Source organism: Pinus tabuliformis, chromosome 6 (genome assembly GCF_031772625.1).
Source record: "Pinus tabuliformis cultivar Carrire ecotype Pingquan chromosome 6, CPIR1, whole genome shotgun sequence".
NCBI lineage: Eukaryota > Viridiplantae > Streptophyta > Pinopsida > Pinales > Pinaceae > Pinus > Pinus tabuliformis.
This window is the reverse complement of record NC_142292.1, coordinates 1689276368-1689348456: the sequence shown is the minus strand read 5'-3', so window position 1 is coordinate 1689348456 and position 72089 is coordinate 1689276368.

Below are 72089 nucleotides of genomic sequence, written 5' to 3'. Positions count from 1 at the left end.
TGTATTTGGATGACATTCTGATTTTTAGTAAAATGTGGGAATAACATTTAAAGCATGTTAAGCAGACATTAGATGTTTTGAAAAGAGAAAAACTTTATGTTAAACTCTCAAAATGTGAATTTGGTAAAACATATCTAAACTGCTTAGGTCATATAGTAGGGGGAGGTGAATTGAAAATAGATCTCTCTAAAGTGGCAGTCATTTTGAACTTGCCTAAAACCAGGTCTGCTACAAAAGTGAGAAGCTTCTTAGGAGCAACACAATATTGTAGGAAGTTCATTTCTAACTTCTCCTCGATTGTAGCTCCCTTACATGCTTTAACAGGATTGAATAAGGTGTTTTAGTGGGGAGGCAAAGATCAGAAAGCCTTCGACACCTTGAAAGAGAAAATTAGTACAACACCTGTACTAGCACTGCCAGATTTGCAAAGACCATTTGAGATCCAAACTAATGCCAGTGACTATGCCATGGGAGCAGTGTTGACACAGCATAGTAAACCCATATGTTAACATTCTAAGACTTTTAATCCTGTAGTTGTTAACTATCCTACATATGATAAAGAATTGTATGCATTAGTTCAGAGTGTGAAAAAGTGGAAACATTACTTAATGGGCAAAGAGACAGTAATACATATTGATCATCAACCACTTCAATATCTACACTCCAAAACTAAGTTGCAGCAGTCAAGACATTACAGATGGATGGGTTTTCTACAACAGTTTCATTTAGTCATTAGATATAAAAAGGGCACACATAACAAGGTTGCAGACATGTTATCTAGACCCATTATAAATGCATCTACCATACTTAAGCATAATTGTGTGCTACATGAAAGCCACATAGAACAATATGCTCAAGATATGGACTTTAAAGATATATATGCAACTTTGAGTCAAGGAAAAAGAGTAGAAGAATTGGACTATCATGTGAAGGACTGACTCTTATACCATTGTGGGAAACTCTACATTCCACAAATTGAGAGGATAAAGATAATTAGGGAAGCACACACTTCTCTGATATCAGGTCACTTTGGGTTAAGTAAAAAAGTTGCACAACTGCAAAGATTCTGCTATTGGCCAAAAATGAATGATACAATTTCTAGATATGGAAGAGGGTGTGCCATGTGTGCTAAAAGCAAGCCTTGCAATAGAAAACTAGGCTTGTACACTCCATTTCCAGTTCCTTCTCACCCTTGGGAAAGTGTTTCCATGGATTTTTTTGGAGGACTGCCTAAATCTAGGAAAGGTCATGATTATGTATATGTTGTTGTGGATAGGTTCATCAAAATGTGTATTTTGATACCTTGTAGTAAACAAATCACAGCTGAACAAACTGCAAAATTGTTCTTTGAGCATGTATGGGTTCATTTTGGATTACCCACTTCCATTGTATCTGATCGAGACACCTGATTTGTGGGAAAGTTTTGGTCTAGTCTATGGGAACTGATGGACACCAAGTTGAAGAAAAGCACAGATTTTCATCCATAAACAGATGGCCAGACAGAAGTAGTAAACAGGACAATGATCCAGTTACTGAGAGGATATTGCAGCAAACATCCTAAGCTTTGGGATGAACAATTTTGTTATGTGTAGCATGCTTACAACAGAGCCAAACACTCTTCTACACATAGATCTCCTTTTGAGACCTGCTTTGGATTCACACCAAGGTCTCCTTTGTATTTTGTCTTTGGTAAAGATACCATGGTTGATGGACATAGTGATGTGGACAAGGCAACTCGGTTCATTGAACAGATCCACTAGGCAGTACAGGAACAGTTGGAAAAGAGCCAAGCCAAGTACAAGGCTAGGCATGATAAGCATCGAATGGAGCATAGTTTCCAAGTTAGAGACCAGGTCTGGCTATATATCAGCAAGGATAGGATGCAAGGTGAAGGTAAAAAGCTAAATCCTATTAGGTATGGACCTTTTAGGATACTTGAGAAGATTGGTGAAAAATCTTTTTGCCTTGATTTACCAGCTTACATGCACATCTACTCAGTCGTAAATGCAAATTGTTTGAGATTGTTTTAACCTTCAATGATCGAGGACCCTGAAGAGCAAAGTTAATTGCCTTCTATTGATGACCTACTACCTGAATATCTCAATGAGTTGCAGGAAGACACAGTGTTGGACAGGAAGGTGAGGAAGACATGCAGGGGAGATGTTGAGTACCTGAGGATTGGGCTCAAAGGTTCAAATCCAAGCAGTGCAAAGTGGATTGAGATTGGACAAGTGAGAAAACAGTACCCTCACTTAATCGATGCTTGAAAACCCACTTTTGGTGGTCCAAAAGCTTTTTCAGTGGGAAGGCCGTGATCTGAATTGGATCCATAGAAGACTGTCAAAGAACCATGATTATATCAAGTTAAACAAATCTCTAAAGAAATCCAAAATAGTGATCAAAGACACCCTGAACCAGTGGCAATGGCAGCCAACGTGGAACGATGAGGACCTCAGTTAAAGTGTGCTAACTGAGGCCCATGGAGACCACGCAGGAGGCCAAAGTAGCCCTGGGAGCCTTGGATCGAGAAACAGAGGTGGTTTTTGATGCGCGGTTAGTGCTAATCGTGCATCTCTGGGTGAACAGGGTCATGAAGGAAAAGCCCGAGCACTCGATCGCGTGGGGAAACTGGAGAACCATGGGCGGAAAAGGAAAAAGCATTGAAAGTACAAGGCGAGACCCACACTCTGGAAAACCAGTGGTTTTGATCGGGGCACCCTTAAACGATAAGAGGTTTTGGACAAGAGTGGAGCGATTCCATACTATTAGAGTCGGTCTGGTCATCCCTCCGTCATAGATCAAAACTCTTTTTGCATTTCATGTTTAGGTGTCCCATCACTTTCGATCAATTGCATTTCATTAGGAGCATGCCATAAATCTGTTGGAAGGGCTTTTGTCACTCATCCACCTCATGCTTTGCACTGCTAGCTCAGGTCTGTCCATCAAAATCAAATCTTAAAGTCATTTGTAGTCCTGTTGCAGTTTCTAGGTCATAACAGTCATTTTAGTCATCAGGTCTATGGTTAGTCAATTTGGTCTTTGACAAAGTCTAGTAAAGCCAGCAGGCCAGAGGGAGGTCCTTGATAAGTTTTTATCTCAAAAGATTCTTATCATCATATGGATGGATTATGACTTTTCTTCAAAACTCTGTTTTGAAGATAAGTCGACATTTCGTTTTTTGTAATAATTTTTCAAAATTTTCAGTTCTTGAATTCTCCAGGCGCAACCCTGGTCTCCTTTGCCAAATTCCATGTCATCTATCCCTGCAAAAAATTGCCAAGAAATTCATTATTTCAACCAAAAATTGAGGAGGAAACAAAAAGGTCAGAGTTCTATTAATTGTGAAAAAGTGTCAATTGCAAAACATTACAAAGTTGGTTTTTGGAGAGACAAAAATCAAATTGATTTCTATATAAAGTTTTTCCATGAAGATGAAAGTCATTTTGCATTCCAAGGTTGGAGAAAAATGTTTCAAGGTGAATTTGTGAGAGCAGTGCGTGTTTTGAAGAGAACTAGCTTGCAACTGACCGGCGCGATGCATATAACAGGTGGCACGGCGCACATAGAGTGCGTGGCGCACTGGCGATTTCCTCCCAGTGTAAAGTTGAACGGGTGCGACGCACATAGAGTGCACAGCGCACTGGGTTTTGAGCGCGGCGCATATAGCCTCAAGCCCAAAAATTGTTGGAAACTTCACCAAATTGCTCATACTTGGCCTAGATTTTCCAGGTAGGCCTGCTATCTTGGTTTTGCATAAAGTTTTATGATAGGAGACAATGGTTTATGGGTAATATTGGTTGCAACAAAAAATTTCAAAACCAATTGCAGCCAGGTTTAAAATTCACTATTTCGCCACCAAGATTTTGTCTCCCTCCCATTGTTCCCTTATTTTCACTCATTCATAATTCCATATCACCTGAATTCATTACTCCCTTCTCCTACATACTTTATCCCAAATCCTCCAACCCCACACATCAAAACCTATACAACTAATCCCAAACCCTAAACCCTATTTCCATACATCAATCCCTCAAACCCTCTCCCATATTTCCCTATTAAATTTCTCCCAATAATTCCCATTCCTCAATATTGTTTCCCCCTCCTAACAATCCCTAACAGTCCCTGTTGCATTTTTTTTTCCCTTGGTGGCAGAGTTGAAATACAATATGAAAAGAGCAATTCAAGCACAGTTTATACATAGCAATCATTTTGTCTTTGAGGTAGTTTTTCCAGCAGTCATGACATCTGAGCATTCATCGGACTATGAGGTGGAAACCCAAAGTGATTCTCCCTTGGAAGAACAGGCACCCCGGAGGCCTCATAAAAGTGGTAGACATGTTAGGGAAGAACCAATCACCCTCACAAAATTGCAGGCCTGCTCTCTTGCTATGTAGTGCTTTCAGCATCAGTCATGCTATGAGTTTTGTCAAAAGGTGGCTAGTGTCCAATTTCATCAGGAGTTGGCTCATCTTTTTGTGCTACACTTGCATGGAGATCAAGCTATCTTGGCTGGTGTTGCCTTCACATTTACACCAGAATCTGTCTCATTAGCAACCGGTATACCAAACATTGGGGAATGATGGCACAAGAAACAAAAGATTGATCGGCAGCATTATGAGCCATACATTAAAACCAGTTTCTTGAGGCAGCTCAAGAGAGTGTTCCCGTTCTGGTATCTAAAAGATGAATATGCTCCACTGATGATATTGATCATGAAATATTTCAACTGCGAGGGACGGTTCTCTTGTATTTATGCTTATCACATTAGGTTTCTCATGCATTTCGCCAAGGTACGGATGATGAACATTCCGTATTTCATTTGCCGGAACATTGAGAGGATGACCACCTTCATACAGCATAAAACCCCTCAGCAACAACTTAACAATGTATATCATTTTGCTCTTATTAAGATTTTGGTGGTTCATCAGCCTGGATTGCAGGGCATCACTTGGGATGATTTCATCTCTTGTGACTTCTTCAGGGCTTCACGGGGAGTATCAGAGGTTAAGCATGAGTGTGAACCTTCTCATCAGTATGAGCACCATGAGAGTGCCAGTGTGCCGGTTTTTATCACATATTAGAGAGGCACCAGACATTTGTTTGCAGCGGAAAAGCGAGTGTTATCTCCACCCGAGGTGGAAGGGGCCTCGCTTCCTCCATCAGCATCACAGGTACAGGACAAAGGCAAGGAGCCAATGCAGGATGAGGGGCCTTCAGGTGAGCCATTAGGTGAACGAGAGGCCGAGTTCATTCTCCTTCATGATGATGATACAGATACGGTCCACAAAGTGCCAAACTTAGAGAGATCATCCAGGAGCAGCAATCAGATATCGAAGCCTTATCCCTTGACTTGGAGAGGGCTAAGTGGACCATGAAATCCTTGGAGCAGAGGAACAAACATCTTGAGGATCAGCAAGCGATCATGGAGCTACAAAACATTCATGAGCATCGCCAAGCTGCACAAAGGAGAAGAGTTGAGCTCACATCATTGGAACAAGAAATTAATGAGGATCGGAGGCCAATCTTGAGAGAGTGAACATGAATTTAGAGAGGCTGTTGGAAAAGGTTGACAAAGACCATGCACTACTGAGACACATGGCTTTTCATTACATGGCACGCAACAAAGTGTGCAAGGCCCGAATCAGGAATTTGAAGGCGAAATTGAGGAAGGCAATCAAGAAGAAAAAGAGGAAAAGGGAGCTCGATCGTCTCTAGATATTGGCCGAGGCCTCTTTAGCCCAGCATAACACTTGATAAGGAAGCTCCAGCCCAAATTTCAAGAAATTTGGGACATTTTTGGTATTTTTGGAAATTTTTGTGCAAAAAACACGGTTTTTCTCCCTATGCCCCGTGCCACGTGGCGCGCGCTTACAATAGGAGGCTCCAAATGCAAAAAGGCTTATAGTTTTGGATTTTTCATGGAAAATCATGAATGTTTGTGCTTGGCCAAGAAATTTGGGCAAGTTTTGAGTCCTCAGGAAGTCAAAAACACCCTAAAAATGACCTCTCTGCCCCTAATTTCACACACAGAAAGCAGTCTTGGGAGATTGAGTTTTTGGAGGGGAAAATTGGCACCAATTTTAGAAATTCCACTTGGGTTGGAAAGTAGACAGGAAAGGATTTCCAACAAGCACACTTGGGCTCAATTTGGACTTCATAAAGTGCCTCAAAATCAGCAGCAAAGTAGCGCGACACATACAGAAATTGACACGACGCACAAAGGTTTTTGGCCCAATTTTTCACCTTCCAGCTCAGAAATTCGGCCAGTTTAACTAGTTTTGCTTTGTGATGTAATTTTTTAACTTATATTGATGCAACTGAGTGAACATGATGTAATTTTGACACTTAGTTACTTGTTCTAGAGGATTCATTCACCAAAGAGTGAAAATTTAATGAATGAATGAGTTTCCTACCTTATAGAGGCAAGTTGTTTTGATTGCCTAGATTTTAGTGGTTTCTTTAGAATTGGTTGAAACAGCTCCTAGAAGGATGAGCTCGACCCCTAGAGGCAAGGGAAGAGGTTGGCTTGTCTATATTATGTAATTTCTAAGTCATTTTCAGGGTTGGACTCTTGGGAAAAGTTTGGCACTCTATTGTACATTCACTTCTGCATTTTTGGCTAAGGAAAGACCAGGGTTTTGCAGCACTATTTGGGATCCATGTGGCTTTATGTTTTGATGGTTTGCTTCTCTGAGTAATTTTAAGTTTATCTAGTGTTATGTGTATCATTTTCATGCTTCTTCTTTTGAATTTGAAACAAATGAGTGATTAAGGTGGAATTCATAACTGTTATGCTCTGCCTTTGAATTTGTTTAATTTTTCATGTTTTCTTCAGTTTAAGGAGAATCCTTGGGTCTCTCTTGCTCTCCTTAGCTCCTCACCTGTCTGATCTATCCATCTCACTTGCTTTAAAGCATCAAAATGATTGCCTTCCTTGCCCCAATCAGACCTCTGCAAAAACTATGCCTCATCCCCGAGCCCAAATTTGCCTTTCCCATTTTTTCAACACAACCCTTAAAAAAGCAAATCAAATCCCTGCACTTAATACCTAGCCTAAGATCAGTTGCAAACTTAGTCATCTCGAGCCTCATTGATTACCTTTTGCCTAGATTGACCTGGAGAGAGCCCTCTCCTGTCCTCGTAGGGCTAGCTACGAGGCTAAGCGTGGTTTGATGTGGACCTAGGACCTTGTCTTTTCAGCCTGAGACAAATCTAGGCTCTAACACATACATTGATCGATGTGTGGCAAGCAGAGGTGAGAGAAAACTGCCATTGATCATGCGCTATCGATCAGGCAAGTCAACTAAGCGAAAAGTGCACATGGTGTTGGATCTGGGGGACTCAAATTAGACGGCTGAGATAGCGCCCGATGGAGGAAGCAGAATCGATAAAGGAATATGCCACATTTAGAGGGATTTGGAATCCGTTTTACCACCAAGGTGGAGGAAGAACACATCCATGATGTAACTGAAGAAACAAACCGATGAAGCATGTTGGCATCATTTAGAGGAGGACAAGTGGCCACTCCCTCAGCGTTCATGACGACGCCGAATAGGGAACTCCAAGCGCAGTTGCAGAAGGAGAATCGACAAAGGCAAAAGAGGAACTAAACAGGAATTGCAATGAATGGCTAAAAGCCATGAATAGAGACAGTTGAATCAGTCAAGAAGATACAGAAGTCGAGAGATGGAAGAAGTGGAATAGTGAACCCAGAGAGGAGGACTGAACACAAAGAACAATAAAGCAATGCAGAAGAGACAGAGGGCTGAGCTGACCAGTGGCAGCATCAAGCACCAGAGAGCTTGAAGATTCAAGCCATCCCATAGAGGAATCTGTCCGGACTGAGCATCACATTTGGCTCTTTCCACTGTAGACTAGAAGGTCACAGAGCTAGTAGGAAGAAGAAGTCTGTGTACTCAAGTGGCTTGGGGAATCCAACAACCACCTTGCCAAGCAAAAACCTACTTGAGGAGAACTTGCATTGAGTCCCTGTATTGTAATTCTCTGCTCAAAGGCACAATAAAACAAGGCCACCACTGAAAGCTGGACCGGAGATGTAGCCTTGGAGAATAGGGTGAACTCCTTATTAAAATTTCTTGTGTCTTTGTGTTTGCTTACTGTATTTCTCTTCTGTCTTTCCATTTTATTGTATGTGTATTGGCAATCTGATCGATCCATTGTTTTAATAACACATAACACACACCAGCACATGATTCTATAATACCTTGGTTTAATAAATATTTAACTGATGTCACTCATAGGGTGAATACCAGATCATCGGATGCTTTGTCAATAGTAGTAGAAGCATAACCTCCTGCGATTTGGGACAATTTAGTCAGGTTCTCTGTCGGATCAGTGGTAGGGTCTCACCAAATGACATCCAGTTGCTCTGCTTCAAGTGAGAGTATGCTGTCTAGTTTTCATTTCTTTCTCTGTCTCCTGACCACTACTTTGTGTTGCGGACTGTAAAACACATCTAGAGGAGGAATTTCCTCTATCTTTAGCATGATTTTAGATGACGGGGCCATGGGAATGTGCTCAGTTTCTGGAGCATTGAAAACTATTTCAATCACAATTTCTATGATTGTTTGTGCTGGATTCCTTGGTGTCTCCACGTTTTGCTCCTCAGTGTTGATCAATTCATTAAAAGTTTCCCACTCTTTCTCCAACTCTATTCTTAATGGTCTTGTTGGCTAGATGAGAGGAGCGGGAACTTCCACCTGTGTTGGCGACAACACTTGTTGCTCAGGATTCTCCTTGGATTGGGCAGTATCCTTAACTGATCTTTCACTCTTATTGTGGTCACTCTCAGACTGTCTAGACCCTTTGGGCGATTCTCTTCCAGACTTCGATTTGGATTTGTTTGGCGCCAAGCTTCCACTAATACTAATGTTGGGAGTGGGTTCCCTCCTTGGTTCTAAGTGCAATTTATCCAAGGGGAGATTCGCTAGTCTTCGTTCTCTATAGAGTTTAAAATCTTGGAATTCTGCTGGGCAAAAATAGATTTGGGCCATGTGTAAGATGTCTCTGAGTGTGCTCTTCTACTGCAAAATTTCGTCGAAGAGATCATCTTCCTTAGTGAACAACTTTATTTTAACAGCCATAGTAAAATTTTTATTACATCAAAGGGATCAAACTGTCTCCCTGGGAACTTAAATAATCATAGACTCAACATGTTGTATACTTACCTGAAAGCATGACCCAGATCAAACAATGCAAAAACCCCACAGGCCACAGGGAATTGTGGCTAGATTGCCTTTTTCTTGTCTTTCAGTTCTTTGCTCATTCCTCCAACCCTGTAGATTTGGTAGGCTATTTCACGGGCCATCAACTTGTCAAGAACATATAAGGGAAGTACGTGAGGGGAAGTAATGCTTCCAAATACTTTGATATAAGTGAAAATTTCTTCTCCGAACTATTTTTTGACAGGGAGAATATCAATTTAGACTTCAGGAGAAAATCTAGGGGCATCTTTATTATACAACATCTTGTGAATGGGTAGCATAACTCCATGGCAGATTTTATAAAAATATGGGGTGAACTTAAAATCCCACAGTTCCTTATGGTAGACTTGAATGGGCAAGGGATTCTGTACCGTCCATTTCCAACCCATGAGAGGAAATCTAGAAACAAAATAGGTAGCATCCATGACATAGGCAGCTAGAAAGAAAGGAGGATAAATTCTCTGAGAAGGAGTCCTTTTAGACGGATAATCCAAATAGAAGAGGCTAAGTTATCAGACAATGTCTGGGCCAGTCCATTATAGTGGCGTTGGTAGTTGCATCCAATAGGGGTAGCCAATTAGATGAAAACTTATTGATATCAGGTTTTCCACATAGCCTACATAACATTGCAGAAGCGAAACAATATGGAGAAGAGAGGGAACCAGTATTGTACATACAATATTTGTCCTCTTTTAATGGCTCTTCCTTTGCTGACCAGATTTTGGTGCATTACACCAAATCTCCATTCTCCTTGGCGAATTTCTCCACGAACTGCTTGTTATAGCTAGCCTGTGGCTCTGGTAAATGATACATGCGTCTTAAATTCTGTGGGGTGAATGACCCAATAACCTCCTGGTTCCGCGTCCTGAATTGCCTGTCCATTATATCAACATCGTCTATCACCCATTTGACCATATCTATATAGGGAAGTATTTTTGGCCTTGCTGCTATACGGTGCAGGAATGAGCATGCAAGCTCTATAAGTGATGCTTCGGATGATCCGCGTGCATTTTCCCTAGTTGTAACCTCCATAACTCTCCGGTTTTCTTCCTCCAACAGACTATAGATGCCTTCCCAAGTAGATATGTCTACTTCTCTGGTATAGGTGGTATCCGTAAATAATGGAGTCATCTCTGTTTTTCAGTAACCGAAGATTTTCCTTTCTTCCCCATCACGTTCTGCGCACTACTCTGTGTATTTTTGTGCATACCGCTCATGTAAGTTCATAAGTAGAGAGCTAAGACACAATGAGAAAGATAACAAATGATGGTAAGTAATAAGGTGACATGAAAGCTTTTAATTTCAAAATCACATCAAATATATCACCCTACATGAAATAACCTTTCGCTTAGATTTAAATCATTTCTCATAAATAACCATCAATAAACCACTAAGTTGACATTAATGCCCATAACTCAGTATCAGATGACGAGAAATATTTTATCGAACGATGAGCCCTTTTGATGTGCGATAAAGTAATTTTTCAATTTTCTCCGCAATATCACAGATCGCAATATTGCTAATCCTTCTTCATTAACAATCTTTGCTTCATTATGAAACTACGAGATGCAATTTGCGAGATGCATTATCGCATTTCACAATATCGAGACATTTTATCTTAGGTGGCACTGAGATGTATGAAATCTGTGATATGTGATGAGTCTGTATGGTGTGCAATCTTGCATCATCGCATTTTCGAAATTCCAAAAGTTTCTTTATATATGATGTCCTCTATTACCCTTTGCGAAGTGATGTTCATTATTAAGAGAACAATTTTATTTGAGACATTTTTGCGGATGTTTTTCCTAAGCTTATGATAGTGTGTTTTATTCAAAGGGAATTATAAGTGCTAGTTTTTTATTTTTTAGAAGGGTCCCCATTTATTTAGTGTTATTAATAATACTAAATAAAAAGGGGCGTTGTTGCTGGCCACAACAATTGGTGATTCACTAGAAATAACCAATTATCTCTGATTATCTTTTGAATTTTCTAAAACTTCCAAAACAGAAAAGTTTTCTGGAAAATCAAACTTTATTAAAGAAATATAAAGTGCATAATGCTCTTTGCCATTAAATATAGTTTTTTCCTTCCATACTAATTCTAATTGTTTTCTTCCCAAAGCTAGTCATTGCATTTACATCAGCCACTACTTGGTTTATAAGGATAGAAACAAAGATATCTTCATAGATCAGTTTAAAGTATGCTCATTTGTCGTAGGTAGAGCCTCTATTGCCAACAGGCGTTTATAGCCTCGACAGGGTTACCTATTACCCAGCAATGATCCAGTATCCTACTTCAAGAAGTATACAATTTTCAAAGATAAATCCACTTTCGCACTTGTTGCTTTCATTTTCTTTTAATTCTTAAAGAACAATATGTTGGTTTGGTAGCCAAATTTTGATAGTGCCATTCACTTGATTTATAACTATACTGAACAAGATCACTCGTGATGAAACCCCTTGTCTTTTTATTGCAACAATCTTGAGTCATTGCCTTGTTTTGGTATGCAGATAGGCAATGTTAGCTAGTTATTATCTTTATGATCATGATAAGCCAGCTCTTGATGATACCTCTTATTCTTTAAATTTATAGTGCATATGTGGATTACTCTCTGAAACTTGTAATTCCCTAAGTGGGGAGGAAGTCATTGGTCCCTTAAGAATAGCTCTGGACGAAAATTATAGAGTTTTTGAAGACAACTTTTCTACAATGAACCTTCGTTTTGTTATTGATGCTTTTCATGACCAATATAAAACAAATTCCCACTAGAGGTTGTTTTTAATCAAAATTCATAAGGCTGAAACTAGTGAAATTTTCAAGGTTCTAGTACTTGACTATATCTTTCAATAATAATGATTAAATTTTCCAAATCAGTTCTATTTATACAAGCAAAAAACAAAAACAAAAGTTACAAGAGACACTAATATTTTTCAAGAAATCCAAAAGTAACCATTTACAACCTATTTTATTATCAAAATAAAGCTATAAATAGTAATTTACAAAATAGAAGAGGTCATCTTCTATGGAAAGTATTTTTTAAGGATCTGCCCATTAACAGGTAAAGATTCTTTTTTCCCTATTAAATCTTACAACATGAAAGTCGATGGACCTATGATTTCAACAATTTGGAGTGGTCCAAGCCACATCTATTGGAATTTAGAATGTTTGCCTTTTTCTTCGTGAGCCTTATACCATTTCAATACTAAATCTCCAATTTGAAAATATTTCTTAGATACCATGTTTGAATAGAAAGAGGCATTTACTAATGCTTGATGATGCGCATGGGTAATTTTAGCCTGTTCTCATTGCTCTTCTAGCTTAAGGATTTGCAATTATCTTGGTTGTAAAGATGAAGAAGGTGTTTCTTCAATAAATTGAACTAAGGCTAAAGAAGGAATTGTTAGATGAGTTTGGAGAGCTACTTCTTTCCCATAAATCAAATTAAAGGGAGAAGTGCCAATGGAAGCCTTTTGAGTTATTCAATCTGCCCAAAGAGCATACATCAAAGATTTGTGCCAATTTTTATGATTCTGATAAATAGTTTTCTTAATGATTCTGATTAGGTTTTTATTTGTTGATTCAGCCAACCCATTCCCTTGTGGGTAATAATTGACAGAATACTTAAGTTTAAAACCTCTTTTAAGTGCAAATTCAGTCATAACATTGTCAAAAAAATATGATACATTATCAAACATTAAAGGAGAAGGTAAGCCAAAACTGGTAATTATGTACTGATCTATGAAATTAATGATATGTTCAGCATTAGCTGTCTTGAGAGGAACTACTTCTACCCATTTAGTAAAATAATCCATAGCTGTAAGGATGTACTTATGCTGTTTAGAAGAGTGAGGAATGATCTCACCTATTATATCCAATCCCCATTGCTCAAATGGTTGGTCGATATTAATTGGTTGTAATGGAAATTATGGTTTCTTCTGTCTTCCAGCAGCAATTTGACAAACTTGAAATTTCCTTAAATAGCTATGTGCATATTTAGATAAAGTAGGCCAATAGTATCCTGCGCGCACAATTTTGTGTGTCGTTGCATCTCATGCATAATGTCCACTTGCTGGTCCATCATGGAGTTCCTGCAATACTTTTTCAACTTCAGATTTCTGAAGACATCAAAGAAGAATAGAATCATAATTCATCCTAAAAAGTACATCATTTATAAGTTGATATTGCTTAGCTTTCAATCTCAGGGCTCTTTTCTTTGTGTGATTCAGATTTGAAGGAGCATATCCATTTTTTAAATAAAACATGATATCAACATATCTTGATTCAATACCGTTTAGGCTTACCTCATACATTTGTACCTCTTGATTGGGAGATGGTATTTCTGATATAAACGATGCTCCAGCCAACATCCTACAAAAGCCTTAACCTTTTACAATATTTTTTGGCTTGATATGAGCATCGTATTCTTGTAGGGCAATGACCCAATTTGCTCTTTTATCACCCACATCTTTCTATACCAAGAGATTTCTTACCACTAGAAACAACACTATTATCTTTGTATGTGTCTTAAAAAGAAAGGGTCTAAAGTGTTTGATTGCTTTGAAAATAGCATAAGCTTGTTTCTCAATGTCAGAATAATTTAATTCAGCCCCTTGCAAATTTGAACTGAAGAAGGAAATTGGGTCTTCTGCTTTGTCTTGATTGGCTTGCGTGAGTATTGCAACATATGACTTCTCAGAGGCAAATGTATACAAAATGAAAGGATCAAAAAAATTTGGAGTCGCTAGGGATGGGGCATTAACAATCGCTTGCTTAATCAGATTGAATGCTTCATATTCTACCTGACCCCATTTAAAGAGTGAATTTTTCTTGATCATTGCTTGTAATGGTGACACAATTCTTGAGAATTATGGGACAAATCTTTTCACAAAATTAATTTGACCAAGGAAGGATTGCATTGCTTTATTATTATGTGGTAAGGATATTTTAGAAATTTCCTTAATCCTATCTGGATCAATATGGATTCCAGATTTAGACACTACAAATCCAAGAAGTTTTCCTTCACTTAATGCAAGAAACGACTTTTTTGGATTAAGTGAAATCCCATACCTTTGACAAGGTAGAAAGATCTGCTTTAAGTCTCTGAGGTGATTACTACATTTTTTAGAATATATCGTTATGTCATCCAAGTAAATCACCACTGATTTGTTTACTAATCCTTTAAATGCAGTATCCACGGCCCTTTGAAATGTGGCACCAGCATTAATCAACCCAAAAGGTATCTTTTGATATGCATATGTACCCCATTTGGTTATGAATGTGGCTTTTAGCTGATCATCCAGATGGACTAAGACTTGGTTGTAGCGGGAGAAACCATCTAAAAAGGACATCAATTCTGATCCCACAATTGCTTGTAATATTTGTTCCATAGGAGGTAGGGGAAAATTATCCTTTTGGCAGGCTTTGTCAAGTTTTCGAAAGTCAAAACAAATTCTAATGTCTCCGTTTTTCTTTCTGACTGGAACCAGATTGGAAACCCATCTAGAATGTCGAACGAGAAAATTAATTTTGGCTTTCAACAATTTATTGAGCTCAGACTTAATCTAATTTTCTAGATTAGGATGGACCTTCCTCAGCTTTTGCTAGACTGGTTTTTCATCATCTATCATCGGGATAGTATGCTGAATGATTGAAGTGTCGTAAGTCTTAAGGTCATCGTAATTCCAAGAAAAGACACGTTTATACTGTTTTAGGAGTCGAACAAAGGCTAATTTTTCTTCTGGGGCTAGACAAAGACCTAAGTTTATATTCTGTAGCTTAGTATCCATTCCTAGATTTACTAATTCGTAGTTCAGAGTTGACTCTGAAGTTTTGAATTGGTATACCTTTTGAATCTGTCATTTAAATCATAAGTCTTCCAACTTGACTACAGATTTTGGTATGGCATTATTGGTTCTCTCTTGTTGTAACTGCTTGTCAGGTTGGTCCTCGTCAATTATCTAGTTACTGTAAGATCCTTCTGAAGTTAGGAAACTTACAATATCAGGGTCGTTGTTAAAAATTCTCCAGTTGGTAACATTATCAGGGATGGAGGGCCTAAAGATCAATTTGATTGAGAATCTGTTTGGGCTATAGTCTTATGAGGGAATGAGCTTGGAAGCTACATTAGCCAGGGGGTCAGTACTAACATTTTGGAGTCTGGGAATGGATGAAATATTGAATGCTATAAATGTTTAGTCAGATCTTGTACTAAAGATTGATAATTCTTTAAATGACCTGATAGATAATGTATAGTATTTTGTACCTATTTAATAACAATCTCAGTCTCCAAAGACTTGTAGATACTTGATGTCTAGTTTGATTGCCTTGTACAACCCTTGTACTAAAGCTTTTTATTCTACAGTGTTGTTTGTGCAATCGAACTCGAGTCTATAGGTTAGCATAGTTTTATTCCCTTTTTGACTAATTAATACACATCCTGCTCCTGCTCCATCATTAGACTTAGAATCATCAAAAATAATTTCCAAAACAAAGAGTTATTTATAGGACTATCTACAAAATTAACACATTTAGAACTGTTTTTTTGAGAAAAGTTTTCTACTTGAGACAAAACAGAATGTTCTAAATAGGACAAAGCCTGAGCATTAAAATTTCCTAAGAAAGAGTCAACAGAATAGTTCCCAATTATATTGTTGTTGTATGCTATAGGTTCATTTTCTCCTTCCAGTTCCATCACTATGTATTTTTGATGTCTTTCTCATTCAACCTTTATCTGATTTTGTTTACCATTGTAAGGGAGCAATATATTTGACCAGTCGGTTGCAAAGTATCCATGAAGATTTTCAGACCAATCCCTACTAAGAATTAAACCATAAAATTCAAGAATATCTGCAACTAAAATATTAATGACTTGACGTACATTTGGATTCAATGAGAGCCTTATGGTTAATTTATTTAGTTCACCAATTACTTCAACTTGCGATTGGTCCAGCTGAACTATGCGTACTGCAGATTTTTGAGGTTGGATGTTTAACTTTGCACAAATTGTTTTAGGCAAAATATTAGATGAAGCACCTGAATCTACCAAACAATTATGCAAATTTTTATTGAAAATTTCGTAAGTAATGAGGAATGGAGGAGTATGGGATTTTGACGTACCTCCAATTAAAGCAATATCATTTGGATTAACTTTATTTTCCATACTATTTGGAGGTCTTCCCATTTCATGAGAAGTTTGCGAGATTACAGAGGCAGGAAGAGGTGCAATGGGTATTGCATGCAGTTCTTTCAAAATTAATTTCTGTTGATGCTTTAATTTACTTAGTTCATGAAAGGTAATGTTGGCCCTAGTCTTCTTCATGTCTTCAACAATATTATACTCCATCTCATCATAAATAATCAGTGTTTTAGATGGAGTTGATGAATTGGACTAGACTGGGCTTGTTTGAGTCGCTCTTGGTGATGATTTCTTACCTGCGACTTTATCCTTAGAAACTAAGCTTGCCTTCTTCTATTTAGAACTAGGTTGTGGAGGATTGAGTTGATTTCTACTTCTGGTACTGACTGGTGATGCCTCTTGATCCTCTTCGTTTGGAAGAATGAAGTCCCACATTCCCTGTAGCTCTACAACTTCATCTTCATCAATAGGTTCTTCATTGGACACTTCTTCTTCTTCTCCTTCAAAGTCCGCATTTGTTATAGCATTGGGAGGCTTTGGATCAGTTGAAGGATTTTTTCTATAAGGCTTGTAGGGTTTCTTAGAAGAAGTCTCTGCTACTTGTCTTTTAATGTCGACCATTTCGTTAGACATGGTTTTTAAAATTTTCTGTAATCCTTCTAAATCAAATGGGTCCTTTAATTGCTTTTTCTTAGGATCATCTCTAAAAGAAACCTTCTTATATTTTCTTTCATCAATAGCGTTTTTCTTTTCTAAAGCTAAGATACGCTTTTCTACCGCTATCGCTTCCTTCATGTTATCGGCCAATGTTAGCTTGGCACCCCTTTCAACAAAGATTGTTATATTTGATGGCAAAGTAGATATGTACCATTCACTTCGAACTTCTTCGCTAGGCCTGGAAGCAGTAGGGATTTTATTCAAGAGTTTGTTGAAACGCAAGTTAAAATCTTTGATAGGTTCTCTCCATTCGGTCTTAAGATTTGATAGATCATTGATCAATGTTGTCGTAGATCTATCACCGCCGAACTTTGTCAAGAATTTATCTTGGAAAATGTCCCAACTAGTAATGGATCCTGATGGTAATGAGAAATACCAGGACCCAGCTGCTGCTTGTAAAGTATATGGAAAAAGTCTAACAATAACGTCTTCATTTGTAACTCTATTTAAATTTATTGATAACACAAAGTTATTTATGTGTTCTTCTGCTAACATGCCTACTTTAGGATTAAACTTGGGCAGCCATTTCTCAGGATGGGCTGGTAATTGACTCAATGGCATAGGCATTGAAACTACTCCTAGATTGTTCCATGGGTTTTGAGCCATCATTGAACTACTAACAGAGGAAAGTGTGGATGAAGTTCCTTGTGGTGGGGATGAAGATGTCAAAGTTCTAGTACTCTGTTGGACAATGATATGAAGTGGAGGAGTGGATGGTTGACTTTGCAATGGAGAAGATGGAATGGATGATGCCGATGAAAGAGTCTCACTATTAGACCCTTGAGGTGTCTTCCTTGCTCTTTTCCTTTTAGGTAGAGGTAATTCAGTTGGTTCAATACCAAACTTTTCACTCTGTAATCTAGTAAGAGGATGAGAAGGCTTATATTGCAAAGTCATACTACCTTGAGAGAATTCAGATTTCTACGGTGATATGGAAAATCCTTGAGTTTTATGGATCAAAGACTCAACTTCAGGGGGTTCGATAGTAGATTTATCTGAAATATTCGGGTTTTCGGGATTGGTTTTTGTTTTATCAACTTCTCGCTTAAGATTTAAAGACTCAGAATGCGATGGAGAAGACGGGGAAGATGTTGAGGGAAATTTACTCTCAGAATGGTTTTTGTATTTAGATTTACTAGCCATTCACAATTCGGGCCCTCCTTCTAGCGCCAAATATGTTGAAGCCCCAAAAATCGGGCCGACAACAAGCGGGATACCCACCCGATCCAGACCTTGAAAGTAGCTCCTTTTCTGTTTGGGATAGTGGGTCTAACTAGGGATAATGGGACCAGTTTCCCAATTTGTTTGTGATGATGCTATGGGTTGATGTTTTCCTTTATAAAAGTTTCTAAATAAAATTCTTTTAATCTAAATCTAATCTAACACATGCAATTTTATTCTAATGAATGAAAACATATAATTCTAAAACTATCTGGGGATTAAGTCTTCACTTATGTGATCTAAAATAGTTTCTAACAACAATCGGTAATAAAGATCATTCAATTGCTAAGAGAAAAAAATCCATTAAAAGTGAATTGTTTCATATAAGAAATTAGCCGAAACAATTATGATAAGCATATCGAATAATAAGTTATTCATACACTCAGCTTAAAAAGAATAGTTACCACCATACAAAAGTGCCAAATGATAACTGGACATTCAGGCATTCATATATAAACAGCTGAAAATAACATATCACTTGACGCATAAGCAGAAATCATTAAGACATAAAAGTACCATTGATAATAAGTCCTACTCATGAGCTTCAACAATATAGATTTATCTTCTCATAATTCAATATCTACTAAGAGTACAGAAGTGCATTTCAGTAGCAGACATTAAACACATATAAATAAATCTCATTCCATTCATTCATCAAAACCTCCTCAGAGGGTGCAGAAGTGCATGTACTGAAGAACTGTTTTTGACAAATTTCTGGAACCGTCTCTAAATGCATGACAGGGGTTTAAATACTACTAATTAAAGAATAAAAATAGTTATTACAAAAATATAGGAGGAGGTTTAAATGACCTTCCTCATCTAAGGAAAAAATAAATCAAAATGAAATTGAGATTGTATCTAAAAATCAACTATGCATCTGTTCTCTTAGATCACAAGCATCCAACATCAACTTCAGGAGTGTTGGTTGGCCAACCTTTGATTTTAATTGTCCTGCGAAAATGGAATCATTGAGATTTGGCGCTATCTTCTCAGTAGAATTTGTAAGGCACTTTAGATTCATACACTGACTGTGTGGTTTCACCAATTATTGCCAATAAATGTCCCAATTTAACTTAGTTAACTTTTTGATTGACTCTGCCCTTTCTTTAGCTTTCTGTCTCCAACTCGTTTGTAGTTGCTGCGTTTTTGGGAGAAATCCTAGAGTGGTTTATGATATCAAGTTTGCTCTATGCAGATTTTCATTGACACAATCAATGACGTTGCTTACTGATGTCGCTACTTCTTCTGCTACCTATTTCTCCTTCTTGATCTGTGTATCCCATTTATTAAACAACATTTCTTTGTGGGATTCATTAATCTTGGGCAACCCTTCTTTCTTTCCTTCCTATGATTCCTGCCAATTCAAATAGTCAGAAACTTTCTTATCAATTAAATCATAATCAAGTCGCAAATCTACAACTTGAATTGTGATTTTTTCCCTCATCTCAGAATGAAATTTCCATTGCAATATTAAATTGTTTCCTACTGTTGCAAGAGTTGATCATTTAAGGAAAGGGCTTCTGTGACAAATTTTGTGACTTTAGGGTCATCTTTGTGCATTTCTAATGTGGCCTGTAATTGCTATTATTTTTTTGGCCAAACTACTATGATAACCCAGCTACATTTGCTGGAAATCCTGTTGTAACTTTTCCAATTTTTATTTTGCTTCCTGGCTAGCACTGGCCTACTGTAACTGTTGCTGCAAAAATAGGATTTTATCCTCTTTATCTTTAAGAAATAGCTACACTTTGGATGCTTTGTCAATAGTAACAGAAGCATAAGTTCATGCGATTTGGGACAATTTAGTCAGGTTCTTTGTCGAATCAGTGGTAGGGTCTCGTCAAAGGACATCCAGCTGCTCTGCTTCAGGTGAGAGTACGCTGTCTAGTTTTCATTTCTTTCTCTATCTCCTGACCACTGATTTGTGATGTGGACTGTAAAACACATCTAGAGGAGGAATTTCCTCTATCTTTAGCATGATTTCAGATGACAGGGCCATGGGAATGTGCTCAGTTTCTAGAGCATTGACAACTGTTTCAATCACCATTTATGTGATTGTTTGTGCTAGATTCATTCACGTTTTGCTTCTCGGTGTTGATCAATTCATTAAATGTTTCCCACTCTTTCTCCAGCTCTATTCTTAATGGCCTTCTTGGCTGGATGATAGGAGAAGGAACTTCCACGTGTGTTGGTGACAACACTTGCTGCTTAGGATTCTCCTTGGATTGGGCAATATCCCTGACTGATCCTTCACTCTTATTGTGGTCACTCTCATACTGTCTAGACCTTTCGGGCAATTCTCTTCCAGACTTCAATTTGGACTTGTCTGGCCCCAAGCTTCCACTAATACTGATGTTGGGAGTGGGTTCCCTCATTAGTTCTAAGCGCAATTTATCCAAGGGGAGATTTCCAGTCTTCGTTTTTTGTAGAGTTGAAACTCTTGGAATTCTGCTGGGCCAAACTAGATTTGGGCCATGTGTAAGATGTCTCTGAGTGTTATCTTCTACTGGAAGATGTCATCGAAGAGATCATCTTCCTTAGTGAACACCTTTATTTTAACAGCTATAGTAAAATTCTTTATTACATCAAAGGGATCAAATTGTCTCCTTGGGAACTTAAACAATCGTAGACTCAACATGTTGTCTACTTCCCTGAAAGCATGACCTAGATCAAACAATGCAAAAACCCCACAGACCACAGGGAATTGCGGCCAAATTGCCTTTTTCTTGTCTTTTAGTTCTTTGCTCATTCCTCCAACCCTGCAGGTTTGGTAGGCTATTTCATGGGCCATCAACTTGTCAGGAACATACAAGGGAAGTACATGAGGGGAAGCAATGCTTCCAAATACTCTGATATAAGTGAAAATTTCCTCTCCAAACTATCTTCTGACAGGGAGAATATCAATTTCTGCTTCAGGAGAAAATCTAGGGTCATCTTTATTATACAACATCTTGTGAATGGGTAGCATAACTCCATGGCAGATTTTATAAAAATATGGGGTGAACTTAAAATCCCACGGTTCCTTATGGTAGACTTGAATGGGCAAGGGATTCTGTACCGTCCATTTCCAACCCATGAGAGGAAATCTAGAAACAAAACAGATAGAATCCATGACATAGGCAGCTAGAAAGAAAGGAGGATAAATGCTCTGAGAAGGAGTCCTTTTAGACCGATAATTCCAAATAGCAGAGGCTAAGTTATCAGACAATATCTGGGCCATTCCATTATAGTGGCATTGGTAGCCACATCCAATATGGGTAGCCACTCGGATGAAAACTTATTGATATCAGGTTTTCCAAATAGCCTACATAACATTGCAGAAGTGAAGCAATATGGAGAAGAGAGGGAACCAGTGTTGTACATACCATATTTGTCCTTTTTTAACGGCTCTTCCTTTGCTGACTAGATTTCAGTGCATTCCACCAAATCTTCGTTCTCCTTGGCGAATTTCTCCATAAACTGCTTGTTATAGCTAGCCTGTGGCTCTAGTAAATGATACGTGCATCTTAAATTATGTGGGGTAAATGACCCAATAACCTCCTAGTTCTGCGTCCTGAATTGCTTGTCCGTTATATTAGCATCGTCTATCACCCATTTGACCATAACTGTATAGGGAAGTATTTTTGGCCTTGCTGCTATACGGTGTAGGAATGAGCATGCAAGCTCTGTAAGTGATGCTTCGGATGACCCGCGTGCATTTGCCCTAGTTATAACCTCCATAACTCTCAAGTTTTCTTCCTCCAGCAGAATATACATGCCTTCCCAAGTAGATATTCCTGCTTCTCTGGTATAGGTGGTATCCGTAAATAATGGAGTCATCTCTGTTTTTCAGTAACCGAAGATTTTCCTTTCTTCCCCATCACGTTCTGCGCACTACTCTATGTATTGTTTTGCATACTGCTCATGTAAGTTCATATGTAGAGAACTAAGACACAATGAGAAAGATAATGAATGATGGTAAGTAATAAGGTGACGGGAAAGCTTTTAATTTCAAAATCACATCAAATATATCACCCTACATGAAATAACATTTTACTCAGATCTAAATCATTTCTCATAAATAATCATCAATAAACCACTAAGTTGACATTAATTCCCATAAATCAATATCGAATGACGAGAAATATTTTATCGAACGATGAGCCCTTTTGATGTGCAATAAAGCAATTTTGCGATTTGCTCCACAATATCACAGATCGCAATATCGTAGATCGAAATATTGCTAATCCTTCTTTGTTAACAATCTTTTCTTCATTATGCAACTGAAAGATGTGATTTGCAAGATTCTTTATCACATTTCACAATATCGGGACGTTTTATCTTAGGTGGCACTATGATGTATGAAATCTACGATATGTGATGAGTCTATATGGCATGCAATCTTGCATCATCACATTTTCGATTCCGAAAGTTTCTTATATATGATGTCCTCTGTTACTCTTTGCGATGCGATGTTCATTATTAAGAGAACAATTTTATTTGAGACCTTTCATAATACTTAGGATTTTGCATTTGCGGATGTTTTTCCTAAGCTTATGATAGTGTGTTTTATTCAAAGGGAATTATAAGTGCTAGTTTTTTTAATTTTTAGAAGGGTCCCCATTTATTTAGTGTTATTACTAATACTAAATAAAAAGGGGGGTTGTTGCTGGCCACAACAGAATCATACCCACAAGTCAAGCTTGTTGGGAATACAACTCCCTGTTTGGCTAACCTGTTGAAAGTGTACTTGGGTTGTAAAACTCAATTTGATTCTAATGCAGGTGTTCTACCATATGACTACTTAGAGTCATCGTTGGGAAGATCAGCAGGAAATAGGATTGGGTTGAGATTTCTCCCCTATGCGGTTCCGGGTTGAGAATAAGCTCCCCGATGTGATACTAGAGTTGAGAAGTTATCCCCTATGTGTGTGTTTGATATCCTATTTCTCGATATGAGGTTGAGATATATGAATCCCCCATGAATAGAGGGTGAATGCTAATTCTCCTCAATTCTTCTTATTTTATATTCGAGAATGTTTCAGTAGATAGAGTTGAGCAGAGATGGTCATGGAAGGCCAACAACATGTCAGGATGATGTGATCATCATTGAACAAATATTGACAGGTGGATTTCTTCCTAGTTGAGATAGAGTGTTAATTTTATAAACTACGATCAAATTCCACCTTGGATATATTATATGGTAGAGATGATGATTGCATTTCATTTGAGAGGACCAAAATCGACCTAAATATCACCTCATTTGGACAAGAAGAAATCGGTTTTTGAATTTATGAACCCACTCATGTACATTGGATTAGGTCGGCCCTATACACATGTACAATTGGACAGGTCAGCCTTAACATCAAGTGGACCCTCATGGAAGCTTATAAATACAAGAGTCCTCAAGCTCATTTTATCATCATTATCAAGCATCTTCTTCTATATTTTTCCATTATGTTGGCTCGCATAGGTTTGTTAGAGGAAGCTCACTTAGGGTCTGAAGTTTCTGGTCTAAGGCTCACATGAATTAGGGCTTCTATTTTCCAGTTGTACATTCACTGCAGGTCATATCCGACTATAGTCGCACACACATAGTGTCTTTGAGTGCGACTGGGAAATCATAGTTGCTCACATATCAGATACCAGCGTGTGACCAAGGCTCTGAGGTAGATCTAGGTTGATATGACTATATCCACACATACATAGTGCCTCTCGGAGCGACTAGGGAACCATAGTCACTCACATAATAGCCTGAAGGGAGTGACTAGGGTTTTGAGGCAGTTCTGGGAGGTCTAGTCCCTAGTCACTCACACGTAGTCTTTCAGAGTGTGACTGGGAAGGCACAGTCACTCACATATCTTCCTGAAGGGTGTGAATGGGGTCTGAGACAAGTCTGGGAAAATTCATACTTAGTCGCTCGCTTTTCATTTTTTAGGGAGTTACTAGAAAATTCATAACCAATCACATATAGTATCTCAAGGAGAAACAAGGAAGTTATAGTTTCTCATGGAATATATTGATGAGTGTGACATGGGTTCTGAGCTAGGGTTTAATAGTTGCCATAGTTCACCACATATGTCTGAAGGCTGAAAGGTTTCTCTAAGTTGTACAGTAATTCTGTAAGTTTTCTTCTGATTTGTGTTGGGTAAATCTCTACTGGATTACTATGTATTGGGCTCATTGTACTCATTGTTTAAACATTTTATGACAATCTAATAAGAAGAAGATTTGAAAGGGTTTTCCCCCTAGTGGGGTTTTTCCCTATTCTTTGACCAATGTGGTGTGTCTTGTGGTTGTGCTATTATCTCCTTTTTCATTGCATATATTGTTCTATCTTTAGTTACTATTTATGATTGGAAACATTCTTAATAATTGGATGATTTTCTTAATGAAGAATTGATTTGGGCTGAATTAATTGAAACGTCATAGAAAAATATGAAAAAAATTAACACTAGAAAGTCACCTAGGGCATCGACTAATCTCTTTATATCCTTTATAACACCTTTGAAATTAGTCCATTTCTGTGTTATAGTTTTCTCAAGGGTTCCTCCAAATTTCAACCAATTTTGATGGTGGAATCCTGAGATATAGCAAGCCCTAGCCATGAGACCATCTCTTGCCCTAGGCTAATTTGGGTTAGTCTCCACACTTGGGTCATTGTATTTTTATTTCAAAAGAAAAATTTTCCTTTGATCCTATTCTCCTCCCAAATTAGTTCAATCCCCTCTTTGAGTGATCAACTCCATACCCTTGACCTAGTTTGGGTCCACTTGGCTTCTTTGTGGTCACACAATTTTGTAACTCATATTCTACAAAGATTACATCTAAGCCATTTCTCCCTAAGGATCCTTAGACCTAGGAAGTATCTTTTCAAGGGATATTCTCAAACCATAGGCTTTATCCTAGCCCTTCCCAAAGATCCCATCACTTTGCTTCTTAATCAAGCCACATAATTGAGTCTCTATTGTGAATAGGCTCTAGGAATCACCCTCTATCCATTCAATAATATGCTCATCCTTTTGATTCCTCTTATATCAGGTCTCCTCCCATTGGTGAAATTCTGTAAAGAGCAGGGATCCTTTGCTGTGTTGATAGTGGGATATCACTCCATTATCTCCCCTTGACCTAGTAGTTTCTCTATATGATACCCTCCTAGGACACCATAGTTCCACCCAACTTGGGGAAATTGGAACCTCAAAAAATAAAACATAAAACAAGGAAGCCATCCAAAAAAACTCTAGGAATATTCATGAGAATAATTCCTCCACCCTAGCCCTTAGGGGTTTTCCAAGAATCACCATCTCCACCTTCCAGCCAATGGGGATTCGAGAGGAAATTTCTTCCCCATCTTGAAGCAATTTTCTCCCTGACTTCTCTTACCAACTGAATGTTTCTCTTGCTCTGTGTTCTTATTTTTCTAAGCTACTCTCACTTTCTCTTATGTTTCCTCCTTCTTTGTCTATATATTGCCTTCTTTTCCCCATTTGCAACTACCTATCCTCTGTCGTTTTCTCTCATATCATCCATGGTGGTTCTCCCTCTTCTTTACCTATTCGGGCCATCTTCTCCTTTGCATAACCTATGACAAATGACACTTCCAGCAGATATTTTCATATAATGACAAGAGAGCCATGTATTCCTTTGTCATCAGTTGGTTAATGCAGTTCAATGACCCATTCCCTCTTTTTGTTATCTGGGTGCAGTTTCTTAGCAACACAAGTCAATTTATTTCTTACTGTGTCCTCTCTTGCTTGCATTATTATCCAAGAGAGTATGGTTTTGGCGTACCTTCTTGTATACTCTTTAAGTTCAAGGCCCAATCTATTAAGTTAGTTAGCAACTGAACTTCAATGTTTGTCCCAACAATTTAGATTTCCCTGCCTGAACGAAATTACACCATCCCATGAAAGTATCCTCCCTAGTCCCCGAAATATGTGTCCCATAATTCTTTTATAAAATTAGTTACAATGCAAAAATGAGGCTCAGCAATTGGGGCTATCACAAACAAACATTTGGGTAGGTTTTTATGTTCAGCTTTTGTGGTTTGTACTAAAAGAGGTTTTGTGGTGCATGGTGTTTTTTCACATCATTTTTTAGTTTTGGTTAAGGAAATATGATATTATTCTAATCTAGGGTAAATGGATTGATGGTTCATGGATGTTTTGAGATATATATTGTATTGTAATACTCTACAGAAGAATATATATTGAAAAAATCTTGTTATTTTTCTTGGTTTTGGGTTTCCAAATAAAATCGTTGTGTTAATGTGTGAGTTTTACATTGGATATTGTTATTTTAGTTAAGAATATGTTTGCAAAAATAATTGTACAGGATTAAAACCTACAAAACTAAGAACATGTAGCATCTTGTAAATCTAAATTTTTTTATATTATTTTATTCAAATAGATGATTGGTAAAACTTTTTGGTATGACTCTACTCTCGGAAAATGATATTCAATATTGTTCCAAGGAATGTTAATGGATCTAAGGTGACTAAAAGTGAAAAAACTAATTCAAATTCTTAGATAAAAATGAAAAGGAAAGAACAAAAAAAGTACTAGTATATTTTATAAATTTATTACAAACTCCCTACAATAATACGATCCAAAAGTTTAAGTTGGATAAGTAGACATGCATTTCGGAGGTTGATCATTCTAGATCAAATATTGGTTTTTAAAAAACACTAGCAAATAGACATGTTGGGAATATTTTCATTTAGGGATAATGTCCAACCGAAATTTTGAAAATACCATAATATTAACTACCCAAAAAGTAGCTTTGTACATCAATATTATAGGTAGTGTGGCCAAATTATTTATAAAGTTAGGGTTGTAAGGTGATGCGGTAAATAAACTTGAAGGAAAAACAATACCTCTGAAAAAATACCTCGAATTAACCAATGCCCTAGAAGCATATATGGCCCTAATGAACAATATATTCAAGATAACCTTAATACATATCCATTTGTGTTCATTAATGATATCCAAGTGCACTATAAATTAGAAAAGAAGCATGGGGAACACTTGAGATTTTATTATAGCTACTTTGAAAACACAAGTTATATGATAAACTATGTTCAAATTTTATATGAAGGAAATAAAGCATTCGTGGTATGTTATTTCCCGACAAAGTCTTCTTGTAGACCATTAAAGGATTAAGGAACACGTGGATTTACAACTCCACAAAATCTATAAAATTTAGAGGATTCATGTAATTTATTTGGTACTATGTAACAACCTCGGGTTAAAAGTTAATGTAATAAAATTTAATAAAGGTAAAATAAGACTGAGGGTAATGGAAACTTATTCTAAGATTAATTCTGGGAAAAATATCCTGGCGGGAATCACTTGTTGTGTTTTATGGGCAAGGGAAAATTGTCAAAGGAAATGGCTGAGGCTTTGGAAAGAAAAACAAAAAAACTATTTTTTGCACATTATTTATGAAAATAATGGAAATGATGAGAAAAGGAAGGTGAAAGGTCACAGGTTGCATGTGAGGATTAAAATTAAGGAAAATAATAGAAAAATGAATAAATTAGAGGCCTCATCAATAAAAATACCTCAGAGCATCAGTTGGTAGCCTTTTGTCAGTTTAGTGTTAGATTTTTTCTCAAAGAGGAGAAAGCACCAAGAGGATAAAGAAAGTAAGCAAGAAAGGAAAGGAAAGGAAAAGTAAGGAAAGGAAAGGAAAATTAAAGGGAAGGAAAAGTAAAGGAGGGCAAGGAAAACAAAGGAATGAAAGGATCAAGTAGTTTCAGTAGGGATACTTGCAGGTAACAGATTGCATGTGTGATTTCCTAGTTTGGTTTGACATGCATGGTATGCTCATGTTGGAATGTGGTTCTTTTTCTATCATTGGCATGGATTTTTCTCAGATTCAATAGTGGATTCTAGCCTAGCCTTCTCATTTCCAGATAGTCATGGTGTGACACGATTGTCCTCGATTTGAGCTTTGGATTGCCGTATGGTTTCAGAATCTGGGGTGAGGTGGTCTCAGGAAAATTCACAAAGGTCTGGGAATCCCTTTGTTAGTAATGGTAGGATACATGGGAAAACATAAGGGTGGATACATGAAAATTCCTTAAGGTTGGTGAATAAATTTTGAGGCATTCAAGCTTGGTTTGGTTTTTTGATCTCGGCATTGGTTTAGGTGTGATCATGGTATGGAGAGGGTGGAGGTGGTTTAACTTCTGGAGTCCCTTGGATGTCTTTGGATTGGTTTATCCCATTAGATACTACATTCATGCTTGGAATATGACACGAGGGTGATTGGCTAAAAGAAATATTTGGTTCAGCCAATCTTTAGTTGGGTGGTTCCTGGAAGTCCTGAACCTGCTTGACTTTTTCCTATGTTTAATAGAAGATAATTTTATATTCCTTTGATGATTAAATGTACTTGTTATTATGTAGCTTTAATGGTTATTCTCTTATGGTTATTTATCTGGTTATATGTTGGTTATAAGCATGGATTTATGACAGATCTTAGTCATGAATCTTTTCATGTTTTCACTTGTAACCGAATAAATAATGAATGAAATACCTAATTGGTGTTAAGACATCTAATGAAAGAAGGTAGTGACCCTTCTTTCTAAACCTTAGATAATTTTTCAGTCCCTTATGTTCAGACTTGCATTCATGACCTATAGGTTTCATATCTACCAAGTGTTTGACAGAATGTTAGTCCTGATTAGGGATGGTCAGGTGAAGTCCTAGTTCCAATTTTTGGTTTACAAGGATTGTTTTCATGTCTTTTATGAGTTCTGAAAGTTTCATATATTTCTGGGAAGAGGTTAAGATCTAGCCCTGGAAAATAGCCTTAATTCTCGGAGTTGCTAGCACAACACTCGTAGAAAAAGGGCACAGTCGCATTGATGCCAGCATATGGGAGTGACTGGGAACCCATAGTCACATGTAGGCCTTATCAAGGGAGTGACTAGGGCTCTAGGTCAGGGAAAAAGTGATTTGACTCAGGGGTTGGACACTTGGATGGGTTGGGTTACTCCTAGAGGTCTTGTGGCACCTAAGGGAAGTCATAAGGTTTAGTTGTGTCGACTCCATTTCATTAAGGTCATCTAGGGGGTTGAGTCATATCATAGTAGCCCCTCATCTCATGTTTACCCCAGGTAAACCGGTGAAAGTGGGTAGATGTGAAAGGAGGCATGTTATAGGGTGGTATCAAGGCTAGTTGCACTCTCTTTAGGTCATATTTGATACCATAAGGTGGTATCAGAGCATGGTTTCACTCTCTTTGGGTAAGTTTGATGTTGTCAAGGTTATGGTTGTCATGCATGGGATCAACGTATATAGTTGGTATGATCGTGCCTGATGTTTTTGTGATGTTATGTTATTACATGGATATGATTATGATTATACAGGTACATCCTAATGTGGACTGATCTTGTAGATGAGATAATCCTCTCCTGAACATAACTGAGGTATGGATTTTCTTTTGGTATCTATTTGGTTTATCTAACATGGTATACTTGCAAGAAGAAGAGAATTCGAGATGACAAGTAAAATTGTAGACTAAAATTCCGATGACGCTTCCTATAGATCAGTTGAGTAGCAAGGAGAAGAGTATTCTCCTGATATATTATATGCATTAAGGAGCTTGAGGGAAGAGATCATAAGTTGCAAAGCAGACAATGATAGGTTGGTTGAGGCTTACAAAAGAATTACAATGGCTCGAGAAAATAAGATATAGGTTAATGCAACAATTCTTCAAAGCTTCTCAAAGTTGCAGAAATAGGGACAAATGAGAATCAGTTAAGAGAAGGGAGAGAAAAATAATGGAGCCTATGGTAGTAGATATCGGTCCAGATATAGGTTGGATAAAGGGGATATAGTTAGAGGTGGTAGATCACTAGATACACTTGACAAGAGGATGATATGTATGGGCATCATTCTAGTTCCTCATCTAGGAGACATCATTACAGTCATGACCATAATCATCCTTCTAGGAGGAGGGATTATTTACCTAAGAATTTCAAGAAGTTGAAGCCTCCTACATTTGATGGAGAGATGAATAAGCTAGAAGATGCAAAGGCATGGTTGTTTATAATGAATAAATTCTTCAGATTGCATAGCTACTCAAAGAACGTGAAAGCCAATATAGCCATCTTTAGTCTTAAAGGGAAGGTAGATATCTGGTGGAAATACATGAAGAATGTCAAAGGCATTCGGGAATAAGACTTGACTTGGGATGATTTTGAGAGGATCTTTAAGAAGAAGTACTTATCAGAGAGGTACTATGATGATAAAGCTAAGGAGTTTTATGAGCTTCATATGGGTTCTATGACAGATGATGAGTATACTATAATATTCTTGGATTTGTTGAGGTATGTGCCATATCTCAAGGAAGAGAAGGCTAATATCCCTAGATTCATCAATGGATTTCCAGCAGCATATAGAGACCAAATTGAGTTTGATGAGGTTGTATCATTAGAGGAAGCCATTGTTAAAATATGCAACTGCAGTCAAATTTCACCTTGGACAACTCATATAATGGAGATAATGATGGCATTGAATTCCTCTTTTTGAGAGGACCAAAATCAACCTAAATATCACATTGTTTGGACAAGCAGAAATTGGATTTTGAATTTATGTACCCTCATATGCACATTCAGATAGGTTGGCCTCAACATTAAATGGAAATTGTGGACACCCATGGAAGCCTATAAATAAAATTGGCCTAGAGCTCATTTGGAAATTACCAACCAAGCATCTTATTCTCTTCTCATTGATTGGTTTGCACAGGTCTGAGGCAAGGTCGACAAAAGAAGTTTGCAAAGGTTTGATATTTCAGTGTCCAAGGCTTGCAACTGGTCTATGGTTTTTGGGATATAGTCGCAGGCTTGTCACAGATAATTTTTGGCCATAGTTGCTGGCACACAAGCATCAAGGGAGTAGTTTGGATCTTATAGTCACTCTCACAACCCCTCATGCATGTGACTAGGAGTTTGACTAAATTTGACCATTGACCGAAGTTACCTAAAGATAATCGAAGACTGGAGAAGTTGTCTCTAATATAATCTAACACTAGAAACTTGTTTCTGAATGTTATTGGGTTGTATTGTTGATGAGAATGTATTGAAATCATTGTATTATCTGCTGAACATTTTATGAAAATATAATAGAAGAAGAATTTCAAAGGGTTTTCCCCTAGTGGGGTTTTTCCATAGACTTTGACCAAATATGGTGTCTCTTGTTAATGTGTTGATTGTCTCCTTTGTTATTGCATTTATTTTTCTATATTCAATTCTTATTTATGAATGAAAAGACTAATTGTAATTTGAAACATTGTTAATTGAAGTGCAAAATTGGGCTAAAGTAATTGGTCTAGCATAGAACAATCTAAAAAATTAACATGGTATCAGAGCTAAGGTGAAGTACAAGCCCAAAAGGAGACAAGTTTTGAAGCAATCATCTTTGGAAAGTTGAAAGAGTTAATCTAGTCAAAGTCAACATGACTTCCTTCTTCAAAAGTGATGAGAAGTTGGGTGACTTATGCAATTTTTCTGCATGGAAACTTAGGTTGGAGATCATAGCTGATAACAATGATCTTTTGAACTACATTCAAGGAAAATTCCCTGAACCTCCGGAGAATGATTTTGTTTTTGTCAAAAACAAGCACAATAAAGGTGAGTTAAAAGAGAAGCAAATTATAGTTGATGGTTCACAAGATAATTTACTTGCATATGTTGGAAAATTGAGAAGTTCTAAAGACATGTATGATAAGATATTTGGCATGTATGAAGTCAACAAATTGAACGAAATCATATCCTTGAAATATAACCTCAAATACACCAAGATGAACAAAGTAGAGTCTGTGCAATCTTACATAATGAGGATATCTCATCTTAAAGATCAATTGAAAAGAGTTGGAAAATTTGTATCTGGCAGGGAATTGGTGATTATGAATCTAAGAGGTCTCCCTCCTATTTGGGAAACCTTCATTACTACCATAAGCAACAATAATTTCCTCCCATAATTTGATGAAATTGTTTGAAATATCACAAAAAAGAGTCATGGATGATATCAAGAGGAAGGATTCAAAATCATGAAGAAGGAGAGCCCACTTCATTCATCGCTCATGATAAAAAGAAGAATAAAGGGAAATGAGGTCCATCAAATTCAAGAAATCCTCTTCCTCGAAATCCAAATAGAAGAAAGTAATATGAGAACATTGAATGGTACAATTGCCATAAGAAAGGCCACTATGTTGGAGAGTGCCACGACAAGAATAATGGACCACGCTACAATACTAGAATCAACAACAACAGTTTCAATGATCAAAGAAGAAGAGATGACTGAAGAAATGACCATTATGGAAGAGATGAAAGAAGAAGAAGAGATATGCTACAAGTGACCATAAAGAAGATCATCATCCTCAAAAGAAGTCAAAATTCTCTAGGTATGAAAGCAATGTTGCAAATCAATATGAATATATTCTTATTTATGCCCTTACTAGCTCATCTCATTTGGATTCGTGGGATAGTTGGTTGGTTGATAGTGGGGCCACTCATCACTTCTCTGTTTATAAGGAAATTCTTTCTAATTTGGTAGAGAGGGAGTCAAATTTGAAAATCATTCTTGGAGACAACTTCACTCATCCTGTTAAAGGTTTTGGGTCCATCAAATTTCATTTGAATTCTAGGGAATCTATTTTTCTACATAATGTGATGTATTTTCTCAGGTTGAAGAAGAATTTGGTATCAATATCCACTTTGGAAGACAAAGGGATGAGAGTTTCCTTCTGTTATCACCAAAAAAAGATCACCTACCCATTTCTAACTAGGTGGATCAAAATACACCATGTAGATTTAATTTTACCATAGTAAAATCACTTTCACTGTGGAAAATAATTTAGTAAACCACTTTTATTAAATTATTTTATGATTTTAATCAAAAGCCCCATGAAAATAATTAGATAAATCATTATTTATTTAGTTTTCTTTAGGAATGATTATGAAATCATTATTTAATAATTATTCCTTGTCACATTTGACTAAATCCCTTAGTAATATTTAAATAAATCATTATTTATTTAAATTTCCTTATTTATGTTATTAGAATAATTATTAAATCACTATTTAATAATTATTTTGATTTCACGCCTTACTTCTTTTGAGCAAAATAATTAATAAATCATTTTATTTGTTAATTATTTCTAAATAAAGGTATTTAACCATTTTAAATTCCTTTTCCCTCTCCAATAAATATAATAAAGTATTCGAAGTATTTAGATCTGAATTTGGTTAATAATATTTTATTATTCTCCATTTTTTAGATTAGCTCCATACTTTGCTATATAAAGGAGGGTTTTCCATTCATTGTTCAACATGATAAATATCATTCTCAACACTATCATCATTTTTCTTGAGCTCCCATTTTGAGTTCTTCGCTTTTGTTTGGGTTTTTCACATTGAGAGAGAAGATCAAGTTTCTAAAGTGTCAAGGATATAAAAGGACCCATCCCACGGAGGGGGGCTTATAGACAAATATGTAGATCTCCTTCATTAGGTGTTATCAATAAAAGATCAATTCATTTAAAATTGTCTTTCCGGTTGGGTTATTATACTGGATACTTTATATTGTTGCTTTATGTTTTGGGTTATATCTTCTTTTGTTGCATGTTTTCTATTTTTGTTTCAGATCTAAGATGACAGCAACCATCAACTTGTTGTTAGGTTCAGTTGTCACCTAGTGACTTAAGTTTTTTGGTATACCTTCCAATAATTTTCACACTGACAAATGGTGACTCCACTGCGGTAATAACATCGTTATTGGGTGACTAAAGTTTTAGAAAATTTCAAGGTTTTCTTCAGTTATTTTTTCTCTCAATTTCTATTTATAGTATTAAACCCTAGTTTGTCAAATTTTCAGAATCTGTTGGGTTTCTAGTCTTTTCTGCGAGTCATGGGTACTAACCATGTAGGAGATGACAAAATTTGTGTGAGATATTCCAACCGAGTCTACCAGGAACATAGTGCACTTTTCAGACCCATAAGTGTGTTGTAGAGTGCACTTTCTGAATCCAAAACCCAATTTTCCTCAATTCTAGGTCAGTACTTATGTTCTAGAAAATTTTGAATTTTTTTACAGATTTTCTGAGAGTGCCATCAACAAACTGGTTTGGGTACTTCATCTCTATTTTTCACTCTACCTTAGGCTTGGATTCACTTGATTCATCTCTTTGAGGAAGGAAATATCCCCCTATGGTTTAGAGTACACCTCCACATTGATAGGAAGAGATTTGTTGAGTAAGGAGTCTAGGGTTTTCAACATTTTTAGCCAATTTTTTTCTTATCTTATCCATTACTTTTCAGATCCTTTGGATAGGTTTATTTTACCTTTTCTCCCCTTATAGTTTGGGTTTTCCTTTCCCCTTAGGATTCCATTGAGCATCCTAGGTATTTAAGCTTCACACCTTTCCTTTGCAACAACTTCCACTTCTAATTTTTGTTGTTTGTCTGCATCATTTACAATGGATTAGAGCCTTTAGATCCCAGTCCCTTGACATTATATGTTTTTTGCCTCTTATTTGTGTCTTTGAGTTGCTTGTATTTCCTTCTCTTTCATAGCTGGTTAGTAGCCCTTGTGGGTGGGGCTTGGTGTGCGTGATTGGATGTTTATTTTTCTATTATTTTTAGATTTATTTACATTATTTTTAGCATTTTACTTTCAGAAACACATGGCATCATGAAACATGCTTAATTAACTCATCCACTTGACACATCATTTTCACACACTTGCGCCTTAAGTGAACGTGATCTTGGTTAACATCGCCAAGACAAGACTTGAAACACTACACCTTAATAAATCAACACACATAGATTAATCCCACTTAGGCATTAGGGCCAAACAATCTTTATAATATAGGTGTAGGGTCAGTGGGATAGGTTTCCAATAACACCCATCGGTCACTTTTCATTGAGACATAGAAGTTGACATATTAGGGAGCTTAAAGTCCTTCACCATCCCACAGCCGAAGCTAGAGTGCGTCAGAAACCTGCTTTAGAGGGGGTTAAGCTAGGTCATTGTGCAAGTAGTTCTCCTTGGGGCTACCCAATCCATGGCAGGGAATTTCATGTGGTGGCTGAATACCAAGAAGCTCAAGGCTCGACCACCCTTGTGGGACGAAGGTAACCGTAGTGACCAATCTTAGGAAAACACCTTATAGGACCAGTTGTGGGAAGCAACTGATCCTCTACCCCACCTTTCTCTGGACAGCTCTACTTGCGGGGATGAGATTTTGTCAAGTAAGAAGTTATTTGGAAGGCCATCTGAAACAGTAGATATAATATTTTTTTTAGGATTTTGATCACCTATAGGATAGAGGTATTTTTATTTCATAGGACATGTTTTCTTGTATTAAAGTAACATCATTAAAATACTTAGTCTACACTTGGCACCAATGCACTAGATGTTTTCTTTCGCTTTGTTGCTCTTTTATTTCTATCATTATCATTTATTATAGACACCATAGAGCCTCCAAGGTGTTTTTCAAATCGTATTTGAGGGCTTCAACCTGAGTTCCCGTTAGGCCATATTAGTCCTCCTCATCAAGTTTGAGTTCATCATCCCAGTCCTACATTGAGTCATCATTCTGATTCTGATTCTGATTCTGTTGATTCATCTCATTCATCCTATGGTTCCTCATCTTCTCACCCCCTTATTTCCATCATGTCAGGCACCAATGCAAGCACAGGAACCCAAGGTGGTAACCCAAGTGCTAACCAAGGTGCCCCCACTAGCGGAACCCCAACTGGTGTGGTCACCCCTGTTGGAAATAATACTGAGGGGGGGGTGAATCAGTATTATCAAATTCTTTTTAATATATCTTCCAGATTTATAATTTAATTTATTCTTCAGATATTGATCATTAGTTTGTATGTCAGTACCATATAATAATGAGCAAGAACAAGAAAAATAGATAATCACACCAAGGAACACCAGATATAAGGTGGAAACCCAATGTGGGTGAAAACCACCTGCTGTAATATGTCTCTATCTTCTTAGAAACTTCTTTTACAATGATTTTGTACCGGTGTAGTCCTTTACCAGTATGCAGGCTACAACCTGTAGAGAGCTACAACCCTCTCTCGTTTTCCAGTCTCTCCTGGAAGGGAGCTACAACCCCCCTTAGCTCTTCTACTTCTTTAAGGACCACGTTTCATTAATTTTCAGACTGGATCCAAGAACATCAAATAATCATCAAGTATATGTGAATCAACCAATCTCCTTATACAATCAACCAATGAATCACCCAACTTCTTAGAATGTTGTAAACAGAAAAGCCATACCAGTAATTTAAACCTAGAACTCTGCAGCAATAGATAAAAGGCAGCCAATAATTATTTAAAAAGGGGTCTGTAACTTCACCAATAGAAGCCTGCGAATATCTACAGTTCTTCTGTGTCTAGACTGTGCAGATCCGCACCTGATCCTTCTTGTGCTCTGCATACCTTCACACTAGCCCTTCTGCTCAACTGCATACATCTGCCCAGATCCGCACCTGAACTATCTGCCCAACGGTGAACCTCCGCACCTGATCCTTCTGTTTCTCTACGTACCCTGCACCTGCGCCTTCTGCCTCTCTGCGTACCTCCACACCTGCGCCTTCTTCTACACTACGTACCTCGCACCTGCGCCTTCTGCCTCTCTGCATACCTCCGCACCTGAGTTGTGGGTCGCTTGCGGACCTCCAAATAAATCCAAATTAACAGTCCTCCAGTGTACCATAGACTATTAGATCCACAGATCTGATCACATGCCCAAGAGATCACGACCTATCAATAGATCCGCCTTACCCTTTATAGGTTTCACCTTGATTTAGATCTAGCTTTTTAAACTGATTACCCAAAATTTCAGATCTTAAGATATTCAAATTTCACAAGTGACTAGCCAAGTGATCTCCTTTCCTTTTTATAGTCAAGCCCTTATTCACACCATGGGACAAAACCATCGAAAACCAATACAAGGGATCCAAACCGGTGTTCAATAATTTAGATCCTATACCACGGGCCAAAACCATAGGATCATGAAGGTCGGGCTAAATACCATGGGCCAGACATAAGAATTCCTATATGTGCACGCTTTCTCTGCATTGGAGTGAGTGAACTGGGGTCCGCACCTTCTGTTCGGATAACCTGCGGACATGACCGCGCTTTGTGAACGGCGTGCCTGCGGGCCCGCACCTTTTGAACAGTGTACCTGCGAACCTCTTATTTTCGATCATTTTGAGAGCCTGAACAGAGATTTTCCACTTGAGTGAGTTGCCATCAAGTACAACACCTGTGCCATAGCACCAAACCTGAATCATAATGCCAACAATCTCCACCTTTGGACTTGATGGCAACCCCAAGATCCTCAAAGTCATTCTCCCCCTTTGACATCAAGGACAAAGGGCGGACCAAGATATTCTCTTCCTTTACTGTCCATACTCCCCCTGAGTGCCTACTGAAATTTCTGAAAGAGCTCCCCCTGACTATAGACCAGATCTGCAAAAGAAAAATTCTTCAAGAAGAACCATAATCTACTATACACCATACATGACCTTGATAAGAGAGATAGAGACATATTAGTAGCAATATTCAGATTAGCATCCATGTGTTCCTCCTGAACGTTCTCCTCCAAGATCTTCTACCATAATGCCAACAATGCATTATTAGAAGAATATATGCTCCCCCTAAACCTGTGCCATTCGATCTTCAACCAATCCATAACCCAGCAAATGTACGCATATACCCCATATGAAACTCGCGTGCAACCAAAAGTCTCTGAAACAGATGAGATTCAACAACAAGATGATGCATCAACTACCCCTAGCTTTTGCCTGAGGTATTCAAAGGTCTCCCTAGGCAATGGTTTAGTGAGTATATCAGCAACTTGTTCCTTATAAGGAACATACTCCAACTTGACCTTTTGTTCAAGCACTTGTTCCCGAAGAAAATGATATTTGATAGGTATATGCTTGGTCTTTGAATGCATGACTGGGTTCTTTGGAATGCTGATAGCACTTGTATTATCACATAAGATGGAGATAGGTGGAGTACAAGTGATTTGAAAATCCGGCAAGGTCTGCATCATCCAAAGGAGTTGAGTGCAGCAAGATGCAGCAGCCACATATTCTGCTTCAGCTGTAGATAAAGCAATCGAACTTTGTTTCTTGCTGAACCAAGATACTAATCTGGAACCCATAAAGAATGCACCACCACTTGTGCTCTTCCTTTCATCCACGCTTCTGGCCCAATCTGCATCTGTATAAGCATGAAGTGTGAGATCTGTATCTCTAGGATACCATAAGCCATAGTTTTGAGTTCCTTGAAGGTACTTGAAAATTCTATTAACTGCCTGAAGATGAGTTTCCTTGGGATTTGCTTGAAATCTTCCAACTATTCCTACTGCATGCATGATGTCTGGTCGGGTACCTGTCAAATAAAGTAGACTTCCAATCATGGATCTATAGGTTGGCTGATGCACTGCTGCTGATTCGTCATTTTCACTGAGGATGCATCCTGTAACCATGGTGGTACATACTGGTTTTGCATCTTCCATGCCATATTTCTTCAAGATCTGCTTGAGATACTTGGTTTGAGACAAAAAGATATCGTCTTCATTTTGTTGGATTTGCAATCCAAGAAAATATGTCAGTTCTCCAAGCAAATACATTTCAAATTCTTTCTGCATCACCAAGGCAAAGCTTTGACTCATAGCTTCTTCATTGCTGCCAAAGATAATATCATCTACATACACAACAAGTATTAGCAATTTTTCATTTTCAATTTTTATATAAAGATTGCTATCTGCTGATCCTTTTGAAAAACCTTGTTGATGAAGATATTTTTCCAAACGGTAGTACCAAGCCCTTGGAGCCTATTTAAGACCATGGAGAGCCTTTTTCATTCTGCATACAAGATTTGGATCATTCCCAAGAATGAAACCATCTGGCTGCTCAATGTATACTTCTTCTTCTAAGTCTCCATTCAGAAAGGTTGATTTCATGTCCATTTGAAATACTTTGAACTTCTGAAAGCTTGAGAGAGTAAGGAACATTCGGATGGCCTCAAGTCTTGCAACAGGAGCAAAAGTTTCTTCAAAGTCTATTCCTTCTTGTTGAGTATACCCTTTACAAACAAGTCTGGCCTTGTTTCTAATTACTTCCCCATTTTCATTCAACTTATTTTTGAAGACCCATTTTGTCCCTATGACATTCTTATCTTTTGGTCTAGGAACCAACTCCCAAGTGTTTTTCTTTTCGATCTGCTCAAGTTCTTCATCCATTGCCTTGACCCAACATTCATCTTTGCATGCCTCTCTTACATTTTGTGGTTCAGTGGAGGAGAGTAATGCCAAATAGCTTGAAGCTTCTGCAATTGTTCTTCTTGTTTGTACGCCTGCCTCCTTTTTCCCCAAGATTTGAGATTCTGGATGATTCTTTTGAACATACCTGGATGGAGTCTTCTCTTCTATCCTTGTCTGTTCCTCTGGTGCCTCTTGAGGTTCTTCTTCATCTTCAGTTTGATTTGGAGGGTAGTCTTCATCCTATTCGATATTTTCATAATTTAGTTGCCTAGGAATGTTACCTTTTTCATCAACCACCACATTAATGCTGTCAACAATTTTTCCAAGTCTTTTATTGTAACGCTTATATGCTTTGTTGTGGGGAGAATAACCAAGGAGAATGCCTTCATCTGCTCTAGGTTCAAGTTTGCCAAGCTGTTCATCATTATTCTTAATATAGCATTTGCTTCCAAAGATTTTGAAATGCTTTACCGAAGGAGTCTCACCATACCAGAGCTCATGAGGAGTTTGAGTGTTGTTCACTCGGACATTTGTTTTGTTGAGAATAAAAACCACAGCAAATGCAACTTCACCCCTTACGGGAATTCCAGACTCATCAAGCATAGCACGAGCCATTTGTTGAACCGTTTTTTCATCCTTTCCACCACTCCATTTTGCTGAGGAGTCCTAGCTGTAGAGAATTCTCTTCTTATTCCATGTTCTTCACAGAAATCGAAAAATTCATTTGAGGTAAACTCCCCACCTCTGTCAGACCTGAGGCACTTAATTTTTTGATCTTATTCGTTTTCAGCCAAGGCTTTGAAAGATTTGAATTTTTCGAATGCTTCGTCCTTGTGTTTCATAAGTCCTAACCAAACCATCCTGGAGAAGTCGTCAATGAATAATATAAAGTATTCTTCTCCTCGAGGTGACCTTGTCCTAAATGGACCACATACATTTGTATGGACTAGTTCAAGAGGCCTGCTGGCTGGTCCTTCCTTCTCAGGGAAGTTAGTTCTGGTTTGCTTACCAAACTGACATGATTTGCATATGGTGTTGTCTGGAATTTTGATATCTGGAAGACCACGAACTGCCTGGTATTTGCATGCTTTCCTTATTTGTGAAAAGCTTAGATGTCCCAACCTCCGGTGCCATAACCAGTGTTCATCATCCTTGCTCAAATAGCATTGTTGTTGTCCTTCTTCAAATATGTATAAATTATTTGGAGTTCTTCTGCCTTTGATCATTGTTTTTCTTGTATCAAGATCTCGAACACTACATCCATTTGATCGAAATATTACCTCAGTTCCTTGATCGCACATCTAACTGACACTCAGTAGATTATGCTTCAAGCCATCAACATACAAAAAATTTCCAGCTTTGACCTTTTCTTTCAACTGAGCAGTTCCTCTTCCTTTTATGACTGCAGGGGTATCATTTCCAAAAGACACTTTCTTTCCCTTTTCTAAAACATTCTATGATTCAAGTTTTTCTTTATCACCTATCATATTCTTCGAACATCCGTTGTCGATGTACCATTGATTTTCCCGTCCTTCTGCATAAAAGGTTATCCCACATCTTTCTGGTTGTGGTTCCTTTATTCTCCATGTTCTGGTATTTGAGGCTTGTTCCTTTGTCTACCAAAACGTGCTCCTGCATTCAGAATCTTCATGACCAAATTTATTACAAATATAACATTCAATTTCATTTTCAAGAGATGAAAAGTTGTTATAGGTTCTTTTTGTGCTCCCAGTCATACTTCTTGGTTTTTGAGCATCTCTAGTCATGATTGTTTTATAGGCAACACATTGAGCTTCTTTGCGGCCAAAGTTATGGCAAGAGAAACATTGGCCATTGAAGAAACTTATGCAATTATCAAATCTACCTGCCAAATGATTGTAGTTTCTATTGTCATCCATTCTTGAGGCAAATTGAGAAGATTTTACCTGTGGCTGGTTGTAGCTTTTGTTCATCCTTAAGGTGGATTGCCCCTGATTTACCTGGTAGTCTTTGTTTATTCTTGATGTAATTCATCCCTGTTTTACCTGGTGATCTCCATTGGGCTTTTGCTCATTCCTCCTTGCTGCATTGAGATAACTCTTTGAGGTGGATGCTTGAGATGCTTCTCCATTATACCCCGGACCTGTCTTGATTAGTGGAGAATGTTGTACATTGATAATCTCATCCAAAGTTTTAGATCCTTTAACAAATTCAAGATTAAGAGCCTCTGTTTTCTCAATTTATTTTCTAAGGCCAACAATTTCACATTCTAACTTCTCAAGAATTTTTTCTTTTTCATCAAGTTGGAATTGCAGAGTATCAATGATCACATTCTTTTCTTCTAAACATGTTTTGAGTCTAGAAATCTCTTCATAAAAGCCATCCACATCTATAGCATCCATGTAATCATCATCTTCAAAAGCCATTAAAAGTTTATAGTTATTACCTCATTCATCTTCAACACTATTTGAAAGACCATCACTATCTTCATGAGTGTAGTAACTTTTCTTAGTTACATTATGTTTCTTGTTCCATCTAACAGGTTCCTTCCCTTTGTCAGTTTTATCCTTATGAGGACATTTTGCAGCATAGTGATCGACTCTTCCACAAGCAAAAAATTTGAAAGGTAACTTACCTTTGAATCTTCCAGTACCCCGTTGAAGGTTTTTGACAAAATTTGATTCTTCTTCCTCTTCCGACGCATGTCCTAACTCATAGTAGTCTCCTTTGCCTGAAGCCTTGAAAGCTTCTTCTCTCCTATCTGATGGTCCTCCTTTCCTCATTTCATAAGCAGTTAGAATCCCATGTAGCTGTGACATGGTAAGGTTTCGAAGATTCTCCTTTTCTTCTATTGCATAAACTTTAGATTCAAACCTAGGGGACAAAGATCTTAGAACTTCTTCAACCACAACAGCCTCTTTTATTTCTTCACCCAAGTTTTTCATACAATTAACAATCTCATCTACACGAAGCAAATAGTTAGCCACACTTTTACCTGTTCATCTCCTTCATAGCTCAGAACAATCTTGTCCCATATTTCTTTTGCGGATTTATACTGCATTACCTTGACAAATTCTAATTGAGATAGGCATCCTAATAGGGTATTGTCTGCTTTTGCATTTGTTTCATATTTCTTCTTCTCAGACGGATTTGTAGGAGTTGTTGAAGGAAAAGTGTACCCTGTATCTATGATATCCCAAACTTCTGTACCAAGTGATTGAAGATAGGCAGTAACTCTTACCTTCCAATATACGAAGTTTGTCCCATCAAAAATCAGTGGACTGATAGATGCTTCTCTCTCGTAGTTTCTCATGATGATGGATCTTCCTCTAAGCGATCAAGCTTCTTCAGAAGGACTTGCTCTGATACCAATTGTTGGAAATAATACTAAGGGGGGAGAATTAGTATTATCAAATTCTTTTCAATATATCTTCCAGATTTATACTTTAATTTATTCTTCAGATATTGATCATTAGTTTGTATGTCAGTACCATATAATAATGAGCAAGAACAAGAAAAATAGATAATCACACCAAGGAACACTAGATATAAGGTGGAAACCCAATGTGGGTGAAAACCACCTACTGCAATATGTCTCTATCTTCTTAGAAACTTCTTTTACAATGATTTTGTACTGGTGCAGTCCTTTACCAGTACGCAGGCTGCAACCTGCAGAGAGCTAAAACCCTCTCTCGTTTTCCAGTCTCTCCTGGAAGGGAGCTACAACCCCCCTTAGCTCTTCTACTTCTTTAAGGACCACGTTTCATTAATTTTCAGACTAGATCCAAGAACATTAAATAATCATCAAGTATATATGAATCAACCAATCTCCTTATACAATCAACCAATGAATCACACAACTTCTCAGAATGTTGTAAAAAGAAAAGCTATACCATTAATTTAAACCCAGGACTCTACAGCAATAGATAAAAAGGCAGCCAATAATTATTTAAAAAGGGGCCCGCAACTTCACCAATAGAAGCCTGCGAATATCTACAGTCCTTCTATGTCTAGACTGCGCAAATCCACACCTGGTCCTTCTTGTGCTCTGTGTACCTTCGCACTAGCCCTTCTGCTCAACTGCGTACATTTGCCCAGATCCACACCTGAACTGTCTGCCCAACAGCGAACCTCCACACCTTATCCTTCTGTTTCTCTGCGTACCCCCACACTTGCGCCTTCTGCCTCTCTACGTACCACCGCACCTGCGCCTTCTGCTGCGTTGCATACCTCCACACCTGCGCCTTCTGCCTCTCTGCGTACCTCCGCACCTGAGCTATGGGTCGCCTGCGGACCTCCAAATAGAGCCAAATTAACAGTCCTCCAGTGTACCATAGACTGTCAGATCCACAGATCTGATCATGCGCCCAAGAGATCATGACCTATCAACAGATCCACATTACCCTTTACAGATTTCACCTTGATTTAGATCTAGCTTTTTAAATTAATTACCCAAAATTTCAGATCTTAAGATATTAAAATTTCACAAGTGACTAGCCAAGTGATCTCCTTTCCTTTTTATAGTCAAGCCCTTATTCATACCATGGGACAGAACCATCGAAAACCAATACAAGGGATCCAAACCGATGTTCAATAATTTATATCCTATAGCACAGGCCAAAACCATAGGATCATGAACGTCAGGCTAAATACCATGGGCCAGACATAATAATTCACATATGTGCGCGCTTTCTCTGCATTGGAGTGAGTGAAATGGGGTCCACACCTTCTGTTCAGATAACCTGTAGACATGACCCCACTTTGTGAACGGCGTGCCTACGGGCCCACACCTTTTGAACGGTATACCTGCGAACCTCTTATTTTCCATCATTTTGAGAGCTTGAACAAAGATTTGCCACTTGAGTGAGTTTCCATCAAGTACAACGCATGTGCCATAGTGCCAAACCTAAATCATAATTCCAACAACTCCTACTCCCTTACTTTCTTTTGTTGTTGTTTTAAGTCTCCTAGATTTTAACCATTTTATCAATGATCCTCTTCTCCACGATCTCGCATGGCCAGTAATGCCTACTAAAATCTCTTCAAATATCCCAAAGTTTGAAGGTAATCTTGGAGAATATCCAACTAATCATGTTCGCTCATTCCATATGTGGTGTTCATCCAATTCTATTACTAAAGAATCCATTTGTCTTTGGTTATTCCAATGCATGCTCATTGGAGTTGTTGTTAAGTGGTATGTTGTCCAGCCCAGGGCAACCCATTCCACTTTAGCAGCTCTTTCCATAGACTTTATTTCATATTTCCAGTTACCTTTCTATTATGATACTAGTACTGAACTTTTGACTTCATTCTGTCAAACTTCTGCCACTCGCCTTTCTGATCATGTTCATGAATGACATACAAGGAGGAGTATCTGTAGAGCTCATGACTTCTAAGACTGAGTCTATATGGATTGGTTTCTTATATCATTGTTGGCCCCCATTGCAAAAGTTATTGCATCACTCTTTTCTTAATCCGAGGAAGAGGTACTCCAAATAGCTCTCAAATTTGATCTGATTTACGCCCAATCAGGTTATGTTTACACTATCATCCCTAATCTGCCTCGGTCTAATGCTGCAAATGCACCAGGGTCATCTCATGTTGTTGATGGCATAATTGGAACCATTTCACACCCTCGGCCATATGTTCCACCTCAGATGAGTTATGGTCACCCCCAAGGAGGGACCAGTTCCATGTACAATTATCCCTCCCCCAATCCTCCTTAGGGAAATCCAAATCTAGGTCCTAGCACACTATATGTGTATCCCCCTTCACATCAGCATATGCCAAGGAAAAATGTTTCTCCTCGTGCTTATACCAATGTTTCCCCACCTCCCTATTATCTTTATGCACATCGTAGCACTCCAGTCCCTTCGGCACCAATGCCTCAGCCCCCCATGCCTGCTCCCCCTCCGCTATAGCAACCACCCTCCACAAGGACAAGTGTATGCTTAGTAGAGTGGACCCAATCCCGTAACCCCAAGAAAAGGAACAAGAGTAAGGGTAATACAAATCAATAGTCTCAAGGTAATCAAGGCAACCAAGGTCCTCCACCCAATGCCCCTCAGGGTACTCAACGTAATCCCACAACCAAGCAACTGGGTGATCAGCCTAAGAAGAAAAATAATCTTCATGTGAACAAGATATGTGCTTGTTGTGGAGTCTATGTTCAAATATGACGAGCATGGGAAGCTCAAGTAGCTTCTCAAGGATCGCAGCCCACCACTCCTCTTCCTTCTCTTGCTTCATCCCAATCCATTGTGCTTACCAATCCTTTTCCTCAACAACGATATATAGATACTCAGCATATGGAAGGTCAACCAGCTCCACCACCTGGTCAACATGATTATCATATTCTCATGATGAATTCTGATGAGGTAAATACAAAACAAGTCAACCTCTAGACTTGATCATGCCAATATTACAAACCACCTGCTAAGTCTACGATTGAATCCCAACCCAAACGGTCTACTGATCCTCTATAGTCACCCAACGGTACTTTACAGATCCCTCAACATAAGGTTGAGGTCATATCTAAGATCCCCAAAGGTTCGTTACATCAAAATGTTGTTTCTTCCAAACTCGCCCATACATATAGCATAGTAGATGACTTGGTAGAGTCTCCTACTACCATGTCAATGTTGGAATTTCTATAAACGTGCCCATCATATTGAAAATCTCTACTATCTTCTCTAGGAATCATGGATCCTCAACATGATTAGATGATTTTCTTTCATGTTGACAAGTTGCATAACCCTCCCTTACCTTTATCTGTTGCTTTCCAAATTTCAGTCTCCATTCACAATGCCACTGTCCAAAGGTGTATCATTGATGAAGGCGCATACACTTGTGTGATGGCCGCCAATGTTTGGAAACAACTTGGATCCCCTAAGTTATCCCCATCCACTATCACTATGCATGCATGGGATGGTCATCCTTCAAAGCATCTTGGCCCATACCGCAGCTACGTAGTCGCAGTTGCTGGCAAGACCATATGTATTGATATCGAAGTCATTGATGCTCCCTTAGACTATAACATCCTTTTGGGTCATAGTTATACTTACACCATGTCAATTGTCATATCAGCAGTTCACTGCAAGATGTGATTTCCCCATAATGGAAAGATCGTCACAATATAGATCAGTTCACATATTATGATCCAAAAGCCCAGATTTACCTCAGACCAACATTTATTTTGTGGTTGACAATAAGACTATCTCGTTTGTTTCTCTAGGAGTCTATAAATATTCTTCTTTGCTTGGTTCTTACTATGTCCCCCTGCCTACTCCTTCTGAGCCTAACTCATCGAGTGTTTCCATGCTCCAAGCATCATAAGATGCCCACAAACGGGCCAATATGCCTTCACAATAGTCCACACTTCCATAACTTGTTGTGCTTGACTTAACTCTACCTATCAGTACAAATCATCAAGAATCATTTCCTTCTCCTAGTATCTCTCCTAATCCATTTCTGCCTCGAACTGTTCCCCCGGGCCTTAACCATTGTGGAGTAGTTCCTTCATGCCACTATCCTTTTGGTTAGATACCCTTATTATTCCCACTTCCTAGAGTCTATTCTACACTTTTCATTACTACATTGATTCTACCCAATATTACCTTAAGGATCCCAGTCCGGTACATCAATCCCCCTGCAAACACTCCACCTAATCAATTGAAACCTTACACTTCTTTGACCCCGGTCCAACCAGTTGTTCCTACCCCTGTCTTTGCTTTAGTTCCTCAACAACCTCAACAAGATCTTACTCCTGTTGCGAAAGCACCTAGCAAGGGGAGAAAGCCCGAAATAAGGGAACTCAATACAAGTCTCACCTAGCTACTCCAACTCCCCCTAAGCCACCAAAGCCTCTTCCTCCTTGCGCTTTGTGTGATTTTGTCAGTCATGACACCTGTTATCCTCTATAGCTTCCTAGGCTGAGGAGGAGATCGAAAGAGGTAACCTCGAACCACTTTCATCTCAGTAGCTAGCCCTACTAAGCTAGAGAGGGATCTCTCAAAGGATTTTTCAATGAATATATGTAAAGAGATAGGTTTTTAGGCTAGATATGCAAGTTTGTTTGTGTATTTGTAAATTTGATACTTTAAGGCTTACTAGACTAGGTTTTTGAGCAAGTGATAAGGTATAGGCTTTAGGAATGCAGAGACAAGTATAGAAAGGAGCTAGGTATCAGCAAGCTATGGTATATTTGAAATGTTGTCAATGTGGTATAGATTAGAAGCTTTTGAAGAGACTAATGAGTTCATTAGCTTTAGAAGAAATAAACACAACTATGAATTCCACATAAATAGAGCTTGAAATCAAGAATATTGTCTATATAACTAAAAGGAAATTCATATAAAGAATACAAAGCATGTGAAGAAAGATTATTTATCCATTAGAAACTAATATCTAGATCAAACAAATACCATACACTCATTGAACTAGAGTTCCTGAAAATAGCTGCAACTACTCATGTATTAGTTGAAGAGAACATAAACATACAAGCCTCCTCCACAAAAGTCCAAACCATCTCTCTGAAAGATAAATGATACATATAGACTCCATTATACCACTTCCCCACCTTCAGGAGTCTAATTCCTAGGTGGTGGAACTGATTCCAAGATTCTATGAACCAATAGGTGAGCATGAGAAGGTTAAACACAAACACTTCTTGGAGACTTTGTTTTGGATTTTGCTTCCTTAATGAGGCCTATTAAACATAAAAAATAATATCATGTGCATTTATTCATTCTTACATCATCTAACCTCAAACCAAGTTCAATTACATCAAGATTTTTGACTTTGACCAATTCAAACTGAAAACTAGGAAATTTACATAGTGAAATTTTAAATAAAAAAACACAGAAAATTGCAAAAGCACAGCGCTGACGTTGAGTCCACTTTAAGGTGACTTCCTAAGGTTCAAATGAATATCTGAAAGAATGGTCAACTATATTTTCAATTCTAGTTTTCATAACACCTTGAATTTTTTAAAATGACCCATGGGAGGACCTTCAAAGCTTCAATTTCCCAAGGTCGCTTCAAAAGCATAGTGCCTATCAAAAAGAGGAGCAGAATGTTGATTTTTGACCTATTTTTTCCCTTTTTCTCAAAATTTGGGCCCTCTCTGAGAAATCTAATGATATTGGTTTTGAGAGGAGTCCATTATCTTTCCAAAAAATGTAAGCCACTTGTCATTTGGAGCCCTGAGAAAAAAGTGCAACGCTAAGGCACTACTCTTCTGTGACTAGCTCAATTTCTAAGTTTTGCACCAAAAACCAAAAATGCTTAGAAAACTCCCAAAATTGGTCCAAAAGTGAAAAATGTGGTATATTAAGCTCTGATGGATGTCTTAGAAAGCAGATCCAAGTTTTCCTTCTCATTTTTACTTCTTAGGATTTTCTTTGAGTTTGACCTTCAACTGCTTAATTCTGACCTTGGCAACCTGATTCCTTGTGTAATAATGGATGGCCATCTTCCTTTGTAACTTTTTATCCCTATTAACCTTTTCAAGGAGCTTATCAAGGTGGAAATTGATATTTTCAAGCAGAAAATCCCTCTCTTCACTGATTTCCAAAGCAATTATGTCTTCAATGTCCAAGTCTGCATTTAGTAGGTTTTGTTCTTTTTATTTCTTCAATGCCTTTTGAGACCCTCTGTCCTTGGCATTTTATTTTCAACCTGCTTTTTCTTTTCATCATGTTCACTAGGCTCCAACACTACTTTACCTTTTCCTCCTTGATGTAGCATCTTGGACTGCTCTTTCTCCATGATCAGTTGTTTAGTCTTAAGCTGATTATTTTCTTGCTCAAGGAAGGAAATGATGAAATGAGGGAGTTAGGGAAGGGAGATGATGATAGGGGAATTTTGGGAGATGGATAGGGGTGGTATAAAACTTAGGAAGCTTAAATGGAGTGAAATGAGGGAAATAAATTATTAGGATAAATTGAAAAACAGAGTTGCTAGGAAATCTGCTCAAAATGCTAGGTATGAGCTAGGGTTTAGGTAAGGGTGAGGCAATCTGATGATTGATAAGTTATTTAGTGAATAAAAGGGTGTTTTAAACATGTACAGAGGTGTGAGGTGGAATATTTACATGTTTTCAATATCAAAAGTAGCCAAACTATTTGTTACACTAGTGCTTGCAGCATGAAAAATTCACCTAAACCCTAGATGAAGAGAACTTGCATTTGCATTCATCTTGCCAAAGGAAAAAGGTGAGAAAAAGACTTATACTTACTTGTGAACAAGCTTAGAATATCAAGAAATAGGTTTGAAAGCTTCAAAATCAAAATTTGGGTGATTTTGGATGATTTTTGGGTTGCTCTGGCACAAGCGCAATGCAGTTCACATAAGCACAACACAATTCACATAAGCGTAGTTCCACCTCCAGAAGTGTAGTGCAGTTCATAGAAGTGTAACTCCGACTTTAAAACCACTTTTGGAGGCCTTAAACGGATCCAAATTTTGAACTTTATAGATCGTTGGAAATATATTGAAGTCTACTACAATATGGATGCATCAAGCATTAATTTGGACACTCCATTAGGGAGGAAAATTTATTTTCCCAAGGTCACTCCAAAAACCCATGGTGTCTCTGACAAAAGCGCAACGCTAACTTGCAGAGAACTTTTGGATGCCTTCCACTAATCCAAATCACGATATTAAGGTACCATTGGAAATATTAGGATGTCTGCTACACAATAGAGTCCTTAAGCACTACCAAAACCTACTTCAAATCCCTCCAAAATTGTCTTGAAGTTAAGTTGTCCGAATTGTAACAACTCTCCCATTGCAAGTGTAGTTTGAGAATTGCTCTCAAATCATAATAGATGTGCATAAACTAAAGGATTATTTTGTTCCTTGGAATATAATGGACAAAAAAATCTTTCACTTTTGTAAAATTATTCTCCATTTGGTCAAAAACATATTTTGAAGCAAACATGTCCCTATGAGAAATGATGAGGTGAGGTAGTGTACCGCAACATTGCCTTATTTGAAATAAAACATTACCTTTACCTTTACCTTTATTTTTCTTTCCCTAAGTTGCTAACTCCATCTACCCACTAAATCATGTGATGGACATGTTTTTGTTTTGATATCTAGTATCATGATGACACATGGAGTGAAACCTTAGACCATGACCTAAAATGAGGAATTTAACCATTTCATGACCAAAGACATTTAAATGAAGATATGATACCTCGAAGAAGATAATGACCATGATGAGTGATGAAGACCATGAGTAAGTGAAGGGAGCAGCAATGACCTAGACATCAACAGCCAGTGATACAATTTTTATTTGAAGATTCAGTGAAATGACAAAAAATTGACTTGACGCCCTAACAACACCTTGTAAGAGCATATTTGATCACTGGTGATAGGCTGAACTGATTTACACTAACATTGGCTCCAACTGGGGATGGAAGCTCCTTGGAGATTTCAAGAACACCATAGACCAAGTAGCCTTGTCCATTGGGTATGAAGTCAAAATGAAAATACTAAACTCAAACTGAAAATTGACTCACTGACTAAACTGACTTGACTATAAAAATAATACTAACTGAAAAACTAACTTTACAACTTTTTTAACAAAAATAAAATAGTAGTTAATCATAGAAGCCATATCGCCTTCTCCTCAGGCTTCAAAATTCTAATGATAACTGCCAACCTACTAAAGATGTATATACCGTCATGTGTAATGATCCCTCCAGTGTAACCAATCCAGCAAAAGCTTACTTACTTGAATCCTACTCACACTTTCCTTGAGCAGGCATAAAAATAAAATCTAGGTCACTCCAAGTATCCACTAAACATGTGCTCATGATCCATAAATACAATAAAATTCATCTTCCCATATGGCTGCAACAAATTGGCAATAGGGTCTATAATAATCTGGAACATTACCATATCTTGAAAGTTAGAAGAAATAAAATCACGCTCTTCATTTTCTAAATCTGGAGGAAGATCATCATGTGAAAATGGCTCTAAAACAACCTCTTATTTATCACTGCTTTCCTTTAACTCATGGTCGTCAATTTGAAATCAACATCCTCAAAATCTAAAGCTACATGTATGAATGTCTCTTCATTTAAATCTAGATTGAAAGTTGATAAGCCCCATAAATGGGTAACTATATGGGCTAATTTTGCCTCTTAATTCGACTTAATCCACCATTCTCGTTAGTTTGTTGCATTTTTTTGAATATATTTATGCTAATAGAGTGAATTGGGTTAGTCACTTTGCCATGTAGTCTAGTGAGTGCTTTATGCAGATTTTTTGGACAATTTTGGACAAAGACAAGGAATTTATGAGCAAATGGTAGCCAAAACTCGAGGACAACAAGGAAGAGGACTTTTAGGGGGGGTGTCTCCTTCATTAGTGACCCCTTTCTTGGAATCCTTCATCAGCAACTCAGAGCACAAAGGCCCACATTGATGATCCCAAGGGGCAGCCGAGAACATTTGACCATCACATTCGTCCCTGATATTCCTTGACAAGTTCTAGACACCTCAACACCTTCATCTAGACTTCATTCCCCTTTCCCATCATTTTTCCACCTTCAATACTCCAAAAATAGCTTTCGGCCTCCTCCTGTGGCCCCATGTAGAACTTCCTATGAGTGATTTTTCGAATTCCGATCGCTATGGAAGTCTTCAAAAGGCTACTAGGGCCTTCTTAGGACCTCTCTACACCTTCCTCACCCTATTCAAAAGCCAACTCTATCTTCCTTTGCCACCAAACCTCTGCACAGTCACAACCAGCTAAATCACAAGCATAATAATTTCCCATAAAGACACTCAAAAGTACAAAAAGATGATTTCTTATCATTTCTTTTCAGAAGTAGCCTGAATAAATACAATTTACCTTTTTAGCAGTCAATGGCACTCATTCCATTAGTTTCCATCTCTTTTCTTGCAAAAGTAGGGTTAGGGTAAACTAGGGTTTGCTAGGGTTTGCTAGGGTTTGTGTTTCATTTCAGTTTTCCTTCTTTTTTTGCATGTAGAATAGACTCTGTAGAGTTAGTTTCCTTTCATCATAGTTAAAAGCTTCTTTTGAGAACTCATAGAAGTTGGCTTAAGCTCCTAGCAAACCTATGCCAACTAACCAAGTGATAGCCTGCAGTAAGAGCTAGTACTTGTGCATACAACACCATCATTTCCAAGTTTGTTATGAACTACCGGGTTGATAAAAGTAAGGGAGGAAGCCCCAGGAGTTGCAGCACTATTACTGCAACACTGGAGCCCACCATCTTTTTGGCGTTATTGCCGAGGAAGCATCAGATTATTTTGTGATTACTTCTTTTCTTCTATTTTCTACTGCAACATTCTGCTAAAAAGTTTATTTCAGCAAAAGTAGAGTAGTTGTTTCATTTCAATTCTGCAATTTCAATTCTGCAATTTAATTATGTAAAAGTAGATTAGGCATTTCCCGCTTTCATTGCCATTCTGCAATTTCATTTTAGCAAGCGTAGATTAGGCATTTATTGCTTTCATTTCAATTCTGCAATTTCCATTTCAGTAAAAGTAGATTAGGCATTTCTTGCTTTCATTTCAATTCTACAATTTCCATTTCAGTAAGAGTAGAATAGGCATTTCCTGCTTTCATTTCAATTCTATAGTTCCCATTCCACCAAAGTAAATTAGTCATTTCCTTGCTTTCATTTCAATTCTGCAATTTCATTTTAGCATGATTCATTTCAGTTAGTTGCAATTTTTTTTTCAATCCATTTCAGTTTTGCAAGTACAAGCAGGAAAAAAAAAGAAAAAGAAAAAGAAAAAGAAAATAGATATTTCCTTTCATGCCTCTTAGGAGTAGAGATAATTCAGAAAAATGTTTTCCCAACACCCCCACTGCTTCACATAGCAAAATTTCTCTCTTCTTCGGTGGTTGCAATAAAAAAACACCCTTATGTAACAGCTAGACATATTTGAAGAACCTATAGGGGAAGAAGAAGAAGAAAACATTCCTTTGGAGCCAATGGCTGAAAATAGAAATGTTGGGAGCAGTACCTTTTCTTCCAACTCATCCTTTAGAGGTGAATTTGAAAATCTGCTGGAAGATTTCAAGAGCGATATGAGGCAGACTCTTGCCATGCAAATGGATCCTTGCATATCAAAAAGAAACAAGAGGAAGAAGAGATGGCTTTGGCCATCTTTTTTCCTAGGTGCACTAGGAGGCATCTTAGGAATGAATGCCCATTGAAATCTATAGAGGTTTGTTCAATCTATGAAGAAAATCATTCCACAGACAAATGCCCATCCTTGCCCAGAGTTAAAGCTATGTACCAAGGGGCTGAAGTAGTCACTGAACAGACCTATTACATAGACCAAAGGAGGCTGCATGGACCTAGACCATATCAACAGGGGATGCAAGGGACATCTCAGGCATACTACAACCCCAACCAAGTCACTTCTATACCTTCTTGGGCCCCCCCTGCTCATCCTTCCTGGTCCAAGCCTCCTCCTTGGTCCTTCACATCTCCATATCATGCCCAACCAATTTATCATCCATTTTACCCCTATGCTCCGCCACAGCCTCAGTATAATGCACCTCATCAGGGGTGGAGGCCCCAGTACAACTCTCCTCCCGCTCCTTTGCCTCCACCACCTGCTCAACCGCAACCATTACTTCCTGCTCCAGCAAGGAAACCCCAAATTCTTGCTCAACTGAACCTGAACCCAAATAACAAATAGGCCCAGAAAGTATATAGTGGGGAGCTACCATTTCGAAACCCACACATTGGAGTAGCTCAACCCAATTGCAAAGCTGAGGTACAACACTTCCAAACAACTCCTCTTGAGCTCAATGATATTCACCATAGCTCAGGAATAGTATTACATAAAAGATATTATCTTGATATCATTGAAGGACCACATCCAGCAGAGAAGATGAAAAAGAGAAGATCATAGAGCCATGGGCTGCACTTGATGAAGAGAAGACATCAGAATCAGAGATCAAGAGAGCTCCCTCCTGGTTACCATCAAATACTCCATGTATTCAAGAGAAAAATCAACAAAAATAGGAAGATGTGAAGGTAATGATAGAAGAAGACATGAAGAATGGTACAAATCAGCAAAAGGACCAAGGACATCACAACTATATTCAAATATGTTTCCAGACAATCACTAAGTTGTAGCATCACTCTCTTCCTCAACTATGCTCGATCCCTTGAAATTCAAATCATTTGGTCTCTGAAATCCGGATACATGTCAAAGCATGCATTTCAAGCCTCCACATCATTTTGTCTATCATCTCGATGTGCACATGGATCCATTGGAAGTATTCTTATACTTGAAAATGATTTTTTTTTTCAAGTAGGGTAGGGTAGAGAAAAAAAAGGGGAAAAAAATGAAAAATAAGAGAAAAATAAAAATCTAAGGTGACAACCTCCTCGGAGGCGCCGTAGATTGACTCATTGATTGAAAACCTCCATGAGGTGGTCAATGGGTTGGAAAGAAGAGAAGAAAAAGAGAATATGATCCCTGGGTGAAAACCTCCCTTGGAGGTGCCCAGGGCAGGCAATTAGGGTCAAAAACCTTCTTGAGGCGCCCTAGTTTTTTTTTTTAAAAAAGAGAAAAAGAAAAAGAAAAATGAATTTCCAGTTGTATTGCAGGTATGCAGGAGAACTTCAAGAAGCAATAGTAAGTGCCAAAAGAGCTCTCAAACCAATAACAGCACCTATCCTACCTTCCCTCACCCTTTTCCATCATTCTTGACGTTCTTTACACCTCACTGTGCTTCTTTTCTGAAAACTGTGTTTTCTACAGGAGACTCCTGTAGAAATTACGAAGAGCTAGAAATGGATTTCAAAAGCAATTTGGGGAATAGTGAAAGGGTTTATAAATCCCCCTACAGTCTTCAAACCTCTCTTCCATCATTTCCAAGTCTGCATTATAGCCCAAGCTCATTTTTTCTTACTGTGCAAAAAATGACAGAATGCTCTGATACAAAAATACATAGAGCAGAATTTTTTTTTCCCCTAACTTGAAAACCGTGCATCCATTTAACAAAATGTTTCATGGGGATTTGTATAGGGATGATGAAAACATTCCCAAGCAATTTCAACGAACTCCAATTCATGGTTTCCAAGAAATCGGCCTCCATCACCTTCAACCATGTTCAATTTTTCTCGAAATTCGTCCATCTATTGAACACAATTTTTCTATGAGAGGTGCATAATGATGATGAAAACATGCTCGGAAAATTTGAGTTCAATCCATTCTACCACTTGGGAAATATGGACAAAACAAGTCACTATCCCATTAAAATCTAGCATCAACAACATGAGCATGAAAATCTAAAGGTTGAAGCGGACTCCTGCAGCTTAGATCCAGCCAGACAATAACTACACAAGAAAAATAGACACACATTATACAACAACAAAGCATAGCAGCTGATACCCTTAAAAATCAAGCTCCAAAAGAAGAATCCGTGCAGCCAAAGATGTGTAGAACGTGCAAGGAGAAAGATCCTAATTAAAGATCACCTGTACAAGGAAGCTAAGCCACCAATCCAAAAGCCACGGGCGCCAGCAGCAGAAATCCATGGATAGAATGCCAAAGCCTAAGCATGCAACAGCATGGCAGCATGCAATTCTTGACTAACAGGTAAGTGACTAAACTCGTTCCTCTGTTGCATGGGTATATTTTAAAAACTGCATGAACAAATGAGATGGTTGTGATTAAACTAGATCAGTGGCCAGCTAACTAGCCACTCTCGTCCAGTTCAAATAGCGCTCAGCCAGAGTTCACACTGCACGTGTGTCCAGTCAACTCATGAGAATCTGAAAACAGGTAGTGGTGGCTGTTTAAACTCCAACACAAATGATGGGAGGTGATTGCAGACAAAAAGCATAAGGTTTCATGATGACACTGCAATGGGGACCAACAGTCCAAATAATGCCAACACACATTTTTTCCAGCTCATCATCCGTGGAAATATTTCAAAGAAAACATAAGTATGCCTCCTCGAAACTCCTTCACCACCTTTTCTTCCATTTCTTCCTCCTCCACTTAGCTGCAGTAAGCTCTATACCACCACCATAACCTTGAAATCATCATCCTCTATCGTTTTCAACCATTTTTCTACTATCGGCATTCTACAGGAGCAGTAACAAGTTCTACAGGAAGGAAAGTAAGTTGTTTTGGAGAGGAAAAACATGGTTTTTAGCATAATTCTGGGCTGTAGAGGTGGATTCTTGGTGTACCTCCATTGAATATCAAAATATGCTAACAATGGTTTATCTTTTGAGGAGAAAATACAACTATTGGGTGGAGGAAATTCATAAAAAATTGTTGCTTATGGTTGAAAAAAAATACAGTCTCTATCTCTTTGTTAAAAAATAAATAAAAAAAATCTCCATTTCCATAGTTGTTTAACCAAGGAAGCATAAATAAAATGACAGGAGGTTTTATGAGAAGGTGAAGAAACTGGTGATTTAGAAGAACAAGAAGGGAAGAAGGAAGAAAGTAAGATAGAGGAGGAGAAAGCTGAAGAAACATAGGGAGAGACAGAAATAGAGAAAGAGACAGAAGAAGAAAAAAGGTAGAAGAGCAGACCAAGGGGTGGAAGACATTGGGCACGTGGAAAACAAATTGAGGGAGATGCGCAAAGAATTAAGCATGGTCAGCATATAGAAAGCATCAGAAGAGCTCAATTAGAGGAAAAAAATGAAATGCTGAAGAATCAATTGTAAGAAAGGGAACATCAAGGAGGAAATGAGCTGTCAATCTTAAAATGACAGCAACATGAAGAGGAACCCTAGGCAGACAGTGAAACATTGATAGAACAACAATAGGAAAGGGAATCCTAGGCAAAAAATGAGGTGTTGATTTTGAGAAGGCAGCTACAAGAAAAGGAAGACCAGTTAGCCTGCATAGCTAGCTACGCTATGGAGGTATTACAATGCAGGAAGCTGGCCAAATCATATCCAGTGTACCTGAGTCAAGGATCAATGCCTCCAATTTCAGATCAAGACACTAGCCCAGAGGGGCACAATACATTTTCAGGATTATGGCCAATTCATGCATCTATGTGATCACAGTTCAACTGAGGACAAAGCGAAGCTAGCAGAGTTTTACTTGCACAACATGGCACTTACTGACATGAACTTATGGGATCCAAATGCTACATTGGGAGACTTGCAGCTGATGGCCGTGAAATCTTGGATGATCCATGAAGAGAAAAGGGTAGTGGAAATCCAGAAAATGATGGCAAAAGAGCTCAATGAACCCCTGATGATTAGAGCAGAACCAACAAAACCAATGGCTCTCATTTATGCTGACCAACACCTTACAGCTAATCCTTAAGTTGTCCCTGACTATGTTGACAAGCAAGCCTAGGCTATTGCTAATTTTGAGGACATGGAGAGATTGTTTGAAGATGATTGCATTCATGCCTACATGAGAAGGTAGAATACATTTCCACACAGCCTGCAGATCAGGGAGTATCACTCCCCAAACAGGATGAGGTAAGCAATGAGGAGAGTGCCCCTGTATAAGCACTCAATTCAAAGTTTGAAGGCCAATTGGATTGGCCTTAAATTCAATCCTCCACTGCTACTAGGACTGTTGGAAGCAGTAAAAGAGGAGGAAGAACAGAAACAATGGGAAGAAGTGGATGGAAAGGCAGGTTTCCATTATAAAGAGAAAGATATCACATCAGAAGCATGGGATGTCAACGAATCTGTCAGAGCCATCAAGGATGAAGAGTTAAACTAGTTGCTCAGAGGATGAGCAACCCATTCAGTAGCGGGGTGATGATGAGCCCCAGAAATGGGTAATTAGATGGGTTCATTTTGCCTCTTAATTCAACTTAATCCACCATTCTCATTATTTTGTTGCATTTTTTTTAATATATTTATGCTAATAGAGTGAATTGGGTTAGTCACTTTGCCATGTAGTCTAATGAGTGTTTTATGCATATTTTTTGAACAATTTTGGACAAAGACAAGGAATTTATGAGAAAATGGTAGCCAAAACTCGAGGAAAATAGGGAAGATGACTTGTAGGGGGGTTTCTCCTTCACTAATGACGTCTTTCCTCGAACCTCCATCAGGAACTCGAAGCACAAAGGCCCACATTGATGATCCCAAGGGGCAGCCGAGCAAGTTAAGTAGGACTATTGTTTATCTTCAGTTCTAGGAAGCCGAGTTCCTTGATTTTAGGAGGACTGTTGGAAGTCCCCATTTGTATAAATAAGAAGGCTTAGAGCCTTAGTAGGCTAGCCATTTATTAGTATATTTTCACAATTATGTGCAACATTTTGTTCAACTCATTTTCGAGTTCCTTTTTTAGAACAGTTTATGTAATGTAACTGCTAGTTTTGATAATAAAGATGAAACAGTTTTTGAGCCAACACTGATCTCTTTCAGAGGGCTGAAGCTCTTGGGTTAGGGCCCAATCCAAGCTGCCTAGCACCTCCTTCTGTGTACTTATATGTTTTTCTTCCATTCATGAGTTAATTTCTGTTGCATAGATTCATTTTACTTTGTTAGATTAGGTTGCTTTTGATGGTTAGTATAGTTGTTTTTGTTTCAGTTGCTCAAGTAGTTTACTGTAGTGAGAGAATAAGATTCAAAACGCTAACAACAAGTCTTGATATCCTTTCTCCCTTCCTGGGACTATGATTTGAGGTCAGGGCACTACTGCTGCCACCAAAAACATAGTTTTTGCTCTTCCATGCAACTGCTAGTGTGATACTTTGAGTTGGAAAGATTGATATTGGTTCAGATTCATTTACTTAGATCATTTCCTATTCTTTTGCAATAGTTATCTCACATGATTTTTTGTTCATAAATTATTGTTCAAAAATTTTTGTTTGTAGGTCAAAAATTAGGTCAAGCTAGACAAAATTATGTTTTTAGTTCTTTCTTTGGTCAGTTTTGATAAGTAAATGTGCAGATCTATTTCAGGATATCTCAGTTCACCATCCCTCCATAAAACAGCCAGAACCAACTCACTTCTCATAGATTTCCTAGTTATAGACACCTAAACACCTTCATCTAGCCTTGATTTCCCCTTTCCCATCATTTTTCCACCTTCAAAACTCCAAAAACAACTTTCGACCTCCTCCTGTAGATCCTCTTGTAGATCCCATGCAGCCTCTTGTAGAACTTCCTGTGAGTGATTTTTCGAAGTCTGATCACTATGGAAGTCTTTAGAAGGGTACTAGGGGCTTCTTAGGACTTCTCCACACCTTCCTCACCCTTTGAAAAAGCCAACTCCATCTTCCATTGCCACCAAACCTCTACACAATCAAAACAGATAAATCACAAGCATAATAATTTCACATAAAGACACTCAAAAGTACGAAAAGATGATTTCTTCTCATTTCTTTACAAAAATAGCCTGAATAAATGCAATTTACCTTTTCAGTAGTCAATGGCACTGATTCCATTAGTTTCATCTCTTTTCTTGCAATAGTAGGGTTAGTACGTAAACTAGGGTTTTCTAGGGTTTGCATTTCATTTCAGTTTTTTTTCTATTTCTACAAGTAGAATAGCCCCTGTAGAGTTAGTTTCCTTCATCATAGTTAAAAGCTTCTTCTAAGAAATCATAGAAGTTGGCTTAAGCTCCTATTGAACTTGCGTCAGCTAACCAAGTGACAGCCTACAGTAAGAGCTAGTACTTGTGTATATAGCACTGTCACTTCCAAGTTTGTTATGAACTATTGGGTTGACAAAAGTAAAGAAGGAAGCCCCAGGAGTTGCAGCATTATTGCTGCAATACTGGAGCCCACCATATTTTTGGTGCCATTGCCGAGGAAGCATCAGAGTATTTTGTGATTACTACTTTTCTTCTATTTTCTACTGCATCATTCTGCTATGTAGTTTATTTTAGCAAAAGTAGAGTAGTTGTTTCGTTCCAATTATGCAAAAGTAGATTAGGCATTTCTTGCTTTCATTTCCATGCTGCAATTTCATTTCAGCAAGTGTAGATTAGGCATTTCCTGCTTTCATTTCAATTCTGGAATTTCCATTTCAGCAAAAGTAGATTAGGCATTTCCTTCTTTCATTTCAATTCTGCAATTTCCATTTCAGCAAGAGTAGAATAGGCATTTCCTACTTTCATTTCAATTAAAGTAGATTAGTCATTTCCTTGCTTTCATTTCAATTATGGAATTTCATTTCAGCAAGATTCATTCAGTTAGTTATAATTTGTTGTTCAATCCATTTCAGTTTTGGAGGTACAAGAAGAAAAAAAAAAAAAACAAAAATCACCCAAAAAAGAGATTTCCTTTCATGCTTTGTAGGAGTAGAGATAATTCAGGAAAATGTTTGCCCAACGCCCCCACTACTTCACATAGCCAACCTTCTCTCTTCTTCCGTGACTACAATAAAAAAACACCCTTAGGTAACAACCAGACATATTTGAAGAACCTATAGGGGAAGAAGAAGAAGAAAACATTCCTTTGGAGCCAATGGCTGAAAACAGAAATTTTGGGAGCAGTACATTTTCTTCCAACTCATCCTTTAGAGGTCAATTTGAAAATCTTCTAGAAGATTTCAAGAGCGAGATGAGGCAGACTCTTTCCATGCAAATGGATACCTTTCATATCAACAGGAAACAAGAGGAAGCAGAGATGGATTTGGACATCTTTTGTCCTAGGTGCACCAGGAGGCATCCCAGGAATGAATGCCCATTCAAATCTATAGAGGTTTGTTCAATCTGTGAAGAAAATCATTCCACAGACAAGTGCCCATCCTTGCCCAGACTTAAAGCTATGTACCAAGGGGCTGAAGTAGTCACTGAATAGACCTATTACATAGAACAAAGGAAGCCGCATGGACCTAGACCATATCAACAGGGGATGCAAGGGACATCTCAGACATACTAAAACCCCAACCAAGTCACTTCTATACCTTCTTGGGGCTCCCCTGCTCATCCTTCCTGGTCCACGCCTCCTCCTTGGTCCTTCACATCTCCATATCATGCCCAACCAACTAATCATCCATTTCACCCCTATGCTCTGCCACAACCCCAATGGAATGCACCTCATCAAGGGTGGATGCCCCAGTACAACTCCCCTCCTGGTCCTTTGACTCCACCACCTACTCAACCGCAACCATTGCCTCCTACTCCACCAAGGCAATCCCAAATGCCTGCTCAACTGAACCCAAACCCAAATAACAGATAGGCCAAAAAATTATATAGTGGGGAACCACCATTTACAAACCCGCACATTGGAGTAGCTCAACCCAATTGCAAATCTGAGGTACAACACTTCCAAACAACTCCTCTTGAGCTCAATGATATTCACCATAGCTCAGGAAGAGTATTGTAGAAAAGAGATTATATCGATATTATTGAAGGACCATATCCAGCAGGCGAAGATGCAAAAGAGAAGATCAAAGAACCATTGGCTACACTTGATGAAGAGAAGACATCATAATTAGAGATCAAGAGAGCTCCCTCATGGTTACCATCAAATCCTCCATGTATTCAAGAGAAAAATCAGTGAAAAGAGGAAGATGTAAAGGTCATGATAGAAGAAGACATGAAGAATGGTACAGAGCAGCAAAAGACCAAGGACATCACAACTATATTCAAATATGGTTCCAGACAATCACTAAGCTGCAGCATCACTCTCTTCCTCAACTATGCTTGATCCCTTCAAAGTCAAATCATTTGGTCTCTGAAATCCGTATACCTGTCAAAGCATGCATTTCAAGCCTCCACATCATTTTGTCTATCATCTCGATGTGCACGTGGTTCCATTGGAAGTATTCTTATACTTGAAAATGATTTTGTTTTTCAAGTAGGGTAGGGAAGAGAAAAAAAAGGGGAAAAAATCAAAAATCTCCTCGGAGGTGCTACAGATTAGCTCATTGATTGAAAACCTCCATGAGGCGGTCAATGGGTTGGAAAGAAGAGAAAAGAAAAAGAGAATAAGATCCCTAGGTGAAAACATCCCTTGGAGGTGCCCAGGGTAGGAAATTAGGGTGAAAACCTCCTTGAGGCACCCTAGTTGTTTTCAAAAAAAAGAGAAAAAGAAAAAGAAAAATGAATTTCCAGTTGTATTGCAGGTCTGCAGGAGAACTTCAAGAAGCAATAGAAGGTGCCAAGAGAGCTTTGAAACCAACAACAGCACCTATCCTACCTTCCCTCACCCTTCTCCATCATTCTTGACATTCTTTCCACCTCACTGTGCTTCTTTTCTGAAAACTGTTTTTTCTACAAGAGACTCCTGTAGAAATTACAAAGAGCTAGAAATGGATTTTAAAAGCAATTTGGCGAACAGGGAAGATTCATAAAGGGTTTATAAATCCCCCTATAGTCTTCAAACCTCTCTTCCATAATTTGCAAGTCTTCATTACAGCCCAAGATCATTTTTTCTTACTGTGCAAAAAAGGGCAGAATGCTCTGATACAAAAATACATAGAGCAGAAATTTGTTTTTTCCCTAACTTGAAAACTGTGCATCCATTTAACAAACTATTTCATGGTGGGTTTTATAGGGATGATGGAAACATGCCCAAGAAATTTCAACCAACTCTAGTGCACGGTTTCCAAGAAATCGGCCTCCATCACCTTCAGCCATTTTCAATTTTTCTTGAAATCCATGCATCCATTGACCACAATTTTTCTATGGGAGGTGGATAATGATGATGGAAACATGCTCAGAAAACTTTAGGTAAATCCATTCTACTTTTTGGGAGATATAGACAAAACAAGTCATTGTCCCATTAAAATATAGCATCAGCAGCATGAGCATGCAAATCTGAAGGTTGAAGTAGACTCCTGTAGCTTAGATCCAGCCAGAGGATGCCTACACGAGAAAAGAATCGACACATCAGACAACAACAAATCATAGCAGCTGATACCCTTAAAAATCAAGCTACAGAAGTAGAATAGGTGTAGCCATAGATGTGTAGAACACACAAGGAGAAGGATCCTGATTAAATATCACCTGTACAAGGAAGTTGAGCCACCAATCTAAAAGCCATGGGCGCCAGCAGCAGAAATCCATGGATAGAATGCCAAAGCCTAAGCATGCAACAGCATGGCAGCATGGAATTCTTGACTAACAGGTAAGTGACTAAACTCGTTCCTCTGTTGCATGGGTATAGTTTAAATTGCATGAAAAAATGAGATGGTTGCGATTAAACTAGATCTGTGGCCAGCTAACTGGCCACCCTCATCCAGTTCAAATAGTGCTCAGCGGGAGTTCACACTGCACATGTGTCTAGTCAACTCATGAAAATCTGAAAATAGGTAGTGGTGGTTGTTTAAAATCCAACGCAAATGATGGGAGGTGATTGCGGACATAAAGCATATGGTTTCATGATGACACTGCAGTGGGGACCAACAGTCCAAATAATGCCAACACACATTTTTGTCAGCTCACCATCAGCGGAAATATTTCAAAGAAAACATAAGTATGCCTCCTCGAAACTCCTTCACCACCTTTTCTTCCATTTCATCCTCGTCCACTTAGCTGCAATAAGCTCTATACCACCACCATAACCTTGAAATCATTATCCTCTATCATTTTCAGCCATTTTTCTTCTATCGGCATTCTACAGGAGAAGTAACAGGTTCTACAGGAGGGCCAGTAAGCTATTTTGCAGAGGAAAAACATGGTTTTTAGCACAATTCTCGGGCTGCAGAGGTGGGTTCTTGGCATACCTCCATTGAATATCATAATATGCTAACAATGGTTTAGCTTTTGTGGAGAAAAAACAACTGTTGGTGGAGGAAATTCATAAAAAATTGTTGCTTATGGTTGAAAAAAATACAGTCTCTATCTCTCTGTTAAAAAAAAAAATATCTCCATTTCCATAGTTGGTTTTCCAAGGAAGCATAAATAAAATGACAGGAGGTTTTATGAGAAGGTGAAGAAACTGGTGATTTAGAAGAACAAGAAGGGAAGAAGGAAGAAAGCAAGATAGAGGAGGAGAAAGATGAAGAAACAGAGCAGGGAGAGACAGAAATAGAGAAAGAGACAGAAGGAGAAAAGAAAGCAAAAGAGCAGACCAAGGGGTGGAAGACATTGGGCACATGGAAAACAAATTGAGGGAGATGGGAAAAGAATTGAGCATGGTCAGGCATACAGAAAGCATCAGAAGAGCTCAATTAGAGGCAAAAAATGAAATGTTGAAGAAGCAGCTGCAAGAAAGGGAACCTCAAGGAGGAAATGAGTTGTCAATCTTAAAAAGACAACAATAGGAAGAGGAACCCCAGGCATACAGTGAGACATTGATAAAACAACAACACGAAAGGGAATCCCAGGCAAAAAATGAGGTGTTGATTTTGAGAAGGCAGCTATAGGAAAAGGAAGCCCAGTTAGCCTGCATGGCCAGTTGGGCTATGGAGGCATTATAGTGTAGGAAACCGGCCAAATCATATGCAGTGTACCTCAAGGATCAGTGGCTCCAATTTCAGATCACTACACTGGCCTAGAGGGGCACAATACCTTTTCAAGATTATGGCCAATTCATGCATCTATGTGATCACAGTTCAATTGAGGACAAAGCAAAGCTATTAGAGTTTTACTTGCACAAGATGTCACTTACTGACATGAACTTATGGGATCCAAAAGTTGCATTGGGAGACTTGCAACTAACGGCCATGACATCTTGGATGAACCATGAAGAGAAAAGGGAAAGGGAAATCCAGAAAATGACGGCAAAAGAGTTGAATGAACCCCTAATGATTAGAGCAGAACCAACAGAACCTGTTATCACTCAAGAAAAAATATTTTAATTTCTGAACATCAATTTTTTAAATTTGTCAAAGTGTTGGTGTCAGTTTTGGGTCTAGTTTTTTCATCTTGTTTTAGAGTCTTGTTGGTATGTCAAAAGGGGTCAATTCTCTGCTTTAGCCTATCCTTGATCTCATATTTTAGATGAATATCATATGTCGAAATTCGTTTCAAAGTTCTTATGCGCAGAAACCCGGTCTAGGTGATTTCGTAGTGCAAAACACCGATTTTGCACTGACTGTGCTACGAAATCGGGGATTCATGCCGATCCATAGAAAATTTCACCCCAGCTGTCATATTTACCAAAATCCGCTATGTTTGCATCAATAGTTGTCATCTTATACACCTTCCCCTATCGAATTCAACTGTGATTCAGTGGTTTTTGTGCATTCTAGCATTTGTTCCCTCAACGGAATGCTAGCTGGCTTCACTTGCAACCATGTATGCTCCTATTCTCGTTTTTAATGACATTATAAAGTGGGAGACTGGAAATAGGGTGCGCCATGCAAATATTCAAGGATCAAAATCTGTTGCAGATATTATTCGAACCACATTAGGTCCTTGTTCTATGATGAAGATGCTACTTGATGCAGGAGGAGGCATCGTGGTTACAAATGTCACAAGCATATCGTTTCAAAGCTGAGCCAGAGATGATTCGAGCTCCATGCATTGTTCATGTTGGTCTTATTCAAAATTCCATTGTTCTTCCCACATGTAGTCAGTGGAAAAGTTTCAAGAATTAGCCCTGAGAATTCAAATTCTTCTTGGAGTGTTCTTGCAGTGCATGATAACATTGTTCTTGCAGTGTCTAGCAGCCCAGCCAATCCTCTGAAACTGAAATATTGTCGTTTGTCAAGAATTGACACAGATAATGATAAAAGAACAAGGTGGAGAAGTGATTTTCTTCCACCCAGCATATGCTTTGATTTTGTCAAGAAGGGTAGATGCGATAAAGGTGATGACTGCAGATTTAGCCATGATCCTGATACTGGAAAGAAAGGGAGAAATACAGTGTCTAATACACATCAGCCCTGCTGGTTTTGCTTGTCAAGCACTAATCTAAATACTCATCTTGTAGTGAGTGTAGGGGACAATTTCTACTGTGCACTAGCCAAGGGTCCATTAGTTGAGGAACATGTGTTGATAGTTTCCATTCAACATGTGGCTCCACTTGGGATAGTGTGCCCCTGTGGTACACTAAGAACATGCAGGTCCAGTGTTTTGTCCTCTTCATAACAAACATAGATTTGCTTGAAAAGCATCCCCTTCAAGCTTCTTGGGCCTTTGCCTCGGGCTTAAGCTTGATGATCACTGTAGGAGAAAGAAATCTATATCTACTGAAAAATGCTCAGTCAACCTTGAGCCATAGTTCAGATGATGGTGGGAGAAGTGATTTTCTTCCACCCAGCATATGCTTTGATTTTGTCAAGAAGGGTAGATGCGATAAAGGTGATGACTGCAGATTTAGCCATGATCCTGATGCTGGAAAGAAAGGGAGAAATACAGTGTCTAATACACATCAGCCCTGCTGGTTTTGCTTGTCAAGCCCTAATCTAAATACTCATCTTGTAGTGAGTGTAGGGGACAATTTCTACTGTACACTAGCCAAGGGTCCATTAGTTGAGGAACATGTGTTGATAGTTTCCATTCAACATGTGGCTCCACTTGGGATAGTGTGCCCCTGTGGTACACTAAGAACATGCAGGTCCAGTATTTTGTCCTCTTCATAACAAACATAGATTTGCTTGACAAGCATCCCCTTCAAGCTTCTTGGGCCTTTGCCTCGGGCTTAAGCTTGATGATCACTGTAGGAGAAAGAAATCTATATCTACTGAAAAATGCTCAGTCAACCTTGAGCTTATTTGCATTTTCCTACCTACCTACCCTATCAATTTCAAACATCTTTCAGCTCAATCAATGTGAAATTTCCAATGTAGCCAATCATTTGTCTTATCTGATATTTGAGTTTTTTTACTGCATCGGAGTTCAGAGCCACTATGATATTGTGATGACCACTGCCACTGAAATTTCCTTTGATTTTCATAGAAAAACTGAAACATTGGAGAGTAAAACTCTTCCATGTATTTAGCTATAGGATCCCAGAATACATGATCAACTTGATGGTTCGTGTAACTTTTTGGTTGTGCCAACTGAACTTTAATAACAGTGTATTCTTCCTCAATCACAAAAGAGATAGGAAGCAACACTTTCTCCTTGTGTTCTGACATAGAAACCTTTTGAAAAGAATGATCATAACCATGAAGACTATATGATTGAATTTGACCTTGTAAACCTTCAATGTCTTTCTCAATGTCCTTAGCAATTTCATCCAAAAATCTCATCTTATCTTCTGTCTTGCACTGAAATGATTCTAGATAAGAAGACAAGGAAAAAGAAAATTTTTGATCTATTCCTTCATTAATATGATCATTATTCCATTGTTTGAAATCTTGAATTGAAGGAGAGTTTGCCACCACATCTGATCTATCTATCCATTCCTCCAAAAACATAAGCCAAAAGTCTTCAAATGACTTAATGGATTTGGTAGGAAAGCTTTCAATCCACTGTTTACATTTCCCTTGAAATGAATCATAGAACAACATAATGCAAACATCTTCATGTTTAACTCTAAGAAGCTTGGTAAAATCATAGAAATCTGATATATGCTTCAAAGTTAAACTCAAATCTTCTCCATTGAATTTTGGACCATTCCTTAGAAAATATGCATCCCTGGGAAAATGATTTTGGAAACCATGAATTCCTGAAAAAATTATGCATGCATACCTTGAAATAAGAATGGTAGCATCTGGGTCCTTCATAACTCCAATGGAATCACCATGAATCTATGAATTTCGTATTCTTCGACAATGGAGTCACCAAGGTAGATTACAGCCTCGAAAAATCTTCTGAGCTCCTGCTACCTTCATAAGTTCAGTCTCTTGATTTTGGGAATGAATAATCTTCAGACTCTCGGTAGACACACCAAAATGTTATCTCAAAATCAAGCCCTGGAAGGCTACAGACCAGGAAGACTTCAATTAACTGTTTCAAAACAATATTTTAGCTAAGGCTTAGCCTCCTTAGCCTAAGAGGGCTCTCTCAAAGGATTAAAGGTTTTTGATTATGATCAAGATGGCTAAATATTTGTGAAATAAATAGGAATGAAAATGGTGGAAACAAAATTAACAAGCATCCATTGGGCTTATGGAGTCATATGTGATTTAGTATTAACAGTAGGATTGGCTTCGCATAAATTCAAGGCATTCAGATTTCAATATAGGTAGAGCACACCAAACACAAAGAAGACAGTCAACGAGTACATGAAGGAAATTAGAACACTGCAAGTGATTTATAAGTAATCAAATACTCATAACACTATAGATAACCTGAAAAGACAACAAAAGAAACTCATATATTGAACTCTATATGATTCTTGAGAAGCATACGCCAGTACTGTATTACCAGAAAAACAGAGTCTTTACATAGGCCAAATATCAGAGCTTTTTCTATAAATTTCCAACCCTTATTATATTTCTCTTTCTCCTATATATAGAGCTCTTCTACCTGACTGAGATTCCTCCTCAAGCATGAGGGGAACTCAAAATCTACTTCTAGTGACACCTATTCAACTTTTAACTGCCTATTAAATATAACATACTGCTACTAGACTTTCTAAAGATCTAAATCAAATAGGATTCTAACTCCATATTATGCTAATAATATCATTAATTACAATCATTCTCATTCTTTGACATGTGGTCCTTTTTTAGTTTGGCTGTGGTGGATGTTCAAAGCTCCATACTGGTCTTCAATGTCACACTTTCTCCATTGCCCCTGAAAAATAGAAAACTGTCCCTGTTTATCGACCTTTGGTTTTCCTCAAAGATGTTCGAATCCAATGAACTATGCCCTTCATCTTTGATTATACAAAACATATCAGAATGTCATGTTCTTGATGTGTTGTCAACCTTTTCCTTGTGTGTTATAGACAATTTTGTGCCTTACAGCAACAAGCATGAATTGTCAATAATCCAAGGGATCCAAAGTTCCCTAAACATGATGTTCCGACCCCTAGAGGAACAAGGTCAGCAAACCAACAGCTCTCAGATTAGTTCTCCACCTGAAAACACTCAAAAACAAGCAATCCTGAAATCAAAGCAGGTGCTCCACTAGGTTTCTGCGCTGAAACTCAGTTGCTCCATGGTGTACCTGCGTTGCAAAGCAAGTGGGACAAAGGCCACCTGTGTTGAGCGAGATGGGACAAGTGGCACAATGAGTCATTGCTTTGGAATCTTCCAAAAATGACACTTGGATCAGGTATTTCGCCTTGTGATGAGTCAGAGGCTCTGTTTCTCCAAGTGGAAGCAAAGTTCTCCAAGTGGACTCAAGAACTGAAGATCAACTAAAGATTGACTGAAGAGAGAGAGGACACAAGGCAGCTACACATCAGTTGCAAGCTGACTCATCCTTTCTCAATTCATCTATATATTGAGCTCTCTCCTATGAGCTCAGGAGGCTGGAATTTTGTGCAAAGTAATGATATGCTGTTGGTTTCATTATTGAGCTATTGGGTGATTGTTTGAGAGAGGTGAAGAGGAGCAATTCTTTCTGCTGGGAGGTGTTGCTGGGTTGGAGCCTTCAATGGTTGTAATACTCTCAGAACCTTTATTTCTTCATTAATAAAAGCTATTGAGGTTCTTCTATGTGCTCTTGTTTCAATAATATATTGTGATGATTGCATGTTTGGTTTACACTAATCCATGAACCAGTTATGATTGCATGCCTCTTGTAGTTTCCTTCTTTGTTATTTTGCAGGATCTCATTGTAGCTGGGCAAGAAAAAGAACAAGGAGCTAGGAGCAAGCGGCCAAAGAGAAGAGTTTGAATTCGACATTAAGCGCAAGGCAACGGTTAGTGCATTTCTCCATTCTCTTTTGCTTTCATAAAGAAGTAAACCTTAAGTAGTTTGTTTTACAGTTGTTGCTAAGGAACTATCACCCTTAGAGTGGGATAGGGTCATCCGAGTCGGATACTTTTCCCTACAACAAACTGGCGACTCCGCTGGGGACCGTATCCATTTGATTGTGTTTGTAGTATTTTGCTATTCATTTCCTGAACAAAAGAGTACCAAATCGAAAAGCTTTTGACTATATCAAAAGCGAAGTAGAGGGCAGCTACTCTAGCTCATTTCTGAGCAAGTTCATGATTTGAAGAGCTGATCTACAAGGATCCTTGTAAGCTCTTAGTGATAGCTTTGCACCTTCCTAATCATCCCTTTGAGTGTGCTTGACTGATTGTTTCTGATTTGAGCAAAAACCGTGCATTTTTTAGAAAATTATGACCCGGAAACTGTGAAAACGCAATTCTCGTTTTCCAAAGCAGGTAGTACACAGGCTACCTACTTTGCAACGCAGGTCCCGAAGGGGCTACCTGCGCTGAGAGCCAGATTGGCTGTGCAGCACCTGCGTTGGCCCAAATTTGCCTAGTGCATTTGGGGTTTCCTCCCTTTCTCTTGCCTGTTTTCACTTAGATTTTGCTGCTAAGTGTCAGTCTTGTGCCTGTTCTGAAACCAATATTACTTGCCATCATTCTGCCTCTGTTATATAATGAAATTGTACTTGTTCTTTGTATTTCTTACTCATTTACAATTTCCCATAACGAAAAGTAAACTAGTCTTGCTTTTGGCCTCTTAGATCTGAACCTGTGTTAGGCATTTTGCTGGTCTAAAGAGTTAGCTTGTTTGCTGTCCATAGCTGATTAGTCATTTTACTTTCGTTAGTATGGTTTGATTTCATGTATTTCCAGTGATTAAGCAAGTGAATCTTAAGGTGTCTTTTGATTTTGGACAAACTTGTTTGTTTTCGCTCTAAATCGAAATCAAAGTTATATAACCACTTTCTTTTTGTAACCCATCCACATTAAGAAAGGGAAAAGAAAATACATGCATTGTGCATTTTGCATTTGACTGTGTGCTTGACGATTTAGGAAAAATTTGCATTTTAGTGTGTGCTCTATGATCTGTGTGAAAAGATTTGCCTTTCTTTTCCCTCAGTAGTTAAGGTTTTCAAAGTTGAAAGATTGAAAAGTTTGCTTCTCATCTTAGACTGCATTCAGGAAGTTGTTATATACATCTCGTGGTGATCCTTAAAGGCAAACTGTTAAGCAAGATCAACATTAAAATAAATCCAATTTACATAACAACGCTTTGTAACATAACGCAAACACATAGAGGTCTAGGTAGAGACGTGTTCCGGCGTCGTTAAACATAGTGACTGTCGATCTCTACGAAGGTGGGTGATTCCTCTTGAGAGTCGGTGGCACTAATACGGACTTGTGCTCCCACGTACCGTCGTGTATATATTGGGAGACCCCTATAGGCAATTATCCTTTATCCATAGGAAGCCGTGTCGACCGCCCTACTGATCGCGATGCAGTGAACACAGCATTCATGAAGATCGACCACCCGTACCGTAAAACGTATTCTGTGGTTTCGCGAAACGTTTTGGCACACCCTCTGCCTAGAACTCCAGAGAAGTTTCTTTCGGCCTTTTTCAAACTCTATAACTGAAAAAGTCCATCCGAGCATTTGTCACTTCGGGCTCGTTAAAACATCGAAGGCGACTAGAGTCATCTTTAGCTTTTTCTCGACTCTTAAAACATGAAAAAGCAAGTTTGTGTCTAAAAGCGTCGTTAATAAAATTTATTTTAAGCGGAACATAATCACCTGTTATTCCCACATTGATCTTTCAGTTGAAAAGTATGGAGCCCACCAACCAAGGAAATAACCTTGGAGGAAGTCCAAATCCCTTCTCCTCTTGGGGAGAT